This window comes from Erythrolamprus reginae, chromosome 2 (genome assembly GCF_031021105.1).
Source record: "Erythrolamprus reginae isolate rEryReg1 chromosome 2, rEryReg1.hap1, whole genome shotgun sequence".
NCBI lineage: Eukaryota > Metazoa > Chordata > Lepidosauria > Squamata > Dipsadidae > Erythrolamprus > Erythrolamprus reginae.
The window spans coordinates 324,628,792-324,700,880 of NC_091951.1; the positions used below are offsets into that span (position 1 = coordinate 324,628,792).

The following is a 72,089-nucleotide window of genomic DNA, read 5'->3' on the forward strand; positions in this document are numbered from 1 at the left end:
TTATACTATTTCCTATATTTTATCCTAGGATGGATATATTTTTATCCCAGGCATGTTTAAATTCAGTTACTGTGGATTTACCAACCATGTCTGCTGGAAGTTTGTTCCAAGCATTTTTCAGTAAAATAATATTTTCTCATGTTGCTTCTGATCTTTCCCCCAACTAACTTCAGACTGTGTCCCCTTGTTCTTGTGTTCACTTTCCTATTAAAAACACTTCCCTCCTGAACCTTATTTAACCCTTTAACATATTTAAATGTTTCAATCAGGTCCCCCCTTTTCCTTCTGTTCTCCAGACTATACAGATTGAGTTCATTAAGTCTTTCCTGATCAGTTTTATGCTGAAGACCTTCCACCATTTTTGTAGCCTGTCTTTGTACCCATTCATGTTTGTCAATATCTTTTTGCAGGTGAGGTCTCCAGAACCCAACACAGTATTCCAAAGGTGGTCTCACCAGCGCTCTATGCAGCGGGATCACAATCTCCCTCTTCCTGCTTATACCTCTAGTTATGCAGCCAAGCATTCTAGTTGCTTTCCCTATCACCTGACTGCACTGTTCACCCATTTTGGGACTGTCAGAAATTACTATCCCTAAATCCTTCTCTTCTGAAGTTTTTGCTAGCACAGAACTGCCGATACAATACTCAGATTGAGGATCCATTTCCCCCAAGTGCATTATCTTACATTTGGAAACATTAAACTTCAGTATAGATGGAAAATTCTGGGAGTTGAAGTCCACAAGTCTTAAAAGTTGCTGAGTTTGGGGACTCCTAAACAATGCAGTATACCAACATGTCATCATTGTAAGTATTCTGTTAAGGATACATGCAGGTTTTAAAAGAGAACATTATTATCCTAATTTGGATTTGTTTTAATAAATAGAAACTAAGAGACTGTGTGCTTTGGTCCTGCCTTAAGGCATGAAAACATATTATGGAGGGTGACTTTTACGCCAGTCATTTTCTCTCAACCCAACCCACCTAACAAGGTTGTTGTTAGGGATAAAAGAGGAGGAAAGAATGTTATGCATATTTGCCACCTCAAGTTATTTGTAAAAAATATTAAAGGAGAGACAAAAATATCAAAAAAGTAACAGATACTGTTTTTGTTTTTTTATAGTCAATATCCTCTTTGTCCTCAGCATTACATTGCCCTCCAGTGGCCATATTGCTGTCTTTATTGGATGTATTTTATCTTTTGATCCATATAGATGCATACTAGATGCAACAGGGAAAACATATATCATAGTGAAGTTTTTCCAAATATCAAAATTTCTGCAACTATTAATAAGGCCACTTTTTACACTCAGAAGTGTGTCAGAGGTAGCAAATGAGTTGTGAAAATGGGGCAAAGCTCACTTAACAAATTTCTCACTTAGCAACATAAATTTTGGGCTCAGTTGTGATCATAAGTTGAAAACTATCTGTAGAAGTAATTTGCTATAGAAACGGAAAATGGTAGTTGACCTTGACTTGCATTTAAAAAAAAATCTTCTCCATAGGGGTTTCTTGGAGTCTGGGTGCTTTAACTAAAGCCTACATTTATCATTGGGATTTCCAATAGAAAATTTTAATTAAATTTCAGTTCAATTAGATTAAATTTCAATTTCAAATAATCTCCAAATAGTACAGTTTTTGCACTGTTTTTGCAAATATCTGCTCTGTATGTCTTGAAAAAAACCTTCTGAAATAATAGAAGGGATGGTCTTTCAGGTAATTTAGAGACCTTATGAGCAAAATGATTATCCCCCCCTTTCTGAAAATGGGAGTATTTAAATGGAACTCTATTTGAAAATCTTCCTGTCAATTGAGTAAAAATGATAAGATACAATCTCTTGTATTTTAAAGTCACATTTTAGTCAGTCATGTTGCAAATACATGAAACATTTGCCACCTGTACTCTCAACATCATATTGCCACGAACATCAAATGTTTAAAAATAAAAGGCTAGGTGCAATTTATTTATTAAGCCTGGGAAATCATTCTTTGATGACAGAGCCTGAGATACAAATGTGATATTATACCAACGTTTTTTTCCATATAACTCTTCACAGTATCAACCTGATTCCAAATTTGATAATTAAGTACAAAATCTTATTACAAGTTTCATCTGGCAAAGCACACTGGCTCATCAATGGCCCAGAAATCTAATCAGCAAAAAATGATAAGAAACTCATTGGAAGGAAATAATTTGTGTCAATTTTTCTTTCTCATAAAACATTGTATATCGATATTTTTGAGCAGTTTTCCCAACCTGGACACATTTTAGATTGGACACTGTGCTTTTAATATTTTTCTGGATTCACCAGTTAGCCAAATCATTGCCAAGCAACTCATTTGATCTGCAAGTTGTGGAAACCAATTAAAGAGATTCTAATACACAATAATATTCTCAAACAGAAGGTGTACAGAAAGTATTTTACTACACTTGATGCCTTCCAGCTACCTTGGGCTTTGTATCTCATAGTATCTAGCCATCCCAACCAAGGACTAGAAATTCTAGGTCCCAGTGTTTGAGGTACACTTGAATATTGTAAAGGTACTCCACAAGTTAACAACCATTTATTTACCCAAAGATACTTTTTTCAAGCAATTGGATCTGCCCTATAGCCTGAAACTGTAATTCTGTCAAGTGTTCTCAAGTGTTATGTTTGTGGATGCCGGATCAGATGTCTCAGGTGGAGCTGACCACTGGAAGCACGTCAGGGCTTCTACAGATGGGCAACTGCAATAGCTATGAGCCCTGGTGGTGTAATGGTTAGAGTGCAATATTGCAAACTACTTCTGCTGATCTCCAGCTACCAGCAGTTTGGCAGATCGAATCTCAGTAGGCTCAAGGTTGACTCATCCTTCCATCCTTCCAAGGTCAGTAAAATGAGGACCCAGATTGCTGGCGTAAACATGTGAAATATTTACTCTCTGTAAAGCACTTAGAGAAGGCTGTAAAGCCTGATGCTGCGGCTTGCCTGACAATCAGGATGTCGTGAGTTCGATCCTAGGTAGAGGCAGATATAAAGCTCTCCTGCTTGGGCAGGGGGTTGGACTAGATGACCTGCAAGGTCCCTTCCCCAACTCTGTTCATCTGATATAAGTCTAAAATGCTATTGCTAAGAGCCTGCCCTGCTCCCCTCCTCCTAGCTCTCCCCCTTCCTGCCTGCCTCTCCCCCTCCTTTCCTCGCCCCTCGGTTGTAACCCGACCCGAGACTGCAGGCGCGCCAGCAAAAAACACCAGTTGTTGGCAGGCGAAGCCCCGCCATCCAGGCCCTGAAAAGCGGCCCTCTGTTACTCTGGGCCGCCCTCCGACCCCCGGAGAAGACGGCATGGCCCCCGGCTGGTGTTCCAGGACCTTCTTGCTGCTCCTTCTGATGCTCGCTAGGAGTCGAGAGACGCTCGCGGGTAAGGCTCGACTTCCGCCGGCGGGCGGGCAGGTGAGCGAGCGGGCGGCCACTGGAAGCGCAGTTCGGATACCTGAGGAAAGAAATGAGCGCTGGGCGCGCAATAAGCGTCCTCGAGGGTCTTTCTCTCCTCCGAGCTTCTTTTTAGGCCAGCCAGAGTTGGCGCCTGAGGCGCGGCTGTGAGTGACTGGATTGCGCGCCGCCACCTGTGTGCCGGCGGCGGTGTTTGGAGCGGGAAGGGGTGAAGGCAGGCCCGGGCGACGGCGGAGGCAGAAACGAAGCCCATCCGAGGGGGCCGCAGGGAGGGGGAAGGGATTCGTTCCTCAGCCAAACAATCTAAAAGCGGGGGAAGAAGGCAATCCTGCTGGTTCTTTTGGACCAGGGGTAGGCAAAGTTGGCCCTTTATTGATTGATTGATTTTGACCAATACACAATGAGGGTTTTAGTGGGTGTACACATAGTAAAATACATGATGAAGGTTATAGAGGATATATTCATAGTAAAATATATCTAAGAAAGAAGAGAAGAGAAGATATAGGAACAAGATATAACCCCCAACATTTCTCCCTTAGACTAGCCATGATTGACCTCTGCAGGTTCCTAAGAGGTCAGTAAGGGGCGTACATAAGTGCACTAGCCTGCCTTTCGTCCCCTGTCCAATTGTCTCTCCTTATCTCATATATCATATATCTTTTCCTTCATATATCTTCTCTTTATATATAATACTTCATGTCTATTCCCTTCAATATGTATTGTGTATTGGACAAAATAAATAAATAAATAAAAATAAATAAATATCAATGAACATATCAATGAAAGAATAGAAGAAGAGATATAGTAATAGAAGAAAGGTATAGGAGATATAGAAGAGCAATGGGACAGGGGACAGAAGGCACTCTAGTGCACTTGTACTCGCCCCTTACTGACTTTTTAGGAATCTGGATAGGTCAAGCGTGGATAATCTAAGGGTAAAGTGTTGGGGGTTTGGGGATGACACTATGGAGTCCGGTAATGAGTTCCACGCTTCGACAACTCGGTTACTAAGGTCATATTTTTTACAGTCAAGTTTGGAGCGGTTAATATTAAGTTTAAATCTGTTGTGTGCTCTTGTGTATTTGTGGTTGAAGCTGAAGTAGTCGCCTTTTATGACTTGTGGACTTCAACTCCCAGAATTCCTGAGCCAAACATGCCAGCTGAGTAATTCTGGGAGTTGAAGTCCACATGTCATGGAAGAGCCAACTTTACCTATCCCTGTTTTGGACAAATGTGTCAGTGTAACTCATTCAATGATAGTTTCCAGATGAGTGCACATCTGTGTAGGTTCTAGAACAGAGCAGAACAAAATAAGAGAGGGGCCTTGTAGTGTATATTGGAGGTAGTGACACTTCAAGAGCTGTAAATAGCTCTCAATGTTACTAAACATTAACTAAATTACTAAATGTTAACCGCTCTAAACTGGACTGCAAAAAATACGACTTCAGCAATGGAGTAATCAACGCTTGGAATGCTCTACCTGATTCTGTGGTTTCTACTCCTAACCCCAAAACCTTTAACCTTAGATTATCTACAATTGACCTCTCTCCCTTCCTAAGAGGTCTGTAAGGGATGTGCATAAGTGCACCATTGTGCCTACTGTCCCTGGCTTACTGTCCTATTGTCTTTTATCATCCATCCATCCATCCATCCATCCATCACAGAGACAATCACTCATCACCCACATTACCTTTTATCATTACTTTTTCTAATGTTATGTTTATACAAATTACCATCCTATAATTGTTTGATAAATATAAACAAACAAACAATGACATTTCATTTTAATGTATGCTGATTAGTGTACATTCAAAGTGATTAATATAATATAATGTAATGTAATATAATATAATAATATAATATAATATAATATAATATAATATAATATAATATAATAATATAATATAGTAATGTAATGTAATATAATATAATATAATATAATATAATATAATATAATATAATATAATATAATATAATATAATATCACCTTGAAGGTCTTCTAGTCCAACCCCCTGTTCAGGCAGGAAGCCCAGTAGTGGGGCACACGGCTAGTGAAAGTTGCGCTGCGCGTGCAGCCTCTATTTTCCTGCGTGTGCATCCCAATGTGTTTTTGCTTCTGCGCATGTGCAGGAAGCAAAATCTTGCTTGGGGATGCGGAAGAAAGAGAGATTACGATGATTTTTTTCTTCCATGTATGCGCGAAAGCAAAACATTTGCCGAAATCTCACACATGCATGTGTCCCCTTGTGAAATTTTGCTTCCTGCACATGCGCAGAAGCAAAAGCACACTGGAACACATTCGGGTGCACATAGGAGAAGTAAAGCTGCGTATACAGCGCACTGATAGCAGCAGTAATGGGAATCCACCCTTGGCCTATACCATTTCAGACCAATGGTTGTCCAATATCTTCTTAACTTCCAAGATTGCAGCATTCACCACTTCTGGAGGCAAATTGTTCCACAGATTAATTGTTCTAACTACTGTTCTTAGTTCTAGGTTGCTTCTGTCTTTGAGTAGCTTCTGTCCATTGCTTCTTGTTCCGCTCTTAGGTGCTTTGGAGAATAGGTCGACGACACCCTCTTCTGTGGCAGCTCCTTAGATATTGGAACACTGCTATCATATCACCCCTAGCCCTTCCCCCCCCCCATTAAATTAGACATGCTCAATTCCATCAACCGTTCTTTACTTCCATGTAGTGCTGAGCATGCATTCCTGAGCATTGAATCGAGCACTAGACAGCATTTTGCACTGCCCAATTAACCTGAAAATAACTCCTTTTTACTGTAGCGAGCTATGCTGAATTCTTAGCTTATGGCTTGTGGGAATCCAAGAAAATTGGACTGAGCAAGCCAGAGCAAGTTAACTGTGGGCAAATATGTGCTGTGAAACAGCCTCTTGAACCTAACTCACTGTTTGGAGATCAGAATGACAGCACCCACACAACATACTGAACAAAACCAGACAAACATTGTGGTTTAGGTCAGCCTAGCTACATACGCCATCTTCCAGTAACCACAAACCTTGGTCTTAAATGCTTCAATGGCTTCAATTAGCATGACCAGTTGAGAGGAATGGTGGCAATTATGCTGTGTTCTCAGTTGCACAGTGTTTCCCCATCTTGGCAATTCAAGATATGTGACATTTAAGATTGTTGATGCCTCAGTCACCTCTTTGGATTCTTACAAAATGCCGTAAATAAGGCTGTTCTTGAAGACCATTTGAATAGAACAGAACAATACAGAACAATACAGAACAGAACAGAATAGAATTCTTTATTGGCCAAGTGTGATTGGATACATAAGGAATTTGTCTTGGTGCATATGCTCTCAGTGTGCATAAAATATATATTTCTCAAGAATCATGAGGTACAACACTTAATGATTGTCACAGGGGTCAAATAAGCAATGAGGAAATAATATTAATAAAAATCTTAAGGATACAAGCAACAAGTTACAGTCATACAGTGATAAGTGGGAGGAAAGGGGTGATAGGAATGATGAGAAAAAAACTAGTAGTAATAGTAGTGCAGACTTAATAAATAGTTTGACAGTGTTGAGGGAATTATTTGTTTAGCAGAGTGATGGCGTTCAGGAAAAAAATGTTCTTTTGTCTAGTTGTCTGGGTGAAATTGATTGGTCCAGAATGACACAGTGCATACAATGTTGGATGATCCTGGTTTTCCCCATGTTACACCTCTGTTGCATGAATTACAGTGGCTCCCAGATTCCTTTCAGGTGCAATTCAATGTGTTGGTTATTACCTTTAAAACCTTATATGGGATACGTCCAGGTTAACTGCAGGACCATCTCACCCTGAATGTATCTGAGGGACCTCACTCATGTTCCATTTACAGGAGAGGCTAAAAGAGCATTAAAAACAGAGCTCAACAGGGCAGCACTAGATGACACTTTATAAAAGGTGTAATTTTTTTGACCTCACCCAACTGTCACATGAATCTAGGAAAAGGCATAGGTCTTTTGAAGGCCAAAGAGAATGCCAGTGCTGGCTTCAAAACAGATTTCTCTCCTTTGAGATCCAAATAATTGCATGACTGTAGGGGGGAAGTACAATGAGTGGCATTAATGCCAACTAGGTTTAGCTATACAGTATTTTCTTTTCCGGTAACATTAATTCTTTGGCTTCTATTTCTTATTTTCCTATTTTGTGCTGCTCATAACAACCACACTGTTGGTTAATGTTTCCAGGATGATCTGTTCCTAATCTGGTCTTTTAGATCTTTCAAAGTTTGCACCCATGGCTGCTTTGGTTGAGTCCATCTGGCTTGGTGCTGGTAGTCTTATTCTTCTCTATCCTTTAATATTTCTCAGCATGAGAGCATTCTCTAGGGAGCTATGACTTTGCATAATGTGACCAAAGTAGAATAATTTGAGCTGGGTCATTTATGCCTCCTGTGAGAATTCTGGGTTGATTTGTTTGATGATCAAAATATTATTTACCTGCAAAAAGAATAATTGGAATGATATGTTGATTTGGGGGCTGGGGAGTTGTTGCTAGATCTGTATAAAAGTTTGTTAGTTATTTACTGTGTGTGGACTGGTTTATAGGCCACTTGAGTTTTTCATTCAGGGAGAATTACATTGTAAGGACAGATTTCTGAGTTACAATCTAAACTGTTTTAAATATTAAAGGCATGACTCTAAACTATTGGCCTGCAGAGGATAGAAAATTTATTGCCAGTTTTAAAGATGAACTGCAGAATTTATATTAGTGTTTATGTTTTGCATGTGTGTTTTTAAATCCTATTTCATCAGAAGATACCACAATCATGGAAATCAATAATTGGTTTTTTTCCACTTAACTCTGATAGGATTTGGACTATTCTCCTTGTGCCTGATTTTTGACTACAGACCTTAATATGCTGAAAATGTTTTCACAGTATATCTGTTGACAGCCTCTTCTCCCTCCCACCCCTAAACACATTCCAGATCTGCTTCTTAAAAATTCCTTAGTTCAAACAGAAGCAAAGCACTATGGAATTGCATGTAGGAGCCAGTTTTGGGAAATGTGATCAACATGGCCTACTTTACATTGGCCAGTTTAAGATGGTTGGACTTCAACCCCAAGAATTTCCTATCTAATAAGCTGGCTGAGGAATTCTAGGAGTTGAAGTCCACCTATCTTAAAGTTACTAAGATTAAGAAACCATGGGCTTTATAGTGAATGGCTAAAAGAGCTGGGATGGTGCAGTGGTTAGAGTGCAGCAATGCAGGCTTCTTCAGCTAGCTGTAGTTCAGCAGTTCAAATCTCACCACCGGCTCAAGGTTGACTCAAACTTCCATCCTTCTGAGGTGGGTAAAATGAGGACCCAGATTGTTGGGGGCAATATGCTGATTGTGTAAACAGCTTAGAGAGGGCTGTAAAAGCACTGAGAAGTGGTATATAAGTCTAAATGCTATTACTATTGCTAAAAGACCTCTATTTGATTAGGCCTGTATCCATCTTTATCCAGTACAGTATTTTCTTTCTTATCAGTTCCAACCAGTAGCCTCCAGTGCACTTAGAAAAAAAGGAAGGCAGTCCCTCTAAGTGGCATTTAGAGGTATGCTGCCCTTAACTCGGCAGTAGCATTGCAGTTAGAAGTGAGTTTCTTTTACCTTTGCTACCAGTTTGGGAATTGGAGCTTGCTTCTGCTCATGTGCAGAGCAAATTTGATGACCTCCGGGCGGGTGGTCAGAGCCTCCTTCCGCTACCAGTTTGCCTGAACTGGTGCAAACTGGTAACAACCCATCACTGATTGTAGCTTAACATTAATAGCCCTTGAGAGATCTGCTGTCCATGAATTTCTCCTCTTCTTTAAAACATTCCAACTTAGAATTTAGTGACCATCACACATCTTGAAATGAATGGCACAGGGTATTTAGGTCTGAAGAATGCATTTATAAAATCCTTACACTCTGTTTCAGTGGATGATCTGTAGTTTTCGTAGGTAGAAAGAGGAAAAAAATTTCTCTTGGTCTACTTTTTCTGGTTCATGTATACAGTAGTCCTCCAATTATGACCACAATAGAGCCCACAGTTTCTGTTGCTAAGCAAAGCAGTTAAGTGAGTTTTGATCAGTTTTTATGACCTTTCCTTCCATGGTTTGTTAAGCAAATCACTGCAGTTGTTAGGTGAATCACATCATCGTTAAGTGAAGCCAGCTTCTCCCATTGACTTTGCTGTTAGAAGCCAGCTGGAAAAGTTGAAAATGACCCCAGAACATTGCAAAATTCATGTTGGTTGCCAGGTATCTGGATTTTTGATCAGTTCACTGTGAGGTTGCTGCAATTATTATTATTATTTTATTATTTATTGGATTTGTATGCCGCCCCTCTCCACAGACTCGGGGCGGCTAACAACAATGATAAAAAACAACATGTAACCATCCAATTTAATAAAACAACTAAATACCCTTATTATAAAAACCAAACATACACACAAACATACCATACATAACTTGTAATGGCCTAGGGGGAAGGAATATCCTAACTCCCCCATGCCTGGCGACAAAGGTGGGTCTTGAGTAATTTGCGAAAGACAAGGAGGGCGGGGGCCATTCTAATCTCTGGGGGGAGTTGATTCCAGAGGGCCGGGACCACCACAGAGAAGGCTCTTCCCCTGGGGCCCGCCAAATGACATTGTTTGGTCGACGGGACCCGGAGAAAGCCAACTCTGTGGGACCTTATCGGCCTCTGGGATTCATGCGGTAGAAGGCGATTCCGGATGTATTCTGGCCCAATGCCATGTAGAGCTTTAAAGGTCATTACCAACACTTTGAAATGTGACCAGAAACCGACCGGCAGCCAATGCAGGCTGCGGAGTGTTGCAGAAACGTGGGCGAATCTAGGAAGCCCCACGATGGCTCTCGCAGCCGCATTCTGCATGATCTGAAGTTTCCGAACACTTTTCAAAGGTAGCCCCATGTAGAGAACATTGCAGTAATCGAACCTCGAGGTGATGAGGGCATGAGTGACTGTGAGCAATGACTCCCTGTCCAAATAGGGCCGCAACTGGTGCACCAGGCGAACCTGGGCAAACGCCCTCCTCGCCACAGCCGAAAGATGATGTCAATGGTTTTAAGTGTGATAAGTCATTTTTTTCATTGTCATTTTTGTTTCATATGCCTGCTAAACAGATGGTTATACATCTCAGTCATGCTTTCGTTCCATCAATTTTTCCCAAGCCAAAATGCTATATTCTTTTTTCATAGAGAAGGTATTGAAGATCATTTTGGTTGCTCCTTGTTGCACTTTCCTTTGCTCTGTAATAATCTTCTCAACAGAAATGTGAATAGTAATCCAGATGTGAATATGACCATTTATTTGTAAGGATCTTGCAATGATGGTGTTTTCAGTTTCATTCCCTATTGATCCCTAACGTAGAGACCTCCTCATTTTCACAGCTAGCTCACATTTACATTTCCTTCACCAAGCTATCTTCTGTGAGCCATTGGTTTTTTTCTAGTCTGTTATGAACATCTCCATGTTAGGATGCTTGAATTTACATGTCTATCGAACCAATATGTGGTTTTTCAAAACAAGCTTTACAACTTGGTGTGTTTATGGACCTAACTGATTGTGGCCAGCCACAGTGACACACATTGTGGTTTTGATGATCAAGAACTGCAGTTAGCAGCTTTGGAGAAGCTAAAAGCTGCAGTGATAGTAAAAAAATAAAAAAATAAGCAAGGCATATGTCACACAAATGGCTAGGGCTGGACTTTTAACTATTCTCCCTTTAAAAAAAAAACAATTGTGGGTTTTCTTTGTCATCAAAATCCTGGAAAACTATCAGGGTTTAGTGACCACAGAAAGGCATTTGGAAGCTACAAGTGGTCTCATATATGTAAGCTGTCATTCTATAGCTTGGTGAGACTTCAATCACTTCGTCTGATTATTTCCCAAGCACTGGCAAGCATTTGAATTCTGCAAATCTTTATCTGTATTCTTTTTTCATTTTTAGCATTATTGACAGCTTTTGTAATAGAGCATCAGAGAACTTCTATATTTAGAAGGGTTTAAGAGTCCGATTCAGAAAAGTTCACTTAGTACAAAAAGGGTTCTTAGCAATAGAATAGAATAGAACAGAACAGAACAGAATAGAATAGAATAGAATTTTATTGGCCAAATGTGATTGGACGCACAAGGAATTTGTCTTGGTGCACATGTTCTCAGTGTACATAAAAGAAAAGAGAAATTTGTCAAAAATCATAAGGTACAACACTTAATGATAGTCTGGGTACATATAAGCAATCAAATCATATTAGGAACCAGTCACTATAAATTGTAAGGATACAAGCCACAAAGTTACAGTCATACAGTCATTTGTGGGAGGAAATAGGTAATGGGAATGATGAGAAGATTAACACTAGTGCAGACTTAGGAAATAGTTTGACAGTTGTGAGGCAATTATTTGTTTAGCAGAGTGATGGCATTTGGGAAAAAACTATCCTTGTATCTAGTTGTCTTGGTGTGCAGTGCTCTACAGGATTGTTTTGAGGGTAGGAGTTGCAGTAGTTTGTGTCCAGGATGTGAGGGGTCAGTAAATATTTTCACAGCCCTCTTTTTGACTCATGCAGTATACAGGTCCTCAATGGAAGGCAGGTAGGTAGCAATTGGTTTTTCTGCAGTTCTGATTATCCTCTGAAGTCTGTCGGTCTTGTTGGGTTGCCGAACAGAACCAGACAGTTATAGAGATGCAGATGACGGACTCAATAATTCCTCTGTAGAACTGTATCAGCAGCTCCTTGGGCAGTTTGAGCTTTCTGAGTTGGTACAATGTCTTCTGGGCAAATGTCTTCTGGGTAAGAGTTGGAATTTTGTGAAAATGGCATCATAAAATATTTGACATTCAGAACCGATAAAAACAAACACAATTGGGCAATGGCAGTATAAAGATTATGAAAAGTTTAGCTTATGACCTCTACTTTACATGTATAGACAGATATCCTTTACAAATCTCATAACAAGATCAATACTTTTTTTCCTCTTTCTTTATTAACATATTTCTGTTCTCACTTCAAAAATCCTTCCTAAATCTTGTTTTGGTACATTTCTCTTTCCTTTTCGAAGTAAAGCATCATCATAAATAAGTCTTCAGATATATACTTCACCAGAAGAGCCCTTCACTCCTCCACTCAAAACAGAATGCTCTACGAAAGCAGACTATCAATCCTAGGTCTAGAAAGCTTAGAACTAAAACACGATCTAAGTATTGCCCACAAAATCATATGCTGCAACGTCCTGCTGTTAATGACTACTTCAGCTTCAACCGCAACAACACAAGAGCACGCAACAAATTCAAACTTAATATTAATCGCTCCAAGCTTGACTGTAAAAAATATGACTTTAGCAATCGAGTTGTCGAAGCGTGGAACTCATTACCAGACTCAGTAGTGTCAACCCCTAACCCCCAACATTTCTCCCTTAGACTATCCATGACTAACCTCTCCAGGTTCCTAAGAGATCAGTAAGGGGCATACATAAGTGCACTAGTGTGCCTTTCATCCCTTGTCCAATTGTCTCTCCTTATCTCATATCTCATATATCTTTTCTCCCTTTCATATATCTTCTCCTCTATTTTTATAACTTTTCTTTATATATAATACTTCATGTCTGTTCTCTTCAATATGTATTGTGTATTGGACAAAATAAATAAATAAATACAAATAAAAAAATATAATGCCATTATCAACATTATCAACATTGTCACCACCACCCGAACTCTGCAACTTCTTGGTTGATCTTTTCCACAGACTCGCAGAATCTGGAAGCTCAAGTTCAGAAAAAAAGTTGAGAATTATTTTATTTCAGAATGAAATAAAAAAAATAATTTTTTTAAAAAAATCTTTGTTGAACTATATGAATACAAATATTTTCACCAGGCTATTAAGGAGCCTAAAGAGGAAAATTATATTTTAGTATTGTATTAAAGTGACCCAGTTGGCAGCAGCTACCAACACCCCCCCCCCAAAGTCCTAAGCAGGGTTGAATTTGGATGGAAATTAAGTGGGATGGGGGTGGGATAAACAGGCAAGTCAGAATAGCATCCCAAGCAAGACACTTCAACATTACCAAGAAAGCTACTTGGATATCTCCAAAAAATCACAAGGATTTGAACTTCATTTGTGTATTTGTCTTTATCCCCTAAGCTTTAGAGTGATCCCCACCCCCACATTAAAAAATGTACTGCAGTGTCTCCACATCAGTTCTTTTGGTGCAGCAATCTCACCGTATGTTGTGGATTTCCTGCAACAAAAACTGGTGCACCAGTTGCGGCCCTATTTGGACCAGGACTCACTGCTCACAGTCACTCGTGCCCTCATCACCTCGAGGTTCGACTACTGTAATGCTCTCTACATGGGGCTACCTTTGAAGAGTGTTTGGAAACTTCAGATTGTGCAGAATGCAGGTGTGAGAGCAATCATGGGCTTCCCTAAGTATGCCCATGTTACACCAACACTCCGCAGTCTGCATTGGTTGCCGATCCGTTTCCGGTCACAATTCAAAGTGTTGGTTATGACCTATAAAGCCCTTCATGGCATCGGACCAGAATATCTCCGGGACCTCCTTCTGCCGCACGAATCCCAGTGACCGATTAGTTTCCACAGAGTGGGCCTTTTCCGGGTCCTGTCAACTAAACAATGCCGTTTGGCGGGACCCAGGGGAAGAGACTTCTCTGTGGTGGCCCCGACCCTCTGGAACCAGCTTCCCCCAGAGATTAGAACTGCCCCCATCCTCCTCGCCTTTCGTAAACTTCTTAAAACCCACCTCTGCCGTCAGGCATGGGGGAATTGAAACATCTCCCTCGGGCCTATACAGTTTATGTATGGTATGTTTGCGTGTATGTTTGCTTTTAAATAATGGGGTTTTTAGTGTTTCTCTTAAATTATTAGATTTGTTATATATTGTTTATTATTGCTGTGAGCCGCCCCAAGTCTACGGAGAGGGGCAGCATACAAACAAACAAACAAACAAACAAACAAACAAACAAAGACAGCCCTCATTACTTGAACAAAAATACTTGATGATATATGTTCCTAGAAAAAAAACCCTCTACTATAACGTTTCATTTTTTACTTATAATGGCCATTGCGATATCTGATAAAACAAATAAAAGGAGAGTGAGAACGGCCCTCTCTTACCCCTTAGTATACCAATGGATGGTCTTAAAATCATAATTATTAGGTCTCATGGCTAGTATCATTGTAACCTGTTTAGCTCAGTTTATATGTTTGCCTCCTCATGAATAGGACCTAAAGTTGGGATGTGGGCACACATTACAAGTGATAAATTGAGCTGCTTGAAAACATTGTTATGAGTTTAAGTATGAAATGTTCTGGGGAAATATTTATTTGATTCGAACACCGCCTGATTCCTATTGACTCTGGGCAACTCACAGAATAAAAAAACAAACAATGTACAATCCTGATAAAGAACAATGGAGCAAGATGGCGAATCCAGCCAACAGCAACATACATAATGCTCCAACCACTCCAGCCTAAAGCCTGGGAAAACAGCCAGGTCTTTGAGGTTTCTGGAATGCTATCGGCCAGATCGCAGGAGGAACCTCATTCCAGAGGGCAGGCACTTTGACAGAGAAGCCGTGCTTATGGGGGCTATGCAGGATTTATAGATCATAATTAGCATTTTGAACCACACCCAGAAGCAAAGGGGCAACCCAGCTTACAAAACAGGTGTTGCGTAAGCATATTGAGGAATACTGTGTTCACAGCTCAATTCTGGATCAGTTGAAGCTTCTGGGTGGCCTTCAAGGGCAGCTCCACTCATACTGTGTTGTAGTAGTTGAATCACAAGATGGTTATGGCATATTTATTTACTTACTTACTTACTTACTTACTTACTTACTTACTTACTTACTTACTTACTTACTTACTTATTAGATTTGTATGCCGCCCCTCTCCATAGACTCGAAGCGGCTAACAACAATAATAAGACAATATAAACAAATCTAATATTTAAGTTTAAGTTAAATTAAAAAACCCTAATTTAAGAAACCAATCATACATACAGACATACCAAGCATAAATTTTATAAGCCTAGGGGGAAGGGAATATCTCAATTCCCCCATGCCTGACGACAGAGGTGGGTTTTAAGGAGCTTACGAAAGGCGAAGAGGGTGGGGGCAACTCTGATCTCTGGGGGGAGTTGGTTCCAGAGGGTTGGGGCCGCCACAGAGAAGGCTCTTCCCCTGGGTCCTGCCAGATGGCATTGTTTAGTCGACAGGACCCGGAGAAGGCCAACTCTGTGGGACCTAACTGGTCGCTGGCAATTGTGCGGCAGAAGGCGGTCCCGGAGATATAACTGTTGGTCTGAAGGATATCCTGATCTAGGAAATGTAACTGGTGCACCAGATGAAGCTATGCAAAGGCTTTCCTGACCACAACTGCTTCCTACTCAAGAACAAGAATTGTGAATCCAGGAAGAGTCCAGATTGTTTACCATTCTTCAGTGGGGATGTGCATCCAAGGTTAAAGATTAATATCTAAATGGTCTCAGTAGGTTTGAGGCAGAGATAGTTTCTCCCCATCCAAACTCATAAATCCTGCATCCGCTAGGAACTCTCTACAGCCTCATGAGGCCATCCTGGAGGTCATACTGATGCTACCGCACCCCAAATTGCTAGTCCTCAACCAGAATATTTGGGTAGATGTTGAATAAAGGGGGAGATAGAGTTGACCCCTTTGGCATCCCACAAAAGAGGTGTGACATCCCTCCCATCAACCAATACTGACTGAAAGTGGTCCTTCAGAAAGGAAGAGAACCATTTAAAAAACCTATATCCAAGGCCCAGAGCCAGCTCTGAAGAATACTGTGGTTGACAGTACCAAAAGCTACTGAGAAGTCAAGGAGAGCCACATCCATCCTAAACTGTGCCACAGATAATCTATAAACATAAGCAAGTCTGTCTCCATATTAAATTTTGGCCTGAAAACTGAGTGAGATGGGTCTGCATAATCCTTATCCTCAAGGTTCTTATCAATTATAGGATGACTACTCTTTCTATAGGCTTTATTAAAGAGGAAGGTTAGAGAAAGGATAATTAAATTAATTATTACTATTAAATTATAGGGTCCAAGAATAGCCTCTTGAGGAGATCCAACATTATCTTCCTATACAAGAGGCTACACTTACAGGATGGACTCAACTGCAAGTCACTTCAGTCCAGATTATATACACCAGTAGTCCAGGTTATAAATCCAGGTTATATACAGTTCTAGGCTGCATTAAGAGAAGAATAGCATCAAGATCATATGAAGTGTTAATACCACTTTATAAGGCCTTGTTAAGGTAACACTTGGAGTACTGCATTCAGTTTTGGTCGCCATGATGCAAAAAGGATGTTGAAACTCTAGAAAAAATGCAGAAAAGAGTGACAAAGATTATTAGGGAATGGAGGCTAAACATATGAAGAACAGTTGGGCATGGCTAGTTTAATGAAAAGAAGGACCAGGGGAGATATGATAGCAGTGTCCCAATATCTCAGGGTTTGCCACAAAGAAGAGGGAATAAATCTATTCTCCAAAGCACCTGAGGGTAGAATAAGAAGCAATGGGTGGAAAGCACCTGAGGGTAGAATAAGAAGCAATGGGTGGAAAATTTGTATCATGAAGTTACAATAACTTCCTTTGCTTTTTAGCATCATTTTACGGTGAAAGCTACATACAATTAAAGGCTGCTGAAACGCTGTCTGAAATATCACTGAAATTACGTTTTCAGACAAGTAGACCTGATGGATTGCTTTTTCTTGCTTCTGGAAAGGAAGATTACTTTGTGGTGCAATTAAATTCTGGAAGTATACAGGTAAGATTATAAAATTTGTGGAGGTAATTTATTCCAGATCTGATCCTTCTCCCACTTTCTTTTTAACAGCTAAATGTATTTATGATTCATGCAAACCTCATTTTGTTTAACTTTGCTATGTTAGCCCCATAAACCAGGGAATGACCGCATTGCCCTGCTGCTATGCGCAGGTGACCTTGTAGTTCTTTTCAGAACACTAATAGGCCCTAAAAGAGCTCTGAGAATTTTGGCCCAATACTGCAACACTGATAATCAGAAAACCAATATTATAGCTATTGCGGAAAAAAATAAATAAATCCTGAGGCTCCGTTTATTTTGAGTTTAAGGGAATTGGGAAGGGGTGGTTGCATGAGAGGGAAAAATACTAGCCACAACAAATTCTTTTCAGATATTCAAGGTCATCTTTGTTCAGCACCAGCTGGAAGTACAGAGGACGATCGTGAACGTTGACAGAACCGGAGTGGTCCATATGATGAACTTGTGGGTGTAGGGACGAGGGATGAACCTTAACCTGGGTGGAGAACTGTAGGGAGAGTTAGTACAGTATCAGGTTGACTACCAACATGGCTCTGTTAATAAATTGGAACTTGGAAGAAAGCCAAGGTTTGGACTCTTTAATAGAACAAATGACTTTATGTATTTAAGACTTTATGGATTTAAGGCTAATCATGCATTCCACTAAGATCTGCCAATAATATCTTCAAATTTTTCACATTTAAGGGAGGGTATTATGTACATGCAGTGCTTTTACATAAAAATATAGAAGACTGATGGCAGAAAAAGACCTCATGGTCCATCCAGTCTGCCCTTATTCAATTCAATTCAATTTATTGGATTTATATGCCGCCCCTCTCCGAAAACTCGGGGCGGCTTATACTTATACTATTTCCTGCATTTTATCTTAGGATGGATATATGTTTATCCCTGTCTGGATTACATATGATTATGGATCCAATTATTTTGTCTACTATCTATTTGGTTTATTACTTGGGGTTTACTTTGATGGATCAACCTTGCTATAATGGTTTAGTATTACCGGTTTGTATAAATAAAAGATGTGACATATTCAACAAACCATGGTTTAAAACTGTGGTTTGGTCCTAACGTTTTTGAATTAACATTATATCATTTTTTGAGCTTGGGTGAAATGGAAAATAATAGTTTACTCTGCATTCAGAATTATGTTTTATATTTTCTCTGTTCCTCAGTAATTTGATTGAAGAAATGTGTATGCAATTATTTTGAATAGTTTTGAACATATTCTCACTGGTTTTTTGGGATGATTCAAACTCAGTCCTTTTTTTTACAGGTGAGGATCAACTTTCGCACAAATGAACAGATCCTTCGTTCTCAGTTGCACTCACATCTTAATGATTTAGAGTGGCATCTTCTTGAAATTCATCATGGAAAAGAAAATATTAGTCTAGTGATTGATAAAAAATATCAAACTAGTGCAATGGTGCCGGATTTCCTAGTATTTGGACTAAACATTGAATATGGTCTCTACATTGGTGGAAGAGGTACCCTTGATGTCCACCATCTTAACAGTACACCAATTAATTTCCGAGGATGTATTAATGATGTGATATTTAACAACCATGATCTCCTAACCTCCCTGAAATCTGCAAGAAATAAACACATTCATGAAGTATCACTGAGCTGTAGCAATGAATTTTTTGCGGGGGAAGAAGAACCTGTAAGTTTTTTTAGTTCCAAATCCTATGTTTCATTTCCTCTTTGGAATATCCAAGCAGGAGGCGTCTTGGAGTATTCTGTGCAAACTACAGCTCAGAGGGGATTGCTGACCTACAGTTCTGGACCCATAGGGGACTTTATTGCAATGGAAATTGAAAATGGTTTCATTAAAGCTCACATTAAAATGGGTAAAAATAGACGTGAACTTTCTTCTCTTAGCCCTGTCAATGATAACCAGTGGCATGTTATCAGACTGAAATTTTCCATAAAATATGTTGAACTCACTGTAGAGAAGAAAACTGTCAAAACTCCATTGCCAACTCACAGTAAGCTTCCTATTCTTAAAGGGGCCTTATATGTCGGTGGAATAAATGATGCCCTCCGTGCAGAAGTGCTAAAATACGGTTTAGCTTCGGTTTCTGGAAGATACGGAGAAGGCGGATCTTTCAGAGGCTGCTTGAAGGATTTGATAATTAACTCCCAAAAACATTCCTTGAAAAATGTTCTAGTGACTAAGGATATTTCAGTAGGATGCACAACACCTAATTTTGCCCCAGAAAAGCAGGCTGTGAGAATGGCCTCTCCCATTTCTGTCGCTGGTACTGTCACTCCTAAATTGCTTAGGAAAGAAAGTCATGACCATTTTTTATTTGTTAACGACTTGATTGTGTCAGAAGGTGGGCAAGCGTTTCTTGGATCTAAGCACATTAAAGTCAATGTGGACTTCAAAGCGCTGGGGATTCGTCAGTCACAAATTCTTTTTAGAATTAAACATCCCCCTTCTTATGGCCAGTTGAGGTTGAATGTTGCATCAAAGCAAGAAGACTTCACATTTAGTATGCTAGATTTGTGGAAAGGCACAATTTTATACATTCATGATGGTTCTGAAGAAAGCTATGATTATTTCACTTTCTCTGTTTCTACAAGCAGCAAAAGGAAGATGCCTCTGTATCTCCAAGGAAACGGTGAATATATGTTTACTATTTCAGTGAGACCAATAAATGATGCTCCAGAACTCATATTTCCAAATGGAAATGTGCTATTTCTTTTAGAACACTCCAAGAAATGCCTGAGCATAGATTCAGTAAATATTGTGGACAATGACACAAATGCTGCAAATCTTAGTATTGCAGTCCTTGGAAATTCAAATGCAGATGCAGGTTTCCTAGAAAATTCCAAGACTCCTGGGAAGACAATTACAACCTTTTCCTATGAGGATCTACAACAGGGCAATGTTTTCTTTGTCCATACTGGAGTTCAGAATTCCAGGATTGTTCTGCGAGCAAGTGACGGCGAGAAAGTTAGCAACACAGTTGTGTTGCGTATCATGGCCATACCCCTAGATTATAAATTAGTCAACAACACGGGAGTTGATGTGGTGCAAGGCACCCCAGTGTTGATAACACTCAGGCATTTGGCCACAGAAATAAATGCTTTTCAACAAGAGCTGGAGATAAGATATGAAATCACAGAAGAACCCTTTTTTGGAGAAATTCAGAGGAGGCATATTGGTCGAGAATGGAAAAAAACAAATTCTTTTTCACAACGATCCATTGAACGTGGTCGTGTGAGATATCTTTCTACCTTCAAAGAAATTCAGCAAGATAATGTCCATGAACATTTTAAGTTTAAAATTATCATCAGTAGCAATATAAGCCAAGAGTTTCTGTTTGCTGTTAGAGTAAAATGGCTGGATTATAATTTACTGAAGTTTGTACCATTAGTTATTGATAAATCAGATAGAGAGTTTCTTAATTCTAATAACCTTCTTGCGGTTATACCACAGATAGACCTGTCAGAAAATGAACTTCTTTACGTGCTGCAATCCTTACCTGAGAAAGGAAGAATTCTGCTTGATAATGTCCCACTGCAAATAAATTCCAGCTTCAGCCAACAGAATATTTCTGATTGTAGAGTAGAGTATCAATTATACAGGAAGTCCTATGAAGAAAGTCTGGATTCATTTCGATTCTTCATTAGTACCCCGTATGTGGTATCAAATAGCTATGATTTCAAAATCAAGATCAAAACAAATCTACAAAACATTATTTTGATAAACAATGGTCTTACTGTCGCTGAAGGTGAAGGATCACTGATAACAAAATCAGAATTGTTTGTGCAGACCTTCAGTAATACGACTTTTGAGTATAAGGTTACGAAAAGTCCTCGACATGGGAAATTAATGCTTATTAATTTTTCTGATTCCCCAGAAAGTAACAACAATCTTAGTACTTTCACTAATCAGGATATATATGGAGAACGCCTTATGTATATACATGATGACTCAGAGACGCAGTGCGATGAAATTCATATCACTGCAACTGCCATAAAATTGGGAAAAGAGGATTTAGAAACAGAGTTCCCATTACCAGTAGGGATCAAATTTAATATTTCTGTCCACCTGAAAAATGATGAAAAACCAGTACGAGTAGTGGATAAGGTATTCCACGTTGTTAAGAATGGAAGGAAACTCTTGACTTTGGATGATCTTTGCTATCATGATCCTGACACGGATTTTGATGATAACCAGTTGTTATACACCAGGCGTGGCATTCCTAATGGAGACTTGGTTCTTGTCAATGAAACATCATATAGACTGTATCAGTTCAGGCAAGAGGACCTTATACAAAAGCAAGTTCTCTTTGTTCACCGAGGTGCAACTTACAGTCGTTTTGGGCTATTTGTAACTGATGGAAAACATTATACCTCGTCTTTGCTAGAAGTAAGTGCTTCCGAACCATATATCCTTCTAGCAAACAATACAGGATTATTGATCCAAAAAGGAAAAGAAGCAGTGATTACCACCACTAACTTGAGTGCTACCACAAATCAAGATATTAGAAGTGATCACGAAATTGGATTTGAGATATTTTTCTCCCCAAAGTACGGACAAATCTTTGTTAATAATATAGCGGTGGCTACTTTTACTCAGCATGATCTCAAAATGGAACATGTGACTTATAGACATGATGATAGCAATAATTTGATTGACACATTGAACTTCACTGCTTATGCTAAAGGCCTCCACTTGGAAGCTGAAATGAACATTCAGATATATTTGGAAAGTCATCAGCGTCCACCAGTGATCCTACATAACCACAGCCTTTTGGTTAAAGAAGGGAAATCTGTTCAAATCAGTAATGGAAAATTGCTGGTAAGAGGAAGTTGTCTAGTAACTTATAGCAAATGTTTTAAATATTTTTTATATTGTCTGTCCTTGATTTCCTTGATTTCAGTAAAAGATTGCAGTAAATTTCTTCATTTGAGCCTTTCAACTCTGAAAATTGGAAGAGCATCTGTGTATTTTCTTTTCCTTAACTTTCATAATGAAATGCTTTAATTTATTAATTAATTAATTAATTAATTAATTAATTAATTAATTCATTCATTCATTCATTCATTTATTTATTTATTAGATTTGTATGCCGCCCCTCTCCGTAGACTCGGGGCGGCTCACAGCAATAATAAACAATATATAACAAATCTAATAATTTAAAAGAAACACTAAAAAACCCATTATTAAAAGCAAACATACACACAAGCATACCATACATAAACTGTATAAGCCTCGGGGGAAATGTTTCAATTCCCCCATGCCTGATGGCAAAGGTGGGTTTTAAGGAGTTTACGAAAGGCAAGGAGGGTGGGGTCAGTTCTAATCTCTGGGGGGAGCTGGTTCCAGAGGGTCGGGGCCGCCACAGAGAAGGCTCTTCCCCTGGGTCCCGCCAAACAGCATTGTTTAGTTGACGGGACCCGGAGAAGGCCAACTCTGTGGGACCTAATTGGTCGCTGGGATTCGTGCGGCAGAAGGCAGTCCCGGTGATATTCTGCCCCGATGCCATGAAGGCTTTATACCTATGTGTGCATTGTGCACTGCGTGACCGCACCACCATGACTGCACATGCGCAGTGTCAAAAACTCAGCTTCTGTGTATGTGCAGAAGCAAAAAAAAAAGCAAAAAAAATAGGGGATGGGAAAGCTGAAAACAAGATAGCGGTGAATATGCAGTGCTGAAAACTCAGCTTCTGCACATGTGCAGAAGCAGTAGGAAAAAAATTGCAAAAAAAAAAAAAAGATGCAACATCCACGGACCGGCACTGACAGAACCGACTCTGTGAATTCACCACTGGTTTACTACTAGTTTTACAGAACCGGTGCAAACTGAGGGAACCCACCTCTGGTTCTGTGATACCACTTCCAAAAATTGGCAGCATGGTTTGTCATTTTAAGATGGGAAGTGCACAAAACCTTTACTATTAAATAAGCGTTTTTAAAAAAATAAGTTTAAAAGATTTCTTGGTGGCCTCTGAGTTTGCTTACAAATATTTCAATACCCAACTAGGTAATAGAATCAATGCAAGTGGGCGTGGAATTTGCTGCTTATTTTCACATTGGAAGTCCCTTGATTAAAGCATTGTTTTCTGCCTGATTATTTGATCACAAATAGAAGCATCTTAATGACTTGAATATTATTAATCAAACATAAATATATTTATATACTGCTCCTTTGATTGAAGAATCTCAAGAATAGGTTTCAATAAAATCAGCAATAAAGCAAACCTTGAGGTTCGACTACTGTAATGCTCTCTACATGGGGCTACCTTTGAAAAGTGTTCGGAAACTTCAGATCGTGCAGAATGCAGCTGCGAGAGCAATCATGGGCTTCCCTAGGTATGCCCATGTTACACCAACACTCCGCAGTCTGCATTGGTTGCCGATCAGTTTCCGGTCACAATTCAAAGTGTTGGTTATGGAATGAGAGGAAGCAACTTGGTGGAGAGGAAAGTTAGAACTCACCCCTGCACAGAATGCAAGGTGGGACATGCAAAAAAGACACATAGGTACACAGACGGAGAAATTGAAAGAGTTTTGAGGCCATTGACATAGCTAAGCCATCAGAGTGTTGAGTGCTGCTGTTATTAAAGATTAAATATAAAGGGTTGTATTTAGAAAAAACAGTTACTTCCTTAATTTTTAATAGGAAAGTGAACACAAGAACAAGGGGACACAATCTGAAGTTAGTTGTGGGAAAGATCAAAAGAAACATGAGAAAATATTATTTTACTGAAAGAGTAGTAGATCCTTGGAACAAACTTCCAGCAGACGTGGTTGGTAAATCCACAGTAACTGAATTTAAACATAGACCCATCCTAAGATAAAATACAAAAAATAGTATAAGGGCAGACTAGATGGATCATGAGGTCTTTTTCTGCCGTCAGTCTTCTATGTTTCTATGTTTCTAATGATTTGGTCTTATATATATTTTTAAGGCTGTCCATGAAAATAGCTTGCCATCAGAGATAGAATTCAAAATAAAATCACCTCCAGTCTATGGCTATCTTTGGAAGTTTATATCAAAAGATAAGTACCGTGGAGCAGAAGAAAATCCAGTTTTGTCTTTTACTCAACAAGACATCAATGATGGCATTATCCAGTACATACAGACCATATCCAACCAACTCCAAGACCACTTTTCCTTGGATGTGACCAATGGCATCCAGACAGTCAGTGGAATAGAAGTGATTGTGGACATCATTCCGAAGCTGATTCCACTAGAAGTATACAACTTCACAGTTGCTGAAGGCAGTTCAAAAGTGATTGAAGAACATATTATAAAAATTTCTAATAGCCACTTTGCAGAAGTTAATTGTGACTTCAGTCTAGTTGAGCCACCAAAACATGGACAAATTGCAAACTCTCATTTTTTGGGAATGGCACTGACTAAATTTACCAGAAAACAGGTAAAGTTATTCTAAATATATTTCTGGCTTTAATTTTATAATTAGATTTTGAAATCATATATCAGAGAACAATTAAAACTTCTTGAGCTTTCCTATTTTTGGACTGCAGACTTCAAGAACCTCCCTATTTTTTAAAAAAAACTCTACAGTCCCCACTATTATATATAATATAAAAGTACCCACTATTGTATATAATATTCAAAGAGAAAAATAATGTGCTTAGATTAAATAACACTAGTTCAACAACTGCAGTGTTTACCTGCTTAATGAACTCATTAAGTATAGTCTGGAGGACAGAAGGAAAAGGGGGGACATGATTGAAACATTTAAATATATTAAAGGGTTAAAAAAGGTCCAGGAGGGAAGTGTTTTTAATAGGAAAGTGAACACAAGAACAAGGGGACACAATCTGAAGTTAGTTGGGGGAAAGATCAAAAGTAACATGAGAAAATATTATTTTACTGAAAGAGTAGTAGATCCTTGGAACAAACTTCCAGCAGACGTGGTTGGTAAATCCACAGTAACTGAATTTAAACATGCCTGGGATAAACATATATCCATCCTAAGATAAAATACAGAAAATAGTATAAGGGCAGACTAGATGGACCATGAAGTCTTTTTCTGCCGTCAGACTTCTATGTTTCTATGTTTCTATGCTTATGGTTTAATGTTTTTTTAAGTGGATGCATTTTAAATTTTGTGACTTTCCTGTTTCAGGTAGAGCAAAGTTTGATCTTCTATGTTCATGATGACAGTGAACAGCTGCTTGACAATTTTACCATTGTTGCAAACTGCACACCACTATGGAAGCAAAGCTTGCCTCAGATCATATTTGTGACTATTACACCAGTAAATGATGAAGCTCCCATCATAAGGAGAAATATACCACTCCGGGTATGTCCTGAGGAATTCAAGATCTAAATGTTTAATTGGTACTACATGATGGTCTTCTGTTTGTAACAGGTGAAGTGGAAATAGAAAAACAAAGGTAATCAACACATTACTGTCTATATATCTATATGTGTCACATGTTTTTGCTGAATTTGAAAATTAAGGGAGACTAGGATAGATCTATTTCGGCCTTGTTCTGGCCTCATCAGCTAGCCATACTCTCACTGGGATTTGAACTTGCAGCCTTTGCCTTGTACCTTATCTATATCTAGTATCTATATCTGTATTTATCTATATCTACATATCTATATATAGCAATTGTCCCTGGGCTATCTGACCTATATGAATAGCCACTGATTATCTAGAACAACAGTTCTCATACATTTTGATCTCAGGACTTCTTTACATTCTTAAAAATGATTGAGGGGTTCCAAAGTCCTGATAGAAGATATTCTAAAAATTCCTAATAGGAAGAGTTAATGGGGACTATAGTTGAGCCACCATAATATGAGTGAATTTCAAACACTTACTTTCTTGGAGTGGCATTGACTAAATTTATCAGAAAACAAGTGAAGTTACTTTAAATTCATAGACTTTTGCTTTACATCTATCAATATTAACTATATTGGAAATGGGGAAAGAAATTTTAAAATATTTTGAGTTTTGTAGACCCCTTGAAAGCTACTTGGGAAGTCTGAAGAATCCACAGATCACATTTTGAGAACTGCTATTCTACGGTTCATTTTTTTCCTATTCAATTATGCCCAAATCTCAAAGATCACATGGAGAAGTCCCTTCAGTTTTCTTGGCAAGTTTTTTCAGAAGTGGTTTTTGTCATTGTCTCATTCCTAGGGCGGAGTGAATGTGACTGGCCACAGATGGATTTGTGCCTAGGATAGCTTAGACAATATCCTGTTTTCTAGCCTGATGCCTCTACATCAAATTTGCTCTCTCCAAAGATTAAACTAATGTTTAAAACATCTGGACACTTTTCACTTTTATTACTGTTGAATTTAAAGAAATCCAAGGGACAGAGAAAGAGACAAAGCGGACATTAATTGTGTCCATGATTTATTTTTCAAGCTCGTATCCCAACTATGTTCTGTTATTGCTAGAACATAGTTGATGTAACAGGATCAAATGATGAGAAATTATTAATTTGAACATGTTGCAAAGAGGCAGAATTATCTCTCCATTTCTACGCTGGAATGTTTGAAAGTTGATTTTTCACCTAAGATGTATCTGGAAACATTGCATCCATTTATTCAAGAATTTCCCCTTGATTAATAATTCAGTCAATTTATTCATAGAATCATAGGGCTGAAAAAGATCTTGGAGAAAAAATAGTTGTCTAATATCTTTTCTTGAAGATCTCCAGCAATGGAATCTCCGCTCCAAGTCTACAGAGAGGGGCGGCCTACAAATCTAATAGATAGATAGATAGATAGATAGATAGATAGGTAGGTAGGTAGGTAGGTAGATAGATAGATAGATAGATAGATAGATAGATAGATAGATAAATAAATAAAATGGAATATTCATTACTTCTCTTTAAAAAACAACAACAGATGTATACAATTTAGAGCCCATTTGGAACTTTCCAGTAGTGGGTTCTACTTACCTCGCTATCCGGATGGTCCTCGGCAAGTGCTAACACGTGCACATCCCATGTGAGATTTGGCTTCTGCACATGCGCAGCAAGCCAAATCTCACAAGAGTTCAGCTATTTTTGATGATATATTTTTGCTTCTGTGCATGCGCAGAAGCAAAACCCGGCAAAACCCGACATCTTGTAAGCGCAAGCAAGATTTCGACTATTTTTGCCCTTTTTTGCTACTGCCCATGCACGGAAGCAAAAAACTGGCGATTTTCACTGGAAATCTGTTGGTCATGCCATTCCCAGGCCATTTCCACATACCCGGCGGGAGGACCCCATGACTGGAACCTTCCAACATTTGCAAATAACTTTAATCAAATAGTCTCCTTCAATGAGTTCTGAATGAGAAGGTATAAATGGAATGGGATCAGATTTCCACATTGCTATGTTGTCTCCATATAAACCTATACACAAACCTCAGTAACTAAAATTGTATATCAATTGTTAAGGAAAACATTCTTCTCCCCCTCCCCTTTTAAAATTTAAATTAAAGTCTTTAGCATTACTTTCTTTATTCTTTTTTCCACTGCTCTCTTTTTCTCTTGATTGTCATTGGAGTAATCCATTGTGTATAGGTTTCCTCTGGAATTCTTTCCAAATTGTACTGACTGCTTTCTGCTAGCGTGAGGTATCTATGCCTTAGCCTAACCCCATTATCCTTGTCCAGACTAGTTGGGACTAATAGAGGATAATGCTAACAGTCATTAAGTTCCTTTTCATGGGTTACAGGATTAACTAATCCATTGGTGGGTGAAACAAATTCTTATTGCTTATTGATTGATTGATTGATTGATTGATTGATTGATTGATTGATTGAATTTGTATGTCGCCCCTCTCCGGAGACTCAGGGCGGCTAACAGCAATAATAAGACAGCGTATAACAATAATCCAATACTAAAAACAATTAAAACCCATTATAATAAAAAACCAAACATACATACAGACATACCATGCATAAAATTGTAAAGGCCTAGGGGGAAAGGGTATCTCAATTCCCCCATGCCTGGCGGCAGAGGTGGGTTTTAAGTAGCTTACGAAAGGCAAGGATAGATATTTTTATAGATATCTTTTTCTTTATAGATATATATTTAGATATATTTATTTAGATAGATATATATTTAGCTGATGGATAGGTATTTTGAAGTTACTTTTCAAAAAATATCCTTAGGCATTAAATTGTTAAGGAGATAACTATCCAATGTCTTCTAGTCACAGATACACAAACATTAGTTATCTTTTATTTTCTTAGTAAAGATCCTCCTTTACCCCAAATTTTAAAAATGAACAAAACTAATTGTATTTTTAGATGGCAGGATTTTTAGCGCAAGTACTGCAGTGTAACCAGAAGAGGGAGATCTGTTTTCAATTTTATGGAAGTTTCCCCAATTTATCAAAAACATTATTAAGCATTGTGTTCATTTTAGTAATAAAGATCAGAGTATTATCCTTAGAAACATGCATAAAAGGAGGAAAAAAACCTTCAGAGCTGTGGATTTGCTAATATTAACATTTCAAAATGAAAGTATGAAATGGAAAAGCTAAATAAAAAGTGTATACATCTGGGCCAAACATTTGGTGTTCTCAAATCATATCAAGAAAAATCCTGTAACAATGGAGAATATGCAAGACAAGATTAGGATAAATGAAAATAAAACGTGTTCCTAAACAGATAATACTTTATAAAGATAGGATAGCATACAATGTGAATAATTTTCAGTATTTCAGTGATCCTAAATAATTTTTTTCTTTTCCAAGCTGCTTCCTGAGATCTTCTGTTGGCAAAGTAAGCTCTGTTTTTATTTTGGAAGGATTCAGTATATAAAGTTTTCTTGTACACACTAATATTTTTTTCCTACTTTTACTTGATTATCAGTTTCTGAAGATGGTAATATTTTTTCCAAGTTCAATTTGAATCTCTTTAATGCACCAAAGGAACATTTATAGGTGGTCTTCGATGTACGACCACAATTGAGCCCAAAATTTATATTGCTGAGATAGTTGTTAAATGAATTTTATTCCATATAATGACCTTTCTTGCCACATTTATTAAATGAATCACTGCAGTTGTTACGTTAGTAACATAGTTGTGAAATGAATTTGGGTTCCTCATTGACTTTGCTTGTCAGACGGTCATAAAACCTGATTACATGATCCTGGGACATTGCAACCGTTATAAATATGAGATCAGATGCCAAACTCCTGGATTTTGATCACGTGACCTTTGAGATGCTGAAACAATTGTAAGTGTGCAAAACAGTCATAAGTCTTGTGACTTTTAAAAAAATTCAATAAGAGAATAATGCGTTAAGTGTCGCTTTCCATATGTGCATTACATGAAACATTTTTGCCATTTGATAAACATTTGGCATAATTTAATGGCAAAGAAATGATAAAAACCTAGTATGTGAGTCATCTTTCTAAACAAACAGTCATGTGGAATCCACAGTGTTGACATATTGCTCTCGCTAGGCTACCCCTCCCTTCACCATCTGTCTCTGTAACCACAGAGCAGGCAAACTACCATATGCATCTTATAGGACCTTGGTTCATTACTTTCAGTGGTTTTTATGATCATGGTAATTGGCAATGTTCTTTTTCTGCAGTGTGCTTCATTCATTCTCTATTACAAGGGTGTCAAATTATTGACAACATGTCATCACGTGACATATCACAACTCCCCCCCCCTTTGCTAAAATGGGGGTAGGTATGGCCAGTGAGTGACACACCCAGCCCACGAGATGTGAGTTTGACACCCCTACAATTTATGTTGCCATTCATAAAAAATGCAAACAGGACCTCTAAAAATAGGAAAAAATGTTTTCTGCTTCATTTAGTAATCTTGTTCTGTTACAAGGCTCCATCACGGTCACGGACAGCTGTTTTAAAAGCATATTTGGTTAAAATGTGTTGTTAAATGATTTATGATCGAGCCAACAAACTGCTACGATGGGCCTAGAGTGTTTTTTTCTCTCCTATCTTTTCTATTAATAATTAGATTACTGTAATAGTATTTTGTGGATTAATTGTACATACAAGCATAGATAAATGCCCATCACATCATCATCTTTTTTGGGCAAACAACATGGTGTGACAAAAGTGAGAAAAAGTCAAAGAAATTAAAGCCAGGAAATAAAGAAAGAAAAGGAAACGTAGTTAAATCTAAATTACACCAAAGCCTTTCACTATAATGCTGCATATCTTTGTATCATTTCAAATCACCTTTTGTCCAGCATGTTCATATATTGCCTTTTGTTATTTAAAATTCTAACAATTGCATTTTAGAGGAACTATTTCTAGAAATAACCATCATGTTCCTTTAACTTTCTAACTATGATTTTTTTCAGGCTTTCCCTTGACTTATGATTTTGATTTTATTTCTATAGTTGGCCATCTCAGCAAACAACTCTGGACTGGTCACAATTCAAAACGTGATGAATTTTGGATGCAAAATCCATATGTTTATTTTGCATCAATTCCTTGTTCTCGTTTGTATTCAGTCCACATTCATTCAACACTCACTCATTCATGACATTGCCTTTTCATGTTTTACCATGCAATGCTATTTTCTTTTTTGTTTTTCTTGATATACCAATGTCTCACTGTCAGAGTAGATAGAAGTATACTTCTGTCTACTTTGGTTTACATAACCATTTTTGCTTCTTCTACAAATCTTTTTTTCCTTATTCAAAGCTATATACAACACATCACTTTTCTATCAGTGTTTTTGCACTTCTTAAAGCATTTATATATGTTTTCTCAACTAACAACATTAAGTACAGCAAAAATTTAACTCCTTATTTGTATATAACTCCTCTGCCGCCAGGCATGGGGGAACTAAGATACACTTTCTCCCTAGGCCTTTACAATTTTATGCATGGTATGTGTGTATGTATGATTGGTTTTTATATAATGGGATTTTAAGTGTTTTTAGTATTGGATTATTGTCATTGGATTATTTATTACTGTTGTTAGCCGCCCCGAGTCTGCGGAGAGGGGCGGCATACAAATCCAATCAATCAATAAATAAATAAATAAAAATGAGCAGCCATGCTCCCATTTTCATCACAATTGTACCCAGCACTTTCCCAGGTGTGCTTACAAACTAATTGTCAGTAGCTTTTGCATTCATTCTTACTGTCTTACTGTCTTTCTATTCGTAGAGTGAAGAAGTAATACATTTCTTCCAATTGTCTAGTACAGCCATCAGATATACATTGAACAGATCATTTGCCAATGTCCATCTCATGACTATGTGGATGATGTGATAGTCCTAAGTGCAAGAAGAGGATTTAAATCCCATTTTTTGAGGCCATCATAACTTTAAGCCATCATTAAATGAACAGTTGTAAATCAAGGACTGCCTGTGCAATTCCTCCCCCTCCCCCAAATTTACAGCTTAATTATGTCACCAAGCATTTTGGGTTTTTTAATTTTGTTCCGCATAACCTCTACAACTCCGTATCTACTTATTCTATTGGAAAATTAATTTTTTCCTTTCATACATTCTGTTCTGCCGGGCTCTCTGGTATGAGCCTCCCGAAAATTCAAGGGTACAAATTTCAGACACACACACACATTTGAAAAAGAACAATGTTCTTTATCACAAAATTCAAAAGAAACAAAGCACTCTTTTTGTATTGCAAAGAGCACTCGTCCCAAAACAACCCTGTAGGCTGTACAATTCTCTTAATCAGTCCTTAAGTACTTAGCTAGCAGCTGTGAAGAAACGTCACAGCCCTCCTTCTTCCAACAAAGTGAGACACACACACTTTGTTCTGCTTTGGTTTCAAAGGCGTGAAAAATCAACAAGCAAAGTCCCCAAAACAGCAAAACACAGTCCTGAAGAACTGCGATCAGATAATCTTCCATAACGGCCAAACCAACACGCTGCTATTTGTATCAGCAGCTCTAATTACTAGAGCCCCACCCAAACACAGGTGGCCTCTCTTATCTCCTGTAATATGTCCTCAATTGGTCTCTTCTACGGATAACTCTGCGCCTGCGTGAGTCCAAGACTTCCGCATCCGAATCGACCGAAGATAATGGAGATTGGCTTCCTGGGCTGTGTGCCAAGCCCCCCTCTTCAAAGTCACCCCCACCTTCTTCTTCGTCCGAGGAAACTGCACTACCTGCCTCTGTCAGCAATAAAACAGGCCTATGACATGTTGATGTTTCCCCTGCATCCACCTCCACATTCCGTGGGGCAGGAGCTGGGCCAGAGCCAACCACAACACATTCCGTAGTTGCAATAATTATTTTTTTCATTCTTGTTTCTTGCACTTTGTTTTCGTTTTTCTTCCATATCTTTCTATTCTCCCAAGATCCTTTTGATTTGTTTTAACATTATTGGGGGAGGGGGAGAGAGATCTGTCTAACATTCAGAATTTTTCATCATTTATTTAACTAATTTTCTCAGTCTTTCATCAAATCAAACATGATTTTAGATATGTATATCCATACCTTGTATGTGTGAATAGATTTAAATATATACCCATACTTAACAACGCACTTAACAATGTCCTAGGGGGTCGCCATCAACTTTGCTACTTTGTCTGTTGTGTGGATGTTGGATGGTTCAGGTGGGAGTTGTGGTGGGTTGAGCATGTTCTTTCACATTGTTATGTATGTTAAGATTGGCCTTTGGTATCATGAGAATTTCATTGTATGGGTATACTGTGTATATACATACATACAATGACAATGAAGTATAGTAATACCTCATGATACGAACTTAATTGGTGCAAGGAGGAGGTTCGTAAGACGAAAGGTTCGTAAGACGAAACATTGTTTCCCATAGGAAACAATGTAAAGTCAATTAATCCGTGCAACCAAAAAACCCCCCGCAAAAAAACGGCTTTCGGCGACTGCTGGGAAGCTGCGCGACTGTTTTAAAAGGTGACAGCTGGCCTGGGGGGCTTCCCAGCACCCCCCTGAACCCAGGTTCGGGGTTCGGGGGGTGCTGGCAAGCCCCCCAGGCTGGCTGCGACCTTTTAAAACACCCGTGCCGCTCCCCAACTGTCTCCTGAAGCCGAACGCTAAAGCCGAACTTCCGCATTCAGCTTCGGGAGACAGCTGGGAAGCGGTGGGGCTGTTTTAAAAGGTCACAGCCGGCCTGGGGGGCTTCCCAGCAACCTCCCGAACCGAACCCGGGGTTCAGCAAAATTTTGCCTCTTCTTACGAACTTTGTTCGAGTTACGAACCGGCGTTCGGGAGGCTTCTGGGAAGCCCCGCCGCCCGGCTGTCCCCTTTTAAAACAGCCGCGCGGCTTCCCAGCAGTCTCCGAATGCCGATTCGTAACTTGAAAAAAGTTTGTAAGAAGAGGCAAAATTTTTCTGAACCCCGGGTTCGTATCACGAGTTGTTCGTAAGACGAGGGGTTCGTATCTTGAGGTACCACTGTATTTATTTATTTATACTTTGTATATATGAGTAGATTTATGTGTAAAGTAAGTTCCTTAGTAATACAAAATAGTGATGTTGAGGATATTAGTATGCATAAAGCATATATGGGAAAGAAAAAAAGCTTTTAGCAGTCATCTAAATTTGTTCAGAAATTTGTTCCAAGTGACAAACTACTGTTTGGCGAATAGAAGAGTATCAGAAAATATAGAAATTTAGATAAGTTAATGCATACCTATTCAGATCTTACCTAAATGAATTGTCTATGAATTTCTAAATAAATGGTATAAACATGGAATATAAACATAGGAAGGAAATCTTGATGATTTGTTCTGAAATTCTGATACAGAGATATTGTGTTACAGCAAAAATATTAGAGACTGGAAAAAGTTACTTTGTGTGTGTGCGCGTGTGTGCGTACAGGTGTATGCATGCATGCAGACATGCTCACATCAGTGGTGAGTTTCTATTGGTTCTCCCGAGATCAGGTGAACCAGTAGCGGTAGCGGGGGGAGGCTCCGCCCACTCGTCCGGACATCATAAAAAATGTTCTGCACATGTGCAGAAGCATTGCACATGGGCAAAGCATACCTGCACATTTCTGTTCCCAAACTCCTAGCCAAGGAAAGTAAAACCCACCATTGACTTACAGTACATGCTTAAAATATCTGGAGGCTATTGAAAGTTACAATAGGATTTCCAAGATATTATGACTTTTGGGCATCCTTCCAAATACTTTTAGCCTGGCGTCTGTCTCTCTTTTGAGCCAGGTCAGCAAAAGGCAGCTAAGTGATGACATCAGTTTAGCCCAGTTATTTCTCAATTTGTTTTAATCAGAGATCCATCAGTACTTCAAAGTGCAAGTGATCTCAGATATCTTCATTAATATTTTTATGCTCGCAGGCTATGTGATTTCATGCCGTGTTTCTTTAGATATGAATTAATGCAGGATGTGGTTTGATATTTAGTTGAAGTCTTGAAATGAGTTTTAAATGCAACAGTGGGATGAGTAGGTTTCAGTCTTGTCAGATTTTTTTTAAAAAATTACTCACCGATGTACTAATCATAGTCAGATGCAAACTTAACATCAAAGAACAAGGTGCCTCTAAGATCAGAGATTTGTTCTGTATGCCAGAACTGAACTATGTTCACAAGCCTTTCACACAAGGGTCCAGTCATTGTTGGCTTGCTTTATTTTAATAATCAAATTTAGTTGAACCATGAAACATAGAAGACTGACGGCAGAAAAAGACCTCATGATCCATCTAGTCTGCGCTTATACTATTTCCTGTATTTTATCTTAGGATCCCAAGCATGTTTAAATTCAATTACTGTGGATTTACCAACCACGTCTGCTGGAAGTTTGTTCCAAGGATCTACTACTCTTTCAGTAAAATAATATTTTCTCATGTTGCTTTGGATCTTTCGCCCAACTAACTTTAGATTGTGTTCCCTTGTTCTTGGGTTCACTTTCCTATTAAAAACACTTCCCTCCTGAACCTTATTTAACCCTTTAACACATTTAAATGTTTCGATCATGTCCCCCCCTTTTCCTTCTGTCCTCCAGACTATACAGATTGAGTTCATTGGATACTATTGTTGTCATTATAGTAATATAATGTTGATTAGCTACAGGATAGATAGTTTATTTCCTCTAAGTTCTGGACATATTGTACATATTATAGTATATAACGTACTCCACCACAAATGGGTGAAACTTGCAGTGTTTCTTATACACCAAATGTTGCCAAAGCCCCATGTACCCGCTGTCCCTCACCCTTTGGCCATTTTCAGCATCTGTTGTGTTTTTAGCCTCCGCATGTTCCCTTTTAAGCCCATTCCAGCCTATGGGAATCACCATAGCACATCGCTGCTGATCATTACCTCTGTGCCTTGCATTTTTGTGTTTTTGGTCTCTGCATACCCCATTTTTGACCTCTGTGCATTGCATTTTCGGATCCATATTATCCTTGCTGCCTGGGGGGAAAAAGTGATGCGTGAAGGCCGAAAATGGAGCATGCTGAGGCTGAAAATGCAACGCTTGGAGTGGTGCTCGGCAATGATTTGCTGTGGCAATCCCTGCAGCCTGGAATAGGTGGAGGCCGAAAATGTGATGCACTGAGACAAAAATGCAACACAAAGAGGTGGCAATTGGCAGTGATGTGCTGTGGCGAGCCCCACAGCCTGGAACAGGTCCAAAATGGACCAGCTCCACCGCGTCTCCTGCTGGCCAGCTGGTCTTCAGGCTTCTGCTGTGCATGCATGGTGGGTGGGGCACATGCAGGGGACATGCCCTCAGGAGTGATGCGCATGCATGCAGGCACTCTCATTACATTTTGGAGCCTTGTGTTGTGCCCCTGCACCCTGTTTTGTGCCTGGAAAGACTCCTGCAACAACCTGGAAGCCAAAAATGAGCAAGAAGGGGGCAGGGTGCCTACGCAGTGGGTCACGTGTGCATACATGGGGGTCACGAGTGCATGCGTGGGGTGCAGGGTGCATGCAGGGGGTTTCATGCACACGGGGGCCCATGGGGGTCATGCGCACATTACATTATGGGTGCAGGCTTGAGTACATGCTGTTGTGTGTGACCGTTTAGCCATCACTACTATAGGAAATATTTGAACTAAAAGAAAAGAAGATTCAAAATATTATAAAACTTGGAATTTACTATATGAGTGGCTTGACAAAAGAAAACAAAATGATATATCAAATATGGAAAAATATTCATAAATGGCAAGAATAAACGAATAGGATATTGTATAACATTAATATCAAAATTGAGAAATATATATACGAATAATGGGTGTGTGTTATAATTAAGTTTCCAATTGATGCAAGATAAGATAACAAATGGAAAATTCAAAAGCATAGAATAGAAGTCGATATATATGTCATAATATGATTAATAGATGTCAATGTATATATGTTTTGTAGATGGTTTTGTTATGTTCTTTTTTGTATGTTTTTTTTGTGTTTTTTTTCCTTTTGTATTCTGTTTTAAAGTGTATATACCAATACTTAAAGGAAATACTTAAGAAATGTATCAGAAAATAATTCCTTTCCTTTCCTCCCCTTTCCGTTCCTTCCCTTCCAAATTATCTTTTTTAACTTTGTATTGTTTTTAATTCTTTTGGAAAAACATCTACAATAAAAATTATTTAAAAAGATATATCAGCAAAGCTCAGCAGCTTTTTCAACCAGCTTTGCTTACAAAACTATCTATTTAACAACAAAGCCAGAATCTGAGTAACAATTCTTTTTTCTCCTTTTTCTTTAAGGTATGGGTAGGATCAGTCACTGAAATAACAACGAATGAACTCTTGGCAGAAGATAAAGATTCTTCTCCAGCAGAATTACTGTATTCTGTTTCTCCTCCCAATAATGGCCACTTGGCACTCAAGTCTTCTCCAAACAAGAATATCCTTAATTTTACCCAAACTCATATTGATGAAGGACAAGTGGTATTTGTCCATAGAGGTATTTTGCGCTGCTGATGGAATTTCATGCTAGAGTTAATTATGTGTTGACTTCTGTTAAAAATATCCTAATTATGCTTCTGTGATCTTTAATAAATCAGCTTCATAGAGATAGAATTGAATGGCATTTGTGGTAATTCCATGATTTAGCATATAACATATAAGCTGCAAGGAAAATCCTTTTATGTTTTATGTTCAGAAAACAAACTTCATAAAACTTAGGCTTTATGAAAGCAAAGTTTAGGTTTGGATTGGATTTCGGGTGAAAGCAGAACCTTAAAAGCATGTAAATAAAGTTTCCATTGCATTCCATTGCTCTTATACCCATGATTGGGGGTTTTTGTGTGTGTGTGTGTGTGTGTGTGTGTGTGTGTGTGTGTGTATTTGGGATAGGAAGCAAACTATTTTAATAGAAATTTGTATTCATTAATTCAGAGAATATCAAATGGTTTAATATAGTCTGAAATTTGTTCCTACCATGCGGAATAAAACATAGATGAAAGTCCATACCAAAAACTCAGGAACAAGACAGATAAACACCAAGATAACAAATATGCGTAAGCATTTTTCTTTCTACTAAAATGCAAATAAAATGAAGCACATACTATACAAGTAAGAGCTATGGCTAATACTAGAATATATTTGTCTCTGTACAATATTTGCATCTGCACATATACCTAGGCATTCAAGGATAGGTAGCAATTCCAGAATAATAATTCTGATGAATAAAAAATGCAAGCCACAAATCAAGTCACAATTTCCAACTGCCATTGTTTTTTGTTTTTTTTTACGTTGTCTGTCACTTTTTTGTGGGATCTATCTGGTTTCCTGAAAATTTGTTTGAATGCAACAAGCAAATGCAGTCAAATTCAAATACTGAACCACAATCAACTTATTACTAATCCCCAAAAGCTGCCAGTTGTAGGTTTGGCCAAAGCATACAGATACCATAATGCAGTGATGGCGAACCTTTTTTCCCTTGTGTGCCGAAAGAGCATGCGTGCATGCTATCGTGCATGCGCGAGTGCACACACTCATAATTCAATGCCTGGTGAAGGTGAAAACAGCTTCCCCTGCCCCCCGGAGGCCCTCTGGAAGCCCGAAATGGCCCATTTCTCAACTTCTGATGGGCCCAGTAGGCTCGTGCTTCACCCTCCGCAGGCTCCAAAGGTTTCCTGGAGCCAGAGAGAGTAAAAAACATCCTCCCCCATTCCCCCTGGAGGCCAAAAATACAAGCCAAAAATCAGCTGGCCAGCATAAACATGCACGTTGGAGATGAGCTAGGGCAACAACTCATGTGCTAGCAGATATGGCGCCACGTGCCACCTGTGGCACCTGTGCCATAGCTTTGCCATCTCTGCCATAATGTATTGATTGAAAATATTCCTGTTCAACACGAAGAATCTTTCAATCTATTTTCAGAAATAATTCCTCGACCCAAAGTTAGTTATGTACAAAAAGACTACATTGAAGACATAATCATTCAATTTAAAGAATATAAATAATCATTCTTGATTAAAATTTAATTGAATGTACAGTGGTACCTTTACTTATGAACTTAATTCATTCCGTGACCAGGTTCTTAAGTAGAAAAGTTTGTAAGAAGAAGCAATTTTTCCCATAGGAATCAATGTAAAAGCAAATAATGTGTGTGATTGGGGAAACCACAGGGAGGATGGAGGCCCTGTTTCCTCCCAGGAGATTCCTAGAGAGGCCACATGGAGGCTTCTCCCTGCCTTTTCTGACCCTGTTTCCTCCTAGGGAATTCCTAGAGAGGCCCCACAGAGGCTTCTCCCTGGCTTTTCCGGCCCTGTTTCCTCCTAGGAGATTCCTAGAGAGGCCCCACGGAGACTTCTCCCTGCCTTTTCCGATTACAGTTTCGAAGGTTCGGGTTTGTAAGTGGAAATTGGTTCTTGAGAAGAGGCAAAAAATTTTGAACACCCATTTCTTATCTAGAAATGTTTATATAAGTAGAGGCGTTTGTAGGTAGAGGTACAGTACCACTGTATTTATTTTGTTGCATGCTAATTGCTACATGTTTTTTAAAATTATTATTATTACTGTTGATTTATAATTATATCCCTGCTTTCCTCTAGGTTCAATGTCTGGAGGTTTCAGTTTTCAAGTTACAGATGGTATAAATTTTGCACCTCGTCAGATATTTAGTATCACAGCTCGAAATTTGGTTATTCGCCTTGAAAATAATAATGGATTACAAATTTTTCCCGGTAAGGCTTTGTATGCTTAATTTATTTGGAATAAATTATGATAAATAATAAGATGATTGGTCACTATTTAACTTATTCTTTTTGAAAAATAAACAATACTGGGAATTCTAGAATGCAATTATTATGACCAACTTAATCCTAAATCAGGATTAGATTGTGTATATGTACTGCTTACTTTTAAAAATTACGTGAACCTATTTTATGTGGTTTCTGGATTAAAACTGTCAGGGAACTATACTATTTCAGCTACCAGTAGAGAAACATGTTTAGCGACTTCAGTGGCAAATTGCAATTTGTGACTCATATTTGACACATGGCTTAATGCTTTTGATCCTCATTTTGACATTTGGTCACAAAAATGCCTTGAGGAGGGTTCTTTTAAAAAGAATGTTCATAGGAAGTGAAACTAATTATAAGCAGGCTAGGCATGGTACATTTTTAAAGGCTGAGTCTTGTTCCTTTATGCCAGCATTTTCCCCAAAGTTGACATTCATTATCGAGAACTAAGAAAAAGTAGTATTTTTAAAGGGTGTTTTAAAACATGAAAACATTCCATCATACGTAATCTTCTGACCTCTACATAACAATTTGTTTATTATTAGCTGCTTATCTTATTCAAGCTGGCATATGTGATTTTCTTCCTTTTAGTCTCCTAACATATTTATGAGGTTAAATTAAGAGAAAGTGATTGGCCCAAATTACTGAATAAAAAATTATGATTTAGCTGTCTAAATGACCAGAACTCTTGAATATTGCTTAATGTCAGTAATGTGCTAGATGAGAGAATGAGCAAACTCAAATTAAATCCAGATGAGATGTTAGTAACAAAAACTGGGACTTTGCTGGCTTTATTTCTTGAGCAGTTGGTTCCAATCTAGAAAGAAAGGTAAAACTTTAGTATTGAATCCTGGGACTGAAGAGGCATGAGACAGGCTTAAGACACACTGATCTTTATTGTAACTATGTACAAGATTCAGCAAAGAGCCAGTCTGACAGCTAGCCCTTTTATAAGGAGCTGTCAGATGGCTCAACCCAGGGGTAGGCAAAGTTGGCTCTTCTATGGCTTGTGGACTTCAACTCCCAGAATTCCTGAGTCAATCATGCTAGCTCAAGAATACTGGGAGTTGAAGTCCGCATGTCATAGAAGAGCCAACTTTGCCTACCCCTGGCTCAACCAATCAGCAGCTTGCGCTCTCTCACTTAAATGGAGGACATGGTTGTTTATTTAATTAATTAAATCAATAAGTTTAATATTCAGGATACTATAATAAGAGCTACAACAAAGTTTGACTTTCATCTGTGTGAACCAGTGAAGGGCTCCCCGTCCCCGTCGCTCCCAGTATGGTCCTGGTGACAGGCACATGCACACATCTGGCATGCATGTCCAATCAGCAAAGCAGTGGAAGTGATGTGCTGGTGCCTGGAGGCTGTTGGGGTCTGGATGGGTGTCAACAGACTCAAACTCAACCCTGAAAAGATGGAGCGGCTGTGGGTTTTGTCTCCCAAGGACAATTCCATTTGTCCGTCCATCACCTGGGGGGGGAAATCACTGACCCCCTCAGAGAGGATCCGCAACTTGGGCGTCCTCCTCGATCCACAGCTCACATTAGAAAACCATCTTTCAGCTGTGGCAAGGGGGGCGTTTGCCCAGGTTCGCCTGGTGCACCAGTTGCGGCCCTATTTGGACCGGGAGTCACTGCTCACAGTCACTCATGCCCTCATCATCTCGAGGTTCAACTACTGTAATGCTGTCCACATGGAGCTACCATTGAAAAGTGTTCGGAAACTTCCGATCGTGCAGAATGCAGCTGCGAGAGCAATCAAGGGCTTCCCAAAGTGTTGCTCATGACCTATAAAGCCCTTCATGTTATCGGGCCAGAATATCTCCGAGACCGCCTTCTGCCGCACAAATCCCAGCAATCGTTTAGGTCCCACAGAGTTGGCCTTCTCCAGATCCCATCGACTAAACAATGTTGTCTGGCAGGACCCAGGGGAAGAGCCTTCTATACAGTTTATGCATGGCATGTTTGTGTGTATGTTTCTTTTTAAATAAGGGTTTTTTAAATGACTTTTAATTATTAGATTTGTTATATATTGTATTATTATTGTTGTGACCCGCCTCGAGTCTACGGAGAGGGGTGGCATACAAATCTAATTAATAATAATAATAATAATAATAATAATAATAATAATAATAATAATAATAATTCGGGCGCATGAGATTCGCCTTCAAGGATGCTCGCTCATGCAACATTTCACTGATTTTCGGTGGTTTCTTTGCTTCCGCGCATGCACCGGTCACACATTGGGGATGCGTTCCTACCAGGATGGCATACTGGATGGTCCATGCTGCAGTCCAATACTGGTGTGAACCTGCTGTAGGAGGTCATTCAGTGTGTTGAGATAGAGGATGATAGCCAGATACATACACCCAGTGGTGAAATCTACTTTCCTTCCCTACCGGTTCAGAAGGGCACGCTTTGCGTGCTCATGTGCACTATACTTTTGCACATGCATGCTTTTTCACTTTTTCACCCGTGCTTTGCTCTTGCACGTGTTTTTCACCCTATGTGGATGTGCAGAATGCTTTGTCCATGCACAAAGGGTTAAAAAAAGAAAATGGTCACGTCTGGGTGGTTGGGCGGAGCCTTATGCTGCCATAGCTATCATTCTCTGAACCATCAGCTGCCGTCACTACCAGTACACTCAGACCGGGACGAACTAGTAGCATTTTATCCCTGGTTATATCTCTACCTTACATCGATTGAGAGAAGTGGTAGAAGTCTTGGCCTGATGTCTGGAGGCTGAAATGATCTTTTTTTTTTTTTGCAATTTTGTTTTTTTCCCTCCACAATAACAAACATGCTTATAACATCATATATCTTCAATACAACAATAGACAATACATAGCAACATAGAAAACTGACGGCAGAAAAAGACCTCATGGTCCATCTAGTCTGCCCTTATACTATTTCCTGTATTTTATCTTGCAATGGATATATGTTTATCCCAGGTATGTTTAAATTCAGTTACTGTGGATTTACCAACCACGTCTGCTGGAAGTTTGTTCCAAGGATCTACTACTCTTTCAGTAAAATAATATTTTCTCATGTTGCTTTTGATCTTTCCCCCAACTAACTTCAGATTGTGTCCCCTTGTTCTTGTGTTCACTTTCCTATTAAAAACACTTCCCTCCTGAAACTTATTTAACCCTTTAACATATTTAAATGTTTCGATCATGTCCCCCCTTTTCCTTCTGTCCTCCAGACTATACAGATTGAGTTCATGAAGTCTTTCCTGATACGTTTTATGCTTAAGACCTTCCACCATTCTTGTAGCCCGTCTTTGGACCCGTTCAATTTTGTCAATACCTTTTTGTAGGTGAGGTCTCCAGAACTGAACACAGTCTCCCTCTTCCTGCTTGTTATACCTCTAGCTATGCAGCCAAGCATCCTACTTGCTTTTCCGACCACACTGCTCACCCATTTTGAGACTGTCAGAAATCACTACCCCTAAATCCTTCTCTTCTGAATACAACTATCTGTTCAAAGACATTTCATACAGAAACTCACAAATTTAGTCTAAATACTCATCTGTGCCGCCAGGCTTCGGGTCATTAGACTCTAGCCCCCTGGCCGACGAGTGTTGGTATATTTACTGCTATAATATAAACTTGTAATAGTTTTGAACAGCATTTGAGACAGAATGGATGTAATGTTATTTATAATATTCCTGTATTATATTTGAGTTATTACTATATGGTTATTATTACAGTATTTAATTGCTTTACTGTATGCCACTTAAGAGTCAAATTGATCCATGGGCCCTGAAAGTCTGTAAAGTAAAGGAATGCAATAATATGTAAATATAGATAGATATAAATATCATGAACCAGACAGCCAATACTATTGCTGGCATTGCAACAATTCCTAGCCAGAAACTCCAAAACTCTCTCTTTTTAGAAGTGTGCTATGCCTGTACCACCATATAAAAGCAAAATTAACTGACCAGAATTTATAGACAATGCAATAAATGTTGTTTTGTTTTGTTTTTAATTTTTTTTGGCTAAATGTCAAAAATTGGGATTAAAAAAAAACTTTCTTTGTTTTTACTATCTTTTCTCCAAGCTTGGGTGAGTTCCTTGTTAACATTTTGATCACACACACACCTATACACACATATTTATACTTTGTTTTATGTTTGGTATGAATGTGCTGTTTGGTTTTTAAAAAAATAATGATAGGGTTTATATGTTTTTTAATATTAGATTTGTTCCACTGCTAAATTGTTTTTATTACTGTTGTGAGCCGCCCCGAGTCTTCGGAGAGGGGTGGCATACAAATCAAATCAAATCAAATCAAATCAAATCAAATCAAATAAATAAATAAATAAATAAATAAATAAATAAATAAATAAACAAACAAACAAACAAACAAACAAACAAACAAACAAACATACATACATACATACATACATACATATACATACATACACGTGTTTATGTGTACTGTAATATATATACTGTATATACATACACACACACATACGCACATATATGTGTATATATATTTTCATTCTCATTCCCTCTGGCATAATAGATGTCCGGGTGCAAAGAGCTTCTGTACAGGATAATGTCTTGTTATGAGATCCCGCATTTGAAATTATACATTTGGTTGAAAATACCTCTTGATGAATGTTTAGAGAATTGCACCGCTTTTGAATGATTCAACTGCTCAAGGGAAGACAGTGTTTAAAATTAAAGAAGGTCATAAACTGTATTGACAATATTATTCCCCTTCTCCACTATTATTATAATTATTCAGGTTCCAGGAAACCAATTACATCCTACAATCTGAAAGCTGTCACCAATGATGCAGTTGAGGTAGAAAACAGAACAATTGTTTTTACAATTACAAATTCCCCCAAACTTGGAAGACTGATCCGTGTATTTTCCGAAAATAACATACAGGATATTTCAAGTTTTACACAATCTATGGTAAGTGTTCATCCACTTAAGAAACTGGAAGCATGCCTCATTTACAAATATTTCTTCATTGACTAAACTTTTTTAGAATGATATTTAGGTGGAATATGAAAATATTTGGAGATATTTCTTTTAATTTTCAAAATAGTCAGTAAATGAAGACAATACTATGGAGTGGGTTTGGTGCCTGTTGTCTATATTGATTAATGTTTAAAAAGCCAGCTGAGTCACCTTGAACCAGTCTCTCCCTCTCAGCCCAAAACACCTCCTAAGACTTAAGAGACTTTCCTAACTTTAAGTGGCATTTGTTTGTATCCCACCTTTATTATTATTGCAATTAACTTAAGGAGGCAAAAGTAATCAAAACATCTTCCTCCTATTTTGCCCACTACAACTTAGGACCTAAGTTGTAGTGGGGAAAATAGGAGGAAGGTGTTTTGATTACTTTTGCCTCCTTAAGTTAATTGCAATAATAATAAAGGTGGGATACAAACAAATGCCACTTAAAGTTAGGAAAGGAACTGAAAGATTTAAGAGACATAAGCCAACAATTTAGAAATAAAACTTGAATTAGTTGTGAGCCATATTTATACATAGGAAATGAAGTTTAATGTAATTATAAGACCCATATCTGTAAGTCTGTACATATTTGTTTCTACTAAATATTCAGCAGCAGGCCTGTCCCGGATTTATTTATTTTCTTTCTTTCTTTCTTTCTTTCTTTCTTTCTTTCCTTCCTTCCTTCCTTTCTTCTTCCTTCCTTCCTTCTCTCCCTCCCTTCCTACCTTTCTTTGTTGTCACAAAGAATTCTTGACCTGATTGTGCCGACATGAAGCTCCTAATAAATAACTGGATTTCTTTTGAAGCTTGGCTTGAGGCTCATGATTTAATTAGGGCGTTGGTCAGAACTCTAACAATGTCTGTCTATCTGTCTGTCTGTCTGTCTGTCTATCTATCTATCTATCTATCTATCTATCTATCTATCTATCTATCTATCTAATCTTGCTTTCAGAATTTTTTTTGGCAAAAATAACAATAACAACAACAATAATAATTCCCATCATCCCAATTATTCCCTGAAGATGCAGGGAAATAACTGCTTTCCACATCCAATTTTGCATTTTCCAAAATTCAAAAATATTCATTCTCGGATTTTTGCCCTGTTTAACCATGATCATAATTGGAAAATATGTTTTTATTATGATTATTTAAGAAAATTTTGAATTAATCTCTGAGCTCTGTAAGCAAACATCACTTAGATTAAATCTGTTTCAAGGTAATTGCCATTGCAATCTTAAAACTACCCACAAAATTAAGCAGTGCATAGTTCTAGAATACCTTCAACACTTGTACAGATTTTAACCCCAAGTTTTAGTTGGGGTTAAGATATGAAACATGTATTCTTACTAAACAAAAGCTTTAAATAAAAATGTTATTTGTGACTGTTTTCACTGCCAGCAAGTTTAGCATTTTTTCCTCTGTATAGGTGGATAAAGGATTGATCATCTACGAGCATTCAGACAAACAATCAGTTGATTGGAGCACACAAGATTATTTTACATTTACGATCTCTTCTCTACCAGCTGCTCTGGGACCGGAGGTGTTCCATATTAATATATCCTATGAAATTAGAGCACATAATCAGAGCAGCCAGCTACTTGCCAACACAGGTAAGTTATGTGGAATCATATATTGATTATCTGATCTTCTTTGCAGAAACTCACGGTAGGAGAGGTTGTCTTTGCACAAACTTCATGGAATTATCTCAAAATTGTACACTTTGGAAAAACCTAGTCAACATTATAGACAACTTCCATATTTTGGAAGATATGTAATTTGTACTTTCTGTGTTCTTTTTCCTGGATTTTATATAAAAATGAGCTATATAAATTGAATATGGTGCAGAATAAACATTTTATTTAATTTATTTAATTTATTTAATTGGATTTGTATGCCGCCCCTCTCCGAGGACTCGGGGTGGCTCACAGCATATATAAAAACAGAACAATAACGTAATCCAATTAATACTACAATTAAAAAACAAGTAAAAGAGAAGATTAACCAAAGAATTAACTTATTAACCAAACATTCAGCAGTCATACTAAGTCATTCAGTGGTCAGGAGAAGATCTAAAAGTGTCAAGCCTGGCGGCAAAGATGAGTTTTTAAGCTCTTTCGGAAGGCAAGGAGGGAGGAGGGAGTGCGAATCTCTGGGGGTAGTTGATTCCAGAGAGCTGGGGCTCCCACAGAGAAGGCTCTACCCCTAGGTCCCGCCAACCGACATTGTTTGGTCGATGGGACCCTTAGGAGGCCAACTCTGTGGGACCTCACCAGTCGCTGGGATTCGTGCGGCAGAAGGCGGTCTCGGAGATCATCTGGTCCTGTGCCATGTAGGGCTTTACATCAAAGTAATATATAGCCTACTGATTCAACTTCTAAAAAGAAAGACATGAATATTAATAATAAGGATACTGCTGCACGAATCCCAGCGACCGATTAGGTCCCACAGAGTGGGCCTTCTCCGGGTCCCGTCAACTAAACAATGTCGGTTGGCGGGCCCCAGGGGAAGAGCCTTCTCTGTGGCGGCCCCCGACTCTCTGGAACCAGCTCCCCCCAGAGATTAGAACTGCCCCTACCCTCCTTGCCTTTCGTAAACTCCTTAAAACCCACCTTTGTCGTCAGGCATGGGGGAACTGAGATACCTCCCCCGGGCCTATATAATTTATGTATGGTATGCTTGTAGGTATGTCTGCTTAAAAATGGGTTTTTAAAACTATTTTAAATTTTAAATTGTAAATTATTAGATTTGTCAGGAACTGTTTTTATTGTGTTGTGAGCCGCCCCGAGTCTACGGAGAGGGGCGGCATACAAATCTAATAAAATAAATAAATAAATAAATCTCTCTAACAGGCCGAATAGGATAAAACATTGAATTGTGCTAAACAGCACACTCAGACTGTACATAGGAGGCTAGGAGGATAATAAACCTAGCTTATCTACCCATCTTCTAAAATGATAAGGAGTTATTATCTTATATCTCTAAAGTGTTTGTCCTTAACTGCAGCTTTAATTCTATCTCAAAATCTCAAAGGCTAAGAAGTGGGCTCACATTTTTATGCATACCCTCTTCAACTGCTTTTTCTCCCCAGCGTGAGTTAAACCACCTGGAAGAGTTAGAAACAATAATCTGGAAAATATTAGTTTAGGCAAGTATAGTAAATCTGTAACTGAAATCTGGCCTTAATGGATGACATCCTTGTTTCATTATGCATGGCAGAGTTTGAAACAAAACACGTACATTTTACAGTGATCTATAATCCTTGCAATAACATTGATGGACAGGTCAAAAAGGTTAATAGTGTTTTCTTGGAAGACTTATGGATTATCATTGGAGACAGATTGAGAAAGTGACTCTACCCATACAGTCACTAGCATGGTACTTAAATATTGCTAGACGTTATAATTGTACATAAGGGAACTATAGAAAATTTGCTGAGTTATGTTTTCAATGTTTTTTACCCTCTAGTAGATCTAAAAGAAAAGAAAGAATAAAATGTAATTTCCCAAAGATATAAACGATATGAACTTTTTTCACTTGAATTCCATTTATATACCACATCTGTTTCTGATTTTTTTTAAAAACAATATTGCTAGGCTTCCCTATCATTCAGACTCTGGGCAGGATACATTAAATGCAAATGGAATTTACTGGTATTTTATAAAAGCAAAATAATAATATACTCAAGTGATGGTCACCTAAATGAAGCTTTGGGGCAGAAGCTTGCTGGAACTTGCATCCTTGAGATCTCTCAAATCTCTGGGATTAATGTCTCCTGAACTATTTTGGTAAATAGCATTCTCTTGTGTTTTCTCCTTTGGCTTCCCTCGCTGTAAAAGTTTTATTACCAGGTTGGAGAACATGTACTGTCTTCAATATATTTTTTCCTATCATAAAATGAAATGGTCCGCACTCTGCAGCTTATAAGGTAACTTAAAGGCATGACATTCTAATTAGAAAGCTACTATGCCATTTATTTTAAAAAAATAGAGTGAGAGGCAATACTGTATATCATTCATCTCATTTCCTTTGGAGATTGAGATCTGTTTGAATAGTATGCATAGATGCTCCAACCAAATTGGCTTGAGGTACTTTCATGCAATATACTAATTAATTAATAATAACAACCCATTGAGGACTACCTGATTTTCTTTTCATAGCTGTTTTAATAGACAGAATTCAAACTGATTTTAATTCCAGCAATAAGTATGCAAATTGCCTTTTGCAGGCTACTTAATCAGAAAAGGTTTGATATATACTTGAGCTCTGACATTCCACTGCCAAAACACTTATTCCCCTAATCCTGTTTTTCTTTCTTAAAAGGTTCCTTAGATAGTTTAATTTGCAGTATTTTGCAACTTTTTGACACTGTGGAGTCCAGTTTTCTCATCTTTCAGTTCTTTCCAATCTAATGGGATGCAGTCCTGAAAATAAATTTATGTTAAAAGAATCCAGAATGCTGTCCATCTATGATGAGGAGAACTCTCTCAAAAATGAATGAAATTTGGTACAAGGCAAAAAGCTTGAAAAGAAAGATTGAGACTGAAAATGGGCTGGACCCTGCAAGGGAATTTGTAGAAAACAAACAAACAAACCTTAGGACAAAATTCCCAAGGCATTTTATGGGAAGGGTTGGAGAGCTACAGCTCAGTAGGATGGTGACTCTTCTATTCTAAGTGAGCCTCTTCCTCTTCTCCTTCTCATTTACTTAACTCTATTAAGAATTCCTGAAGCCATGTTCTGCATGCATTTCCTACCTTGTTTGTAGAATGGAACTATGATAGCTTATTCCTGTCTTCTGGAATGTTCATTACCTGGTCTGCATGTGTGAAAACGTTTGCCACTTTCTGAGCCAACCCAGCTTTGTATACTTTAAATAGTCCAGCTGGCACTGAAATGGCACCATTTGCATTCCCATTTTCATTTACCTAATTTACTTTTCTACTGCAACGGGAATGAAAAGGGCGGCTTTAATTGTAAGATCTGTCTACCTATCAGAAGGCTGTCTTTCTATGTGTTCCTTTTGCATTTGATTCCTCTGTGCCAAAACATAGCAACTTTTTTCTTCTTCTATCCAAATGGTAATTTCCTTACATTTGTCAGAACTAATTCTGTTCTTACTCAGAAAAAAAAATTGCATTACAGTGTTCCCTCAATTTTCGCGGGGGATGCGTTCCAAGACCGCCCGCGAAAGTCGAATTTCCGCGAAGTAGAGATGCGGAAGTAAATACACTATTTTTGGCTATGAATAGTATCACAAGCCTTCCCTTAACACTTTAAACCCATAAATTACAATTTCCCATTCCCTTAGCAACCATTTACATTATTACTCACCATGCTTATTTATTAAAGTTTATTTTAAAAAATATTTATTAAAGGCGGATGAAAGTTTGGCAATGACATATGACGTCATCGAGTGGGAAAAACCGTGGTATAGGGGAAAAAACATGAAGTATGTTTTAATTAATATTTTTGAAAAACCGTGGTATAGACTTTTCGCGAAGTTCGAACCCGCGAAAATCGAGGGAACACTGTATAATATTTTCTGTCCACTAGAATTACTCACAAGTAACCAGTGGATGGCCTTGCCCTTAGAATTCCAGTGGGATTGCTTGATGTCACAACACAATATTATGCTTAAGATTCACTCTCCAAATTTTCTATTGAAAAAGATTTTTTTTTATTTTGCAGGTGCCATTGTTCAAGAAGGTGGCAAGGTTTTAATTGACAAAACTAAGTTGGATGGCTCAAACCTTCTCTCTAAATTATCCCAGACACATCGTCCTTCATTTGAAGTGTGGTATGAAGTCATAGCATTGCCTCAACATGGCAGAATTGTTGTGGGAGAACGAAATATTACTAGAGACAAGCCCCATTTCTCCCAGTATATCATTAACAAGTTTGGAATTACCTATGTTCACGATGACTCCGAATCGCTCACCGATCACTTCATCTTTGCTGTGTGGCTAAATGAGAAAAGCAAGTCTACCGTGAAACCCAATATTGATGTTTTAGAAGAGGCATTTAATATTACTGTTGCACCGGTGAATGACCAGGTTCCAAAACTAAAGTCAAAACTGCTATGTTTGAATGTTTTGCAAGGAGATCAGACCGTTTTAGGACAAGAGAACCTAAATGTTGAAGATTTGGATAACTCACCAGAAGAGATTAAATATACCATTATAACTGATCCCCAAAATGGACATTTAGCGCTGTGGACTCATTTGAATGAGTCTATCAAAAATTTCACACAAGCTGATATTAATGATGGTAGTGTTTGGTTTGTACAAGATGGGAGCTCTTTCTCAGGGGTTTTCTATTTTAGTGTGACTGATGGGCATCACCGCCCACAGTATAAACTCTTTCAGCTTCATGTGATACCGGTGTCCATCACATTGATTAACTTAACAGAAGTGGTTCTTCTCCAGGGACAGGACAGAGTTGCTATTACAAATGTCCACCTTTTGGCCACAACAAATGGGAAGAACCCTGAAATCAGGTTTGAAGTCACAATGCCTTTTAGATATGGGAATCTTCTGATTGAGAATGAACAGGTGACTACATTTCACCAAAGAGATTTAAATGCAGCAAGATTGTTGTACTGTATGGAAGACTTCAATGCTTTTGGCGATACGTTAGAATTTGCAATATTCACATCAGACAGTAATCTAACAGGACAAGTTTTGAAGATCTTAGTACAGCCTCTTTTGCAAATGGCCTTTAATGTGACCATTCCCAACAGGATGTCATACCAGCTGAATGCAAGTTATTTGGATGCTACACAATTAGCCAACTGGACAAAAAGCAACCCCCAGTTTGAAGTGATAATGTCACCAGTTTATGGAAGTCTTTCAAGGAAGTCGCTGAGTAACACTGAAAGCAAGAACCTGGTTTTCTTCACGAAAAGGGACATTGACCTGGGTGTCATTTTCCTTGAAACCAATGCGAATATGACAAATACTGATGTATTAAATGATTCATTTTCCTTTATACTTAGAGCAGACAATGTTCAACCTGCTGTTGGTGAGTTCCACTTTGTCATAGTGCGACAGAATCCTTCACTGGTTCAGGTGTCTACTCCAGAAGTGCCCCTTTTAACTACTCCTGACATTTTAGAAACTTACATTACAGAAAATGAAACTCTGTTTATTCCAACGCATGGTACACACACAGATGTACCAGCACAGACTTTCAGCCCTGACCAAAACCATTGGGAGCATCAGAAAGATAGACAATATGATGAAGATAACACTGTTTGGGCTGTGACCACAATAAAAACACAATCTGAAAGCACCTGGCTTCAGACATTGAGCAGCAGGAACTGGTTGATCATTATCGTACCCCTTTCTTCTGTGACTGCTTTATGCATTATAATTGCCATTGTTCTTTGCATCTTCCTAATGTGCCATAGATCAAAGAAGGCAAAACCTCTTATTTTAGAACAGCCACCAGTAATGCTCAACAGTTCAAGCTTTTCTGCAGAGAGGAGCTTAACCATACCTACTGTCACAGTGACACCTCTCTTAAAAAGCACGGACAAAACATCTGTTTTACCATTCATGTCCTTGCAATGGGAACAGTCTCATCCAATGCCAGCTACTCCAGATCCAGCTGTAAGTCTTTTGCAAAGCACCTGGTCCAACCTTGACCCAGAAATTATTCAGCACTGTCGAAAAACCCACCCGACATTGAAATGCAATCAATATTGGGTGTAATATACCACTGACATCTGTAAAGAATATTCAACCTTATATTACACCTATTTAATTCTTTATTTGTTGTATAACTAATTAATTATCCATAGATCAATCTGCGTTTGAAATCTTGCCAAGAAAACTTCAGGGGCTTGTACAGGCAATTGCCAGGAATCGGCTTCTGGTTTGGAGACAGACAAGAAGGAGAGGGGAGGAGAGGAGAAGGAAAGGACAATAATAAGCTTCATAGGGTCACAATCAAATAATCTGGGTCCAATTATGTTTGTCACAGTGGAAGTAAGAGAAACGAATGAAATGTACAGTAGGTGCCCCATTAAGTGGACTTCTGTAAAGTTGTTGGCAAATTGAAAATTTTAATGTGATCGAATGTTAAAATTAATGGTAAATTTGAGCCATGGTGGTGCAGTGATTAGAATGCAGTATTACAGGCCAACTGCCCACCGTCACAGTTCAATCCTGATCAGCTCAGTGTTCCCTCCTTCCAAGGTCGGTAAACCGCTTAGAGAATGTTGTAAAGCACTGTGAAGCAATATATAAGTCTTAGTACTATTGCTATTGATGTCGATCATTATGCAACTGGAGATTAATACTAAAAGGTAGTTGTAAAGAGAAAGAAAGTTGTAGAGAGAAGAGTTTAGTTCCATATGGGACTAGGGGAACTGTTGTGGTCTGCTTGCGTCCTGCACAATTATTCATGGACTCAAAGGACGCATGGACTCAAAGGCATCCTGTGTTCCTGGCACCTGAGACTGACAGCGAAGAGGACATGGTGTCAGAGACTGAAGAACGACCAGGACGTTCTGCACCTCTTGAGATGAATGACTCAGGAGAAGAGGGGGAGCCACTTATTGATGCTAGGATTTGCAGGGCCTCTAGGAGGTACAAATGGGTTACTCAGAAGGAAGTTTACTCGTGAGTAGCACTGCTGACTAATGGGCCATGCCCTCAGGATACTTAAGATGACGTAACGTGCTGCTTCTGCGCAGAGAACAATGTGGTTCATTCTAGAATCTACTTTCCAGTCCTTGTTTTTTCGACATGTGATTTAAAGAGACACATTCTTGGCTTTTTGAGGCTTCCAGATAACTTCTGAACTTCTCCGCTTCTGAATATTATTCCAGCTGGGTAATTATTGTCATGCTGTTCTCTTTCTGGGATTCTAGCCAGCTGTTAAAGCTTTATAAGCAATACAGCGAAACTGTTAAAAGACTTTAGTTTCATTTTGGAAAAATTTTAACTGCAAATACTTCTTCTACATAGTAAATCCTTTATTATTTTAAACCAGTGGTGTGCATCTGATTTCTGGGGGGCTTGGTGCTGGAACAGAACAGGAACTTGTTTTATTTATTTTGTTTTTGCAACCAGCATGCTCTTGACCAAATTTTATTTATATAATAAATAAAAGGTAGCAAACAACACTAGCATCATACATACACAAATGTATATTTTCATTATTCTATATGGTTGGAAATCAGTAAACATAAAACATGAGGTATTTTGATTCTGTTGGTTCAAAACATCACACATTTCTATTTTGTTCAGAATTTCTATATGGAAATGCCATTATGTATGTAGGAATTTAAATTTAATAAGGATTTCCCATAAAGCAGAAAGTCCATTAAACTTATAGTCTGTGGTATAACATAGGGACAGAAGAACAGAAGCAGTTCCCTGCTGGGTCAGACCTCTTGTCCATTTAGTCCAGCAGACTATTCTTATAGTGGCCAACCAATTGCATGTCACTTGTCTTCCAATATATGACCTTCAGAAGCAGTCCCAGTCCCTCAAAGCCAATAGCCATTGTTCTCCATAATTTCATAAATTGGCTCAATCTTTTTTTTAAAGCTGACCAAACTGGTAGCCAGGACAACCTCTCATGGTTTGTGTGTTTTAAACCTCAGCTTTTATTCGGTGATTAATAGCTCAAAACTCTATTTTTACAGTTTTTATTAGTATCCTTTAAAAAGTAAAATTTAATACCAGTGATGTATGTCCTCTCACATTCTGAGTCTACTGGCTTTTTTTTAAAAAAAATGTTCTTTTTCTTAGGCAAATGGCAAGCTGCTAATTTTACCAGGTCCTTTGGACTCTTCTATAATTTGAAGGTAAATGTTAAGGCAAGCTTCTGCTACTTTGACTTATATTTAACTGTGAGCTAAAAAAACACACCTCTGTAGTCTATTGAGTAATTGATATTGATTGCAAAGCTCTTGATAATATGAACATTAATGCTGTGTTTGCTAAAAATTAATGCTAATGTGAATATTAATTTATTTTCATATTTATACTTCTTAACCATAAAAATTGATTGTATATTTTTTTTATGTTGTTTTTAAAATGTGTTCATCTCATCCTCATGGCAAATATGTGTGGCTGCCAGCCAGTCTTCCAAATTATCTTATGGTTTTGTGTAGGAAATCATATTTTCATGTATATTACAATGCCAGTGCCAGAAATTCTTACTGAGTTGCATAAATAGTTGCTAGGAAATTAGCAGATTGTTTAGTAGAGCCTCAGAGGAAATTCTGTCTTTTTACTTTATCACTGTTTTTCATGAAAAAAATGTTAAGAAAAGTGCTGTTGTATACAGAAGTATCTCATCCAAGGCAGTTAATTTATTCATAGCCAACAAACTATATTCTGTATGTGTCACACGTTTTTGATGAATTTGAAAATTAAGGAGACTAGGATAGATCGATTTCGGCCTTATTCTGGCCTCATCAGCTAGCCATACCCTCACTGTGACTTGAGCTTGCAGCCCTTGTAAGGCAGAGAATTAACTTCTAGGCCAGTGATGGGCAACCTTTTGAGCTTGGTGTGTCAAAATTCACCCAAAAACCGAGCATAACTCGGGTGGTGTGTCACCTCCAAGTGCGGGGCCTGGGCGGGCAAGTATTGGGAGGGCCTCGCCGTCGCTTGGCGGGAGAAGAGCTCCCCTCCCCGCGATCCGGGACGGCATGGCCATCAACAAGTTAGTGCGCGGGGGTCCTGATGGCTTGCTTACGGCCCCCTCCAGCCGCTCTTGCAGGACTTCCAGGCTTCCCGCGGGGCGGCAAAGAAGCAAAAAAGCGGCACTGGAGGGACCAAGACGGTCTGCAGCTGAGCGTCTGAAGGAGGAGGAGGAGGAAAGCCAGGGAGGAAAGCAGTCTTTCTCGCCTTCAGGGAGAGGAACTGCTGCTGCTCTGCCATAGGGTGCTTTCCTCCCCGCCCCCTGGCTTTCTTCCTTGCCGCCGCCAGACGCCCAGCAGCAGAGTGGAGGGGAGATTCGGGAGCTTATGGTAAAATCTCGTACGTTGCCGGGGGCCAGGTAAATGGCCTCAGCGGGCCGTAGTTTGGGGACCGCTGCCCTAAAGCTCCCCGCGTGTCACCGAAAATGGCTACGAGTGTCAGTGCTGACACGCGTGTCATAGGTTCGCCATCATTGCTCTAGGCTATAGTATCCAATCCCTTCAGCTTTGTACCAGGGAAGGGTTACATGTTTTTTGTGTCGAATTACCCTGGTATATTGAAGGAACATCATACATTCAACACAAAAAACATGCAACCCTAATCTGGAATGGAAAATGGCTGATAACATTTAAAAGCAAATTATATAACTGAAAAAATTGCTAATTTTCTGTAGTGAAGAACTTTCTGTGATGAACAACTTGAATTTGATTCTGTCATAAATAAAATCTAATTCCAAGTTTTATATTTTTAAGATTGCATATTCTGAATTCAGATTGTTTACTCATATGTACATGTAGTTAATTACCTTTTGTACAAAGAGAGAAACATTTGTATTATTGGGCCAATAAATGCCGTCAACCAATTATGGTTATTCATTGCCAGGTATCCATAGCTCATAAATATCATTTTTCATGTTTGTGAAGACTGTTAATTCATCTTTGCATTTTATTCCTGAATTAGTGAAGAATAATGATACGTTAGATTGTCCTCTTAGGTACTGGCAAATTCTAAAATACAATTAAAACACACCTGGCCAATAAAATACTATTCTATTCTATATTCACTATATGCACTAGTGAATTCAAAATGTTAAGATTCCTTTGAGAAATATACCTTATGCCATCAGAGTCTAAATTTTGGGGCTAGAAAATTTAGAATTACTAGCCTCCAATCTGACCTAAATGTAGCACACAAAATTATATGCTACAATGTCCTATCTGTCAGTTTAAACTGCAACAATACAGGATCTCACAATAGACACAAACTTAATGTAAACCCCTCCAGACTTGATTGTAAAAAAATTGATTTCAGCAACAGTCAATGCCTGGAATTCATTACCTGACTCTGTGGTTTCTTTCCCCAACCTCCGAAACTTTAATCTTAAACTGTCTACCCTTGACCTTACCCCATTCCTAAGAGGTCTGTAAGTGGCATGCATAAGCACACTACGTGCCTATCGTCCCTGTCCTGAAGTCCCCATGTATTTTGTAAAATATCATGTACTCAAAACAATGCTTGTATTTTTATATATGGCTATCAATGTTTACACTTTGTACAGTGATATCTCTACTTATGAACTTAATTTGTTCCGTGACCAGGTTCTTAAGAAGAAAAGTTTGTAAGAAGAAGCAATTTTTCGCTGATAAAGTCGCTCAGATCCGTGCTGATCTCGACTCCAATTGTAAAACAGAGTCGACTGACAACAAGTCAGTCGAGGTGACTGGGGCACGTACTTGTCCACCTGTCTGGGAAGAGTTTGATCTGGTGACACCTGATGAAGTGGACAAGGCCATTGGAGCTGTGAGTTCCGCCACCTGTTTACTGGATCCGTGTCCCTCCTGGTTGGTCTCGGCCAGCAGGGAGGTGACACGGAGCTGGGCCCAGGAGATTACCAATGCTTCCTTGGGGAGGGGAGTCTTTCCAACACTCTATAAAGAAGCGCTTGTGCGCCCCCTCCTCAAGAAGCCTTCCCTGGACCCAGCCGTACTTAATAACTATCGTCCAGTCTCCAAACTTCCCTTTATGGGGAAGGTTGTTGAAAAGGTGGTGGCACTCCAGCTCCAACGATCCTTGGAAGAAGCCGATTATCTAGGTCCCCAGCAGTCGGGTTTCAGGCCCAGTTACAGCACGGAAACTGCTTTGGTCGCGTTGATGGATGATCTCTGGCGGGCCCGGGACAGGGGTTTATCCTCTGTCCTGGTGCTCCTTGACCTCTCAGCAGCTTTCGATACCATCGACCATGGTATCCTTCTGCACCGGCTGGAGGGGCTGGGGGTGGGAGGCACTGTTCTCCAGTGGTTCTCCTCCTACCTCTCTGGCCGGTCGCAGTCGGTGTTAGTGGGGGGTCAGAGGTCGGCTCCTAGGTTTCTCCCTTGTGGGGTGCCTCAGGGGTCGGTCCTCTCCCTCCTTCTATTTAATATCTACATGAAACTGCTGGGTGAGATCATCCAAGGACATGGGGTGAGGTATCATCAGTATGCTGATGATACCCAGCTTTACATCTCCACCCCATGTCCAGTCAACAAAGCGGTGGAAATGATGTGCCGGTGCCTGGAGGCTGTTGGGGCCTGGATGGGTGTCAACAGACTCAAACTCAACCCGGATAAGACGGAGTGGCTGTGGGTTTGCCTCCCAAGGACAATCCCATCTGTCCATCCATTACCCTGGGGGGGGGAATTATTTACCACCTCAGAGAGGGTCCACAACTTGGGCGTCCTCCTCAATCCACAGCTCACATTAGAGAACCATCTTTCAGCTGTTGCGAGGGGGGCGTTTGGCCAGGTTTGCCTGGTGCATCAGTTGCGGCCCTATCTGGACCGGGACTCATTGCTCACAGTCACTCATGCCCTCATCACCTCGAGGTTCAACTACTGTAATGCTCTCTACATGGGGCTACCTTTGAAAAGTGTTCGGAAACTTCAGATCGTGCAGAATGCAGCTGCGAGAGCAGTCATGGGCTTACCTAGGTATGCCCATGTTTCACCATCACTCTGCAGTCTGCATTGGCTGCCGATCAATTTCCGGTCACAATTCAAAGTGTTGGTTATGACCTTTAAAGCCCTTCATGGCACTGGACCAGAATATCTCCGAGACCGCCTCCTGCCGCACGAATCCCAGTGACTGATTAGGTCCCACAGAGTGGGCCTTCTCCGGGTCCCGTCAACTAAACAATGTCGGTTGGCAGGCCCCAGGGGAAGAGCCTTCTCTGTGGCGGCACAGGCTCTCTGGAACCAACTCCCCCCAGAGATTAGAACTGCCCCTATTCTTCCTGCTTTCTGTAAACTCCTTAAAACCCACCTTTGCCGTCAGGCATGGGGGAATTGAAACACCCCCCCCGGCATGTTCAATTTATACATGGTATGCTTGTGTGTGTGTCTGTTAGTTTATGGGGTTCTTTTAAATCTTTAAATATTTTAAAGTTATTTGGATTATTTATGATTTGTTCTATCTTGTTGTGAGCCGCCCCGAGTCTTCGGAGAGGGGCGGCATACAAATCTAAATAATAAATAAATAAATAAAAATAATTTTTCCCCATAGGAATCAATGTAAAAGCAAAGAATGCATGCGATTGGGGAAATCACAGGGAGGGTGGAGGCCCTGTTTCCTCCCAGGAGTTTCCTAGAGAGGCCCCACGGAGGCTTCTCCTTGCCTTTTCCGGGCCTGTTTCCTCCCAGGAGATTCCTAGAAAGGCCCCATGAAGACTTCTCCCTGCCTTTTCTGATTAGAAGTTTCGGAGGCTCGGGTTTGTAAGTGGAAAATGGTTCTTGAGAATCTTGAACAGCCGGTTCTTACCTAGAAAAGTTCGTTAAGTAAAGGTGTTTGTAGGTGTATTCATATACACACTTGAATGAATGAATGAATGAATGAATAAATAAAATTGAATTCAGTGGCTTGTATGTATAAATAAATTTGCATTGGATTGGAGTGCAAATCAAAGTTTGGATTTATAGTGGTCAAGGTGTTGGTCTAGAAACCAGGACATTTCTAGACTTGCCTTAGGTAGGGAAACGTCGGCCAGTCACTCTTTCTTATCTCAACCTATCACAGGGTTATTATTGTGGAGAAATAGTAGGAGGAAGGAGTATTAGCTATGTTTGCCAGCTTGAATTACTTGTAAAATAATAAAGGAAATATTTTATTTGTTTATTTATTTTATTTTATTTGACTTCTATGCCGCCCAATCCCAAAGGACTCAGGGAGGTATATTTTAAAGGGCACACCTTTTGAAGATATTTTAAAGTATCTTTAAAAGGTGTGGCATAGCTTTGCATCTGAACATGCATAATTTTTCCTTGAAATTTTTCCAGCATTTCTAATTTTTCTTAAGTGAAATCTAGTCAATGCATATTAAAAACATACTAGAACTAGTCCATACCCCCCCAAAAAAAAAGATTCATAAAAATGCATTTCAGGATGAAAATGAAACGTACAGTTCTTGCACAACTACTATGATATTTCAGTGACATCACCAAGCTTATTTCATTGTTCTCTGTGGAAACCTTGGCTTTAAATTGATTTCTGAGGAATGTTTGGTGGTGAAAGCTTTTTTCCCTTTTGTATTATTCATTTCCCCATTTCATGAACTTCTTCCCTGTTCTTTCACTGTAGCTACTTGCGGGGAAAAATAGTAACTGCTTATTAAGCTGTTTGCTTGTAAGTTGAAAGGTTTAAACTGAGTTTTATTTCCTTGACTTCACACTGTCTGAGAGATTTAAGTCTCATGCAAATCAGGAAAAAAGAAGATGTGAATGTTTTTAATATTAGAATAGAGCTTAATGAATGTTTGCGAGAGATTTATAAAAGAATCACAGTATTAAAATAAATGCGCAGAATTATGTACTGAAATATTCATCATTTAAAGCACACCCCAGGTAGTCTTCAACGTATAACCACAGTTGGGACCAGAATTTTCATCCCAAGTTATCGTTGTCGTAAGTCAAATCAGAATCCATTTTATAATAATTTTTATGGTGGTCATTAAATTAATGACACAGTCAATAAATAAATCCAGCTTCCCCAATGGACGTTTTTTGTTGGAAATGACAAAAGAATGATTGCAAATCATGGTCACGTGAATACAGGAGGCTACAACAAGACATAAATGTGAAACAATTATCAAGAGCCTGAATTGCAATCATGTGACCACAAGGTGGTGTGAATGGTTGTTTCATATATCTGAAACAGTGGTGCAACTGTTAAGGAATCATGTGTCATTTTTTCTGACGCCATTGTAACCATGAGTGGATTCCACTTACCTTTGCCACTGGTTCGCTTGCTCAGCTCGCGAGGAGCTGCTCAGCTGTTCTTTGGGCAAAGAAATAAAGGTCAGTATTAACTCGGGATGGACAGGAGGGCTTTTTTCAAAGCAGAGGACTAGGAGAGGCCATCCAAACACACATACACACACACACACACACAAACCGCAGAAAATTCCAAAAGAAGACAGCGTTTTGCAAGGACTGGCACAGACAGAACCGGATCTGTGATATACATCACTATTTCCCAACCTTGGCAACTTGAAGATATTTGGACTTCAACTCCCAGAATTCCCCAGCCAGCGAATGCTGGTGGGGGAATTCTGGGAGTTGAAGTCCAGATATCTTCAAGTTGCCAAGGTTGGGAAACACTGATATACATGACCAGAGGGCCACTAACGGTTCAGGCAATCTGGTCCGAGCCAGGAGGAACCCACCCTTGATTGTAACATTGAGTCATTGTTAATCATAGAGTAGTAAGTTGAGGACTACCTATACTCTAAAGTGTTTTGTATATATTTTGAGTCTGAATCCACTTAGATTTATATATTTCACAAATATGTAATTACTGCATAAAACAATCCAGTCACGATTGCTGGACTTCCTGTTGGGGTGGGCCCCTTGGTGGGGAATGGAGCAATGCCATGGGGGGGGGTGCGTGACCCTGGGGAACATGTTTTTTGCTGCAAGGTGTAGGGATTTTTTGCACTGAACAATAGCACACAGCACAGAGCAGCAGATATGAAGTGCATATAACAAACCCTTAAGAGACACCATGGAAAAATATTTAACAGGGATGAAAAGAATGGAAGACAGAGATGGAGATAATGAGACAAACCTAAGTCTCCTGAAAGCTAAGACTAGGAAATATTGGAAGTATTGGATTGTTACATGCTGTTTTTATCATTGTTAGCTGCCCCGAGTCTACGGAGAGGGGCGGCATACAAATCAAATCAAATCAAATCAAATAAATAAATAAATAAATAAATAAATAAATAAATAAATATTAATTAATTAATTAATTGGATTTGTATGCCGTCCCTCTCCAAGGACTCGGGGCGGCTCACAGCATGTACAGAAAAACAATCCAATTAATACATTAAAAACAGTCTTTAAAATTCTAATTAAAAAGAAAAAACATTAATATTCATTCAACAATCAAACTAAAGCATTCATTGGTCAGGGGGGAAGATTTAAGGAACCCTAGGAGGGTGGCGGCAAAGATGAGTTTGTAAACTCTCCCGGAAGGTAAGAAGGGTGGGGGCAGTGCGAATCTCTGGGGGGAGATGATTCCAGAGGGCCGGGGGCCCCCACAGAGAAGGCTCTTACCCTAGGTCCCGCCAGCCGACATTGGTCGACGGGACCCTAAGGACACCAACTCTGTGGGACCTCACCAGTTCCTGGGATTCGTGCGGCAGAAGGCGGTCTTGGAGATAGTCTGGTCCTGTGCCATGTAGGGCTTTATAGGTCATAACCAACACTTTGAATTGTGTCCAGAAACAGATCGGTAGCCAATGCAGTCCACGGAGTGATGGTGAGATGTGGGCATTTCTTGGAAGGCCCAAGACTGCTTGCGTGGCTGCATTTTGAGTTGAAGTTTCCGAACACTCTTCAAAGGTAGCCCCATGTAGAGAGCATTGCAGTAGTCAAACCTCAAGGCGATAAGGGCATGAGTGACCATGAGCAAAGACTCCCTATCCAAGTAGAGCCGCAACTGGTGTACCAGGCGAACCTGGACAAACGCTCCCCTTGCCACAGCCGAAAGATGGTGGTCCAGAGTTAGCTGTGGATTGAGGAGGATGCCCAAGTTGCAAACTCTCTCTGAGGGGGTCAATAGTCCCCCCCCCCAGGGTAATGGACGGACAGATGGACGTGTCCTTGGGAGGCAGTGCCCATAGCCACTCCACCTTGCCTGGATTGAGTCTGAGATGAAGCATATGTAGTGTTTGGTTTCACTGTGACTACGGTGGGAGACGAAGAAAGACTGGCATGTTTACTATTTCTAAAAATAGTAAACATGATATCATTTGATATTAGTATTCCATTTTACTGAGTGGGGGTTGGCTGTGAGATTTTGTTTATTCAGTTTATATATGAGGTTCGGATTCTTTTTGCCGATGTGGAGGGTAGAACATTTGCTGGTTGATATTTGAAGTTGCCATGTGTTAGACCAATGTGAGATATATATATGAGATATATAAATTAACATATATGCATGTTTGGATTACTGCAATGAGCTGCCCTTCATGACCATCTTCAAAAACCTCAACTGCTTCAAAATACAGCAGATTATTCAGTAAACAGGGCCTCCTAGTTTTGCCCATGTGACACCGTTATGCTATCTAACTGCTTTCCAGTTTCTATCCGGGTGCAATTCAAAGTTCTGGTCATCACCCTTAAAGATATATAGTACAGAGCAATGAAGGGCTACCAAAATTTTTACTACCACGCTGTGGGCGTGGCTTATGCAGGACCGCCCTGCATTTTCATTCAACATCTTTCAGTGCAATTGGGTGCTCTGGGGTGGAGCTCCATTTTTGCTACCCCACTGCCCCCCCACCCCGGTCTGGGCAGCAGACCACCCCTAGTACAGCGTCAGATAACCTGTATGACTTCCTTTCCCTAAAGATGTCTAACTGTCCTACTAGGTTAGATAGGACCTGATAGGACAAGTAAATGTCCTAGATCAGTGATGGCAAACCTTTTTTTACTCAGGTGCCAGAAGGACACGCACACACAATGGCACATGTGCATATGCCCACACCATAATAACAACAACAACAACAACAACAATAATAATAATAATAAATTTATTAGACTTGTATGCCGCCCCCCCTCCGAAGACTCGGAGGGGCTCACAACAAATAATACAGAAATACAAATCTAATATTAAAACAATTATGAAACAGTCATACAATCCAAACAAACCATATATGAAATGGAACAGCTAGGTATATGTCAATTTCCCCAAGCCTAGCAACATAGGTGGGTTTTCAGAAGTTTGTGAAAGGCAAGGAGGGTGGGGGCAGTCCTAATCTCCGGGGGGGTGTTGATTCCAGAGGGCCGAGGCTGCCACAGAGAAGGCTCTTCCCCTGGATCCTGCCAGACGACATTGTTTTGTCGACGGGACCCGGAGAAGGCCAACTCTGTGGGACCTAATCGGTTGCTGGGACTCATGCCGCAGACGGTGGTCCCGAAGGTATTCTGGAATGCAATGTCCTTCCCTCATGCACGCCGGCACAACTCCTCAGCACTGACCCCTCCCTCCCATGCTTTCACACAGATTTCACTAAAGCCTCCGGACTCTCAATAGGCCTGTTGGGCTATTTCTCACCCTTCCCAGACTTTAGAAAAGCCTTCTGAAGCCTGGAGAGGTTTTCCAAACTTCCGGTATGCCCATTGGGTCCATTTTTCGCTATCCACAGGTTCTGGAGGCTTTCCTAAAGCCTGGGGAAGGCAAAAACAGCCTCCCCCACCCTCCAAAAAGCCAAAAATCAGCTGACCAGTGCACATACATGTGCTGGAGCTGATGTAGGGCAATGTATACAATGTATACAATACCATAAGTTTGCCTAAATGTTTTCCTTAAATATTGCCATTTGATGAGATCTAGAAAGCAAGACTGCTCCTGTGTTATGGATCTTCTGAAGTTTAGCAGGCCTCTGCCCTCCTAGCCTTCCATAGTGTGCCTTCCATCCCCTGTCCAATTGTCTCTCCTATATTTTATATATCTTTTCTCCCATCCATATATCCTTCCTCTACTCTTCATTGATGTATTCTATTCTCATATCTCTTCTTCTATCCCTTCCCTGATATTTACTACTACACGTTCTTATTCTCCTTAACTTTCAATTTGTATTGGACAAAATAAATAAATAAATAAATAAAATTAATAATAATTTATTAGATTTGCATGCCGCCTCTCTCTGACGACTTAGGGCGACTTTGAACACCTGGCTTTTCCTCCAAATGCTGGGATAAGATTAGACAATTGCACATTTAAGGTTGAAGTTAGCACCAGGTCTTCATTGTTTTTAATGTTTCGATCTGTTAAGATTTCGTTTCAAATATGATTTTATATTTTTTTTACTTAATTGGGAGGCATCCAGAGTTCATTAGAAGCTATTTGTTTTAAATAAATAAATCAATAAATATGTAGACTTCATGGCAAAAGCAATCTCAAATTGCTTTTGGGGGAGATGTTAAATTTATTTCTTAATCAGGCCTACAGCACAGGTAATTCCTGGTGGTCTTCTTTCCAAGAAAAAAATCTAACCAGACTTAGCTTTTGAGATCAAGGCCAAGTTAGATAAGGCAATGTATCATTTATCTTAATAAAGTAATAAACTTAATATTCCTGCAGCTGTTAGGGGCAGAATCATCACTACAGCCCCAGGAATAAACTACAGTGGTACCTCATGATACGAGCCCCTCGTGATATGAACCCCTCGTGATACGAACCCGGGGTTCGGAAATTTTTTGCCTCTTCTTACGAACTTTTTTTGGCTTACGAACCCACTGCAGATCTCAAAATGGTGCTCCGCTGGGCACCGCCACCCGGCTATCACCTTTTAAAACAGCCGGGGGGCTTCTCGGCATTCTCCCGAACCCCAACTTTTTGGGTTCGGGTTCGGGAGAACGCCAAGAAGCCCCCCGGGTGTTTCAGAAGGTGACAGTCGGGCGGCGGCGCTTCTCGGCGGCCTCCTGAACCCAAACTTTTCGGGTTCAGGTTCAGGAGGCCGCCGAGAAGCGCCGCCGCCTGAACTTCCGGGTTCAGCGTTCGGGAGAACGCCGAGAAACCCCCCGGCTGTTTTAAAAGGTGACAGCCGGGCGGCGGCACCCAGCGGAGCGCCATTTTGCAATTTTTTTTCTTTTTGCATGGATTAATCGCTTTTACATTGTTTCCTATTGGAAACAATGTTAAGGTCTTACGAACGTTTCGCCTTACGAACCTACTTCCGGAAGCAATTAGGTTCGTAAGACGAGGTATTACTGTAATTAGCAAAAACTACTTACATCATATCTTAAAATTACTTCATTTCTTTTTCACAGTCAAGGAAATGCTTATCAGCAACTTATTTCCTCTTAACCATTAGACTTAGGAGGAGAGACCAAAGGTTAACAAAAGCCAGTTGAGTATTCTCTTGAATATCCAGGATAAGGGTGAGCTACATTTTTTCAGCTTTTGTGGTTTTATCAGTTACTGGGTCAAAGTTTGGAAGCAGCTTACATACCCCAATCTATTCACACAGTGTGTGTAATATACACAAAATGTTATCTCTGCTGCTTTCAGTCGCTTAAATTGCTGTGCTAAAACAATGCAAAATAGTGCAAATAAAAAGATTTGAGACTAGAGCAGCTTTCATCTGTGGAAAACTCTCAGGAAAAGACTAGATAAGGAAGGACATGTCTGGGGCTCTCCCGCTCTTCCCTTCCCCGCCTCCCAGGCTTTGCCTTCACCACCCCCACCCTTTTTTTGGTTGGCAAGGAGTCCTTTGCCGCATCCCGCAGTTCGCACTCGGCTCGAGGCAGCTTTCCCTGGCTGCGCTCGGAACTGACAGGGCGCTGCTCTTTCTCTCTCTCTCTCTCTCCCGTGAGGCGGGGGAAGGGAAAAAAAGCAAAAAAAACCTTCTTGCAGTGGGCCCGCGTGCACGCTCATGCCCGCGCTCATCCCTTCAGCAGCGAGGGAGGGAAGTCAGAGGGCGAGGGAGCGAGCGAGTGCTCTTGTCCTCGGTGCCCTGTGCAGCCTGCCTTCCTTCTTCTTTGCCACCGCTGAGGGACGGAGAGAAAGATAGAAAGGAAAGAGGGAGGGAGAGATAGAAAGGAAAGAGGGAGGGAGAGATAGAAAGAGAGAGAGAGAGAGAGAAAGAGATAGCAAGAGAGACAGAGAGAAAGAGATAGCAAGAGAGACAGAGAGAAAGAGATAGCAAGAGAGACAGAGAGAGACAGAGAAAGAGATAGAGAGTGAGAAAGAAAGAGAGATAGCAAGAGAGACAGAGAAAGAGAGAGAGAGAGAGAGCAAGAGAGAGCAAGAGAGACAGAGAGAGAGAGAAAGAAAGAGATAGCAAGAGAGACAGAGAAAGAGAGAGAGAAAGAGATAGCAAGAGAGACAGAGAGAGAGAGAGAAAGAAAGAGACATAGCAAGAGAGACAGAGAAACTGAGAGAATGAAAGAGAGATAGCAAGAGAGGCAGAGAGAGAGCAAGGGAGAGAGAAAGACATAGACGGAGGGAAGGAGGGAGAGAGAAAGAGAGCAAAAAAGAGAGGAAGAAAGAAAGAAAGAGGGATGGAGAGAGAGAAAGAAGGGAAGGAAGGAAGGGAGAGAAAGGGGGAGGGAGAAATAGAGTGAAATGGAGGAAGAGATTTTTTTTTGTCCAAACTTTTCTTTAGCCCCCCCACGCTCCCCGCGCCCCCCCGTTCAGTGTTCCCCAGGATTTTGAAAATATGAATAATGTGCCACGGCTCAAAAAAAGGTTGGGAAACACTGCTCTACTCTACTCTACTCTGACAAGATGGAGTGGCTGTGGTTCTGCCTCCCAAGGACAATTCCATCTGTCCATCCATTACCCTGGGGGGGGGAATTATTGACGCCATCGGAGAGTGTCTGCAACTTGGATGTCCTCCTCAATCCACAGCTGACATTAGAACATCACCTTTCTGTTGTGGTGAGGAGGGCGTTTGCCCAGGTTTGCCTGGTGCACCAGTTGCGGCCCTATCTGGACCGGGACTCATTGCTCACAGTCACTCATGCCCTCATCACCTCGAGCTTCGACTACTGCAATGCTCTCTACATGGGGCTACCTCTGAAAAGTGTTCGGAAACTTCAGATCATGCAGAATGCGGCCGCGCAAGCTATTCTGGACCTCCCTAGGTACACCCATGTCTCGTCAACATTCCGCGGCTTGCATTGGCTGCTGATCAGTTTCCGGTCACAATTCAAAGTGTTGGTAATGACCTATAAAGCACTACATGGCTTGGAGTGAATAAAAGCAAGTTCCTCTTTACACAGAGTACAATGAAGATTTCCATATTAACTTTTTAAAACTACCCTGCAGAGATCCCTGAACCTGAAGAATGTGCATTTTCTGAGGTCAGAGTACTTCCCTTTTGACCGCTAGCTTGTTTCCTCTTTCATCTGGTAGCCTTCCTTTTTTTCATCCAAATAGCTACACATTTTTCTTTATTTTTCTGCTAACCTTTTCTAAAACTTATCAGTATTGGCTGCCTTGTGACTCACTGCATTACTCCTTATTGGAAAAATTTGTTCAGTAGTCATTGTGTCTCCCAGAAACAATTAACAATGATTACCAAGAAACCACTGTTGTCTTCCAGTCGTTTATTTTATAAGTGGTCACCTTGTGACTCCAGAAACATCATTAAAAATTTGCAACCTCGGTAGGAAAGATAGTGGCATGTTTCTAAGAGAATAATTATGTATAATTATGCATTTGAAATTTAGGAGAAATCTGGGGAGATAAACGTTTTTGATTTGCATCACCTTAAGCAGCAATTAAAATAAATACAAGGTAGGCAATTTGAGAATTATTTCAAACTACAGGCAGAATTAGCATATTAAGAATTGACATATTGGAAATCAAGACTACCACTTTAAATTATTGTCCCATTGCACTCTACCCTTTGAAAACATTTTTGTTCTGTATGAGTCTACACAGACACTGAGTCAGCATTCCAAGATTTTTTGTTAGCAGTTAGATGGCACAAGCAGTTTCAAGCTGCAAGACTATGGCCTGTGCGCAGTTGTGGAATGTATAATGTGTTTGATGCAGGGGTGGGTTCTGACTTACCTCGTTGCCGGTTTGCTTCCTCATGTGCCATATGGACACATGCATATTGCATGCTTTGCATGCACGCGTGTACAATGCTAAAAACTGAGCTTCTGCGCATGTGCAGAAGCAAAAAAACAGCTTCTCTCTGTGTGTGTAAAAGCAAAAAAAGATGGCAGCACCCAGTATTGGGCAGCCACTTACCGCGCTAACTGGGCGGTCCTTGGCGACTGTCATGTGCCAGTCCTCGGAGAGGGGTGGCATACAAATCTAATAAATTATTATTATTATTATGTGCCACTCCCGACATGTGTGCGTGCGCCCCCATGTGAGATTTGGCTTCTGCGCATCTGTGGATGCTGTCAAAGTCCCTAGTGAAGACAAGGTCCTCAAAAGGGGCTAAGAGCAACCCAGCCGTGTGGGGTCACTCACGAACGCGAATCCTAGAAAGAAAACCTGGACACATTGTCTCTCTTGGTGAAGTGACATGGTGTAGAGCCATGTACCCCTTTTTATTTGGGAACATAAGGAAATGGGGGATAATTACATATACATGTCAAATGATACCTTCAATAACATAACTTCAAACGTATCTTCCTAGGAGCAGATGTTCCTCACACCTAATTTCTCTGAAGTCTTCTGCCTTATCTCACTAATCTTCCTTAATCACCCTGTGATTGCTTCAGGCAATGTAACCCCCCCCCTTTGATCCTATAACGTCCTGTCCCGAGTGGTGAAACTTCGTTTATTGTAAGATGTTTATTTGAGCCCTTTTGTTTCCCTGTTGTAATTGCCAGGAATGCAGATTAGGCGAGTTTAGTGCCTTCCTGTCCTGGGTTATAGAGTCAGGGTAAGCAGAGTATTTTTATGCTAGAGGTCCAGATCTATAAATCCTATTCTAACATTTATGCTATACTGCAACACGCATCTCACAAGATTTTGGCTATTTTCACCTATATTTTTGCTTCTGCACATGCACAGAAGCAAAACACAGCGAAAATAGCCAAAATCTCAAGAGCGTGAGATTTGGGCTTTTTTCCCCAGTGTTTTTGCTTCTGCGCATGTGCAGAAGCAAAGAACCAGTGAATTTCAGCCTAGAAATCTGTCTGTCGTGCCGTTCCCGGGCCAAAATCTATCGCCGTGCCATTCCCGGGCCATTTCCACATGGGGGGGAGGAGCTCATGACTGGCGGTGCCTATGAGACTGCTGGGAGAGCTAGTTTGGGGGCATGTCCATCTGGCCATTGCTGCTGGTTTGGTGAGTGGGGGGAAATTCCCGCTACTAGTTCTATAGAATGGTCCAAACTGGCAGGAACCCGGCTTGATGGCATGAAATTACAGACTGTCATGAAATGTGGGAATGCGTAGCTGCAATGTGAAGCGGAAACTCTTTGGCTTTCTCTGATAAATATTCTGCTCTTTTGTAAAAGAGGGACAATTGATACGTAAGAGAAAGAGAAGGGAAGAAAAGGAAAGGAAAGAAAAAGAGGGAAATCTACTTACCTGGCATATTTCAAATGAGTGTTGGAAATGCAAATTTAAAGAATGGGCTTTTTATCACTTATGGTGGACATGTGACAAAGTAAAGAAATATTGGAGTAGGATCCACATCCTAATACAGAAGACTCTCAAAGTGACTATAAAGATAAAACCAGAAGCTGTTATTTTGGGTTTAATGGAAAAAACTTGGGGGGGAAATGGGAACTCTGATGTTACTACAGAATCAGATAGTGGTTTCCAGGTATTAACTACTTGGTTGCTGAAGTCGTATTTTCTATGATCAAGCTTGGAGCGGTTGAGTTTGTATCTGTTGTGTGCTCGTGTATTGTTGTGATTGAAGCTGAAGTACTGTATTTTTTGGTGTGTAAGATGCACCTTTTTCCTCCCTAAAAGAGGCTGATAATTTGGGTGCATCTTATACTCTGAATGTAGCTTCCGTCCCCAGCCCTAAGTAGCTGCTACCAATCTTCCCAACTCTTACCTTGCAGACTCTTTCATTGTTTCTCTATGCAAAGAATGTTTTCCAAACCCTGTCTTTGTAGATTTCCCCCCATTGGTCTAACTTGCTCCAAATGTTTCTTTCCAGCCCTAACCAGGTGCTATTAATGTTCCCAAGCTCTTTCATTGTTACTCTCTGTGAGGAATGTTTTCCAAACCCTGTCTTCATATGGTGTTTTTTTTCACTGCTTTACTTGCTCCAAATGTTTATTTCCAGCCCTAACCAGGTACTAACAATGTTCCCAGCTCTTACCAGCTTGCAAGCTCTTTCATTGTTACTCTCTGCAAAGAATGTTTTTCAAGTCCTAAGTCTTTGCAGGGCTTTTTCCCATTGCTCTACTTGCTCTTAATCTTTCTTTCCAGGTGCTAATGATGTTCCCAGCTCTTAGTGGCTTGCAAGCTCTTTCATTGTTACTCTCTTTAAAAAATAAGGTTTTTTTCAAGCCCTAACCAGGGGATAAAATAATATGCTGAAGCTGACCAGGCTAAGGACACTAGGCAGATGAATACCTGGCAAACAGATTGTTTTCCCTATTTTCCTCCCCCAAAACTAAGGTGGGTCTTATACTCCGGTGCGTCTTATACTCCAAAAAATACAGTAGTCGTTGACAAGAAGGACATTGTAGCAGATGAGTTTATGAGCTCTGCTAAGGTCAAAACAAAAAATAAAAGTCAGGGTGCCAAGCTTACAAGGTTAAATCAGTTAGTTTATATTCCTTACTATAATTGAAGACTTCTCAGTTTAAAAAAGTAGATATTTTATCTAAGGATCAGTTACTCAGAATACATCACTAACGTGACAGACAGAGCTGTCAAAATGATTTACATGCGTGAGATCCGCTTTTTGTCTCAAAAGTAGGCACAGCTTTTGCCATCTCCAGTCAAGGAGCAAAAAAGAAAAGGAAGAGTGGCACTCTTCCAAATTTGTAGAAAAGCCATTCTCTTTTGGGGAAGATGCCCACGGCTTCAGTTCAGAACAAAGTAAATTAGGCTTTGTCTGAGATCTGGGAATTGACGTCTGAATGAGAGGAGCCTGTGTCATTCAGCTCAAGGGTATTCACAAGCAATACTAGGTACAAAATAGCCTTAATAGCCATGAAAACTATGGACCTAATAAAGGAAAGATACCGCCTCCCAACAGACTTCTCATGAATATTCAAACCAGCAAAATCAGCTTTTATCAAGCACTATTAAAAAAAACAACCCAGCAATCCAGTCTATACGATGGGAGTGATTCATAGATAGTGGGGCAGGAAATTTTTGCCTTTTACAAACTTAGACTTCTGGTATGTAGCACATTTAGATTTGAAAACTTTCATACAGAATCTTGCAGCCCACAAACAACAGCCATTTAACCGACAGCTTTCAAAACACATTATTTGGAATTAGCTGCAGCTTAGGAAATAACATGTTCCTCCCAATACTTGAGCGCAAATCCCACAAAAACAGAACTTCCCTGATAACTATCAACTCTGCCTTTTTAATGCTTTAAACTTAGAATCATAGTGGATGGCAGATTTAGAAGCATGATTATTCTGAACACACAGGAAGGTTTTTATGGAGTAATAACTAGGAGCAAAAGAATTTCTCTGCTTTTCCATTTGATTTTAGTAACCATCAGCTTTAGACCTCTTCCCATCTATTTATTTATTATTGGAGTTGGAAGGGACCTTGCAGGTCATCTAGTCCAACCCCCTGCTGGTGCAGGAGAGTCTACATCACACTAGTCCAGGGGTAGGCAAAGTTGGCTCTTCTATGACATGTGGACTTCAACTCCCAGAATTCCTGAGCTAGCATGATTGGCTCAGGAATTCTGGGAGTTGAAGTCCACAAGTCATAGAAGAGCCAACTTTGCCTACCCTTGCACTAGTCCAATAACAGTCCAGTCTTTTCTTGAAAGTCTTCAGTGTTGGAGCGTCCTCCACCTCTGCAGGCAAGCCATTCCACTGGATGACCGCTCTCACCGTCAGAAAGTTCCTCCTTATTTCCAGGTTGAATCTCTCCTTGGACA

At 39.7% G+C, this 72,089-nt stretch overlaps 1 protein-coding gene across 1 annotated transcript; it reads left to right on the forward strand.

Annotated features, from left to right (window-relative positions):
- Nucleotides 1–3,218: 3,218 nt before the first annotated feature.
- On the forward strand, nucleotides 3,219–53,402 carry LOC139159031 (chondroitin sulfate proteoglycan 4-like). The gene is made up of 10 exons (XM_070736380.1): nucleotides 3,219–3,396; nucleotides 17,089–17,252; nucleotides 18,562–22,101; nucleotides 24,218–24,688; nucleotides 25,406–25,582; nucleotides 36,913–37,111; nucleotides 39,207–39,338; nucleotides 44,162–44,334; nucleotides 45,809–45,992; nucleotides 50,071–53,402. The coding sequence occupies exons 1-10, from the start codon at nucleotides 3,321–3,323 to the stop codon at nucleotides 52,092–52,094; spliced, it is 7,140 nt and encodes a 2,379-aa protein (XP_070592481.1). The 5' UTR covers nucleotides 3,219–3,320; the 3' UTR covers nucleotides 52,095–53,402.
- Nucleotides 53,403–72,089: the final 18,687 nt, after the last annotated feature.

Coding starts and splice junctions, on each gene's coding strand:
- LOC139159031 (XM_070736380.1), top strand. CDS start 3,321: ATGGCCCCCGGCTGGTGTTCCAGGACCTTCTTGCTGCTCCTTCTGATG. Junction 3,397..17,088: donor GAGTCGAGAGACGCTCGCGG/GTAAGGCTCGAC, acceptor TTTGCTTTTTAG/CATCATTTTACGGTGAAAGC. Junction 24,689..25,405: donor CTAAATTTACCAGAAAACAG/GTAAAGTTATTC, acceptor TTCCTGTTTCAG/GTAGAGCAAAGTTTGATCTT.